This window comes from Lithobates pipiens, unplaced genomic scaffold, assembly GCF_037356315.1.
Source record: "Lithobates pipiens isolate NorthernLeopardFrog02 unplaced genomic scaffold, aLitPip1_a1.2 Scaffold_156, whole genome shotgun sequence".
NCBI lineage: Eukaryota > Metazoa > Chordata > Amphibia > Anura > Ranidae > Lithobates > Lithobates pipiens.
Window position 1 is genome coordinate 1 of NW_027507745.1, and position 51202 is coordinate 51202.

Here is a 51202-nt window from a genome sequence, read left to right on the forward strand (position 1 = left end):
CTAATTCCATCAATAAATATGCAAAAGTTTCATATCTCTGCAGCTCTTGAATTATTCTGTGTTGTACTTTCTTTGCTGGGGCCAAAGTCCTGTCTACCATTCGATAATGTAGACCAGGGATATGCATTTAGTGGACCTCCAGCTGTTGCAAAACTACAAGTCCCATCATGCCTCTGCCTCTGGGTGTCATGCTTGTGGCTGTCAGTCTTGCTATGCCTCATGGGATTTGTAGTTCTGCAACAGCTGGAGGTCTGCTAATTGCATATCACAAATGTAGACCATACTGATCCCAGAGTCTGTCTTCAGTGTCTTTTAGTAGGACTACTGGACAGAAAAGTAGTGCTGGTATGAAAGTGTATCTTCCACGTGTCCAGCAATATTTGCTTTTTACATATAAATCAGATTAGGTGAAAACATCCAGTAATTGGGTTATTCATGTGGGGCAAATGTCTAATTTCATCAATATCCACTTGGATATTAGATGAGTGGGATGTAAACTCCATTGTGACCATGTCAATCCAATTTTATTTTTATTTTTTCCCTATGTCAGGGAAATGCAATTAACGGACCTCCAGCTGTTGCAAAACTACAAGTCCCATCATGTCTCTGCCTGTGGGTGTCATGCTTGTGGCTGTCAGTCTTGCTATGCCTCATGGGACTTGTAGTTCTGCAACAGCTGGAGGTCCACTAATTGTATATCCCTGGTCTATGTAATCCAGATGTTTGGCTTAAGTACCGAATATCTTAGTATTAACTGTACATATGGTCAAGTTGTTGGATTGTAAAATGTATAACTAGCATGTTATTTCTTTGGGACAGTGGTGGGTTGTTTGTTTTTAAGTATCGGTTTTTAAGTATCTGGGCCCACCACAACCATTACATAGGGGTCCCACTTCTACTGTCAGATTTGTTTATGTATGTTATGTTGTGTGTTGTATGTGACACAACCTTTTGTTGAATGTTGCAGTATCCTGTATGCAGACATTGTTGGTTTCACGCTCCTCTCAAGCGAGTGTTCCCCAAAGGAGTTGGTCCTCATGTTGAATGAGCTTTTTGGAAAGTTTGACCAGATAGCAAAGGTAAGTAGCGCAAGGTAAACAAGTAGTGGTGCACCGAAATTAATATTTTGGTACCAAAAATTCAGGATACGCTTGGCCAAAACTGAAATTGGCTGTTTATATATATATAAAATTAAAAAAAGTGTGTGTGTGTATGTATGTATGTATATATATATATATATATATATATATATATATATATATATATATATATATATATATATATATATATATATATATATATATATATATATATATATATATATATATATATATAAACATTTTTTTTTTTTTGTTTTTTTCATTATTGTATTATATTTGACTTTTTTAACTAATGAATTTAAATGCATATGAATTTATTGTCGGCCATTAACAGCACCTTTTTGAAGCGGTGTTAAAAATCCTGCTTGCTGAAATTTTGGTGCACATTTGATCATTTTAAATAATCTGCACCAAAAACGCACCTCCCCATTGAAAACACAGCAAGAATGTATCAAAAATGCACCCTCGTTGTGTTTTTGAGGCATTTTTTGAGTCACATACTCATGAACAAACCATAATCAAGGTAAAATCATGGAAAAATTGCAGGCATTTTCGGCATCCATTACCAGCACTTTTTTTTTTTTTTCGGCACAATGCTTAAAACCCTATTTTCGGACGATAATTTTCAGCTGCCGAAATTTCAGTGCATTGCCAGTAAAAATGTTTCAGATTGATGGTAATTAGGGAAAGGTCACAAAGTCTAAGATCTGTTTTCTTTATAGGAAAATAACTGCATGCGCATCAAGATCCTGGGTGATTGCTATTACTGTGTGTCAGGGCTGCCAGAATGCTTGCCGGACCATGGCAAAAACTGTGTGCAGATGGGTTTAGACATGTGCCAGGCAATCCGGTGAGAGGATTCATGATTTTCTTCTAGACTTGTGTGTGGTGTTTTCGTTATCTGTTGTTTTAACAGTTGAGTGGTAGATCTGTGTAGGAAGTGATAATTGTATAGACAACAGTTGCTTGTCTGTTTTATATCAATATTTCATTCAGCGTAAACCCTGTGAAATTTTTTTTACTCAAATTGTTTTTTTTTTTTGAGCCTTTAAAACGGATCTTTACACATTCGTTGTTTGATAACAATTAATATTTTTTAACAAAAGAACATATATTCCACATTAATAATTATGTTACCAAATGAGCGTGTGCTGGAAATTGCCTCCAGCATTGTTACTGCTTCTTTTTGCTAGGGGCTGCCATTTTGCGCAAGCCAAGAACCCCTGAGCAGCAGTAAATCTTTAGGGTAGCAGCAGGTTGGCCTCTACATTTTTAGCACAGTGCCAAAACATAGGGAACAACTGAGCATGTGCAGAGCAGGGTGACGGTGTATTGCTGGATTTTAAACAGTATAGGCCCCTATTCTGAATGTTTTACATGGCTATACCTGCAAAAGGGGCCTGCCTGAAGTGATCTAGCAAGACTTAATTTTCTGACTAAAGTTCCACTTAAAAAGTGATCCTCTACTTTTGTAGATTTAAAACAAAGTTACAGATTCACTTGATAGCCTGCCCCACTTTAATCCCCACAAATAATTTTACCCTACCAAAGGCCTCTATAGGAAGGTTTTACACCAATGGGTTTCTTCAGCAGTGAAGTAAATAGTGCATGAGAGTTACCAGAAGTCGGCTTCCATCAGCTTAATGTGGCCAACCATACCAAAGCTGGTTTCTTACTCACACTGTTACACCAAATAGTCAAATGTATGCAAATATGGCTGTTTTGTAAAATCTTTGTGTAGATGTTGATTTGTTTATTGGATCCAGTGAATTGAATCATTTGTTGTAACCTTTCTTTAGGAAGCTGCGTAAGGCTACAGGTGTGGATATTAACATGCGTGTTGGGGTACATTCAGGAAACACATTGTGTGGAGTAATCGGACTCCAGAAATGGCAATATGATGTCTGGTCACATGATGTAACTTTGGCCAATCATATGGAAGCAGGAGGAGTTCCAGGGTAAGACTGGGAAATCAATGCAAGACCCCTATTTCATGCATTACCATTTAATACAAGAACCCTTAATTTTGATATTTTAATACCTTTTTTGATGAAAACATCAGCACTTTGTTGGAGATGACACTTATAGTTATGTATAATTGTTTATACTTAAAATGGTTGTGAAGACGAGAGTTTTTTATTTTTTTTACTTTAAAATGGTTGTAAACCCCATTCATGAAATCTGACCTAAGTACATATATCTGTAGTGTTTACTTATCCCTCTCCAAAGCTCTGAGTGTCGTTTCTCTCTGGTGCTCCATTCTTCTGTTATCAGCATCATTCACTTCTGACAAGCTCTCCAACACATAAGATAACAACAAGAGAATAAAGCACCACTAAGTGTGGTATTAAGTGTAATTTATTATGGCCCCCATAATGGGTTACTCAAGTACATAGTGTACAGGCTCGTCATTAAAGGTAAATTCTGGGGGTCTGTCCATGTACTCCTCGTGCGCTGGGCAGCTGGATGTCTCACACTGTAGGGGAACGGAGCTGTAACTGGATAATATCCTCTAGAGCCCTCGAGCAGATCCCGGTTGGAGCGCAGTGTTGCACGAGTGGTAAGGGGGTACTGAGGACATCACAAGTCCCAGGATGCTTCCCCTTACACAACACTACGCTCCATGCTATGGTCCACCCTGGATCCTGGAACTACTTGACTCCTCTAGAGGATATTATCTGGTCACAGCTACATTCCCCTATTACGTGAGGCATCCAGCTACCAAGCGCACAAGGAGTAGACCGACAGATATGCTCTTGATCAAAAGCTAGGGGACACTAGGGTATGGACTTCCTTTATGAGACTTTTATTATGAACATTTCTGATTTATATTTGTATGTTTGCCTTTGCGCCTACTATCTAGTTAAATTAACACATGAGATAACAGTAGCTGAAAATTTGTGCCGGAGGGGGAACTTAGATGGAAAATAAGCATAGAGCATGTCTATTCAGATGCCAGCTCTTCATGTTCCTTCGTTCCTTTGCCTGGAGGGAGGGGGGGGGGGGGGGAATGTCCCTTTCCTCCAATCAGATCACACACAGTGTAAGCCAAGACTCCCCACCCACTGCTCAAAGAGGAAGAAAGATTTCAAACATGATATGCACTTTTCAAAGTGTGTAGAAAGGGAAAGACTGCAGATATACAAGTAAAGCCTATGTAGAAGTATTTGTTTCATCTCTGTATCATCTGAGGCTGTTCACTTCACTGGGTACATGTGAGGAATTACAACCACTTTAATGCATTCTCTGCATTAAGGTAACAAAAACCTTTTAATGTCGCTCCCCCCCTTTAATTACTTACTGGAGCCCAATCTCCATCTGGTGCTGTGCCTTAGAGCCGCAGCACTGGTGTCTCGCTCACTTTCCAATACCATTGCACACATAGCAGTTATATATATACATATATCATGTTTGTTACTTTAAAAAAAAGCACCTTTACAACCGCTTTAAGGTACAAAAATGTTCCATGATCATCTCCCCACCAGGCGGATGTCCATGGACACCCTCCCAGAACTGGAGAGCCACACTGTAGCCATCTTTCGGCTATATCGTGGGTGAGAAGAGGTTAATTCAGCGGTGTGCACGAGAGCAGCAGTGATGCTTTCTGTTTCTCTCCTCACTGAACTCAGGGGCGGCAGTGGGAGCAATTGGCTGAGGGAACTGGGGCGGGGCCAAGCTGCGATGTGTGCCTATAGACGCACACAACCCAATTTGGGATAGAGCCCACACTAGTTCCCCTATAGCAGGGATATGCAAATAGCGGACCTCCAGCTGTTGCAGAACTACAAGTCCCATCATGCCTCTGCCTCTGGGTGTCATGCTTGTGGCTGTCAAAATCTTGCTATGCCTCATGGGACTTGTAGTTCTGCAACAGCTGGAGGTCCGCTAATTGCATATCCCTGGCCTGTAGCAAGGGGCTTGGGGACCCCAGATAGGAGGGAAAGGACTGCTCTGTGCAATACATAGAGAAGGTAAATATAACATGTTTATTATTTTAGGAAGGAAAAAAAGTCTTTATAATCACTTTAAGCTTATATTTAATAATGGCATGCTATCTAACCCTTATCTATTCTTCTGTAGGAGAGTTCATATAACAGAAGCCACGCTCTCCCATCTTGGAGGGGAATATGAAGTAGAGGATGTAACTCATATGCAGAGGGACCCCTACCTTAAAGAACATAACATAAAAACGTATCTAGTCATTGACCCAAGGGTAAGTCGTCTTGTATATCTATATACAACATGAAGAAACGTGAAACAGATGTAAACATTTCACATAAGTGCGCCTGTGTGAATGAGGCCTTACTCTGGAATAAAAATGCATGTCCAGTCAAAAGCTTTAATTTTTGGCTGGAACAGGGAATGGTTAGAGGAACATCCATTGAGGTCCCTCATTTTCCCTCTTTTCTGTTCATACCTGTATTTTGGTTTTCTCATCACTTTTTGTGCTGGAAACAGTGGCTACCAGTACAGGAAGTAAGGGTGAACGTTCCTTGTGGGGACACATGCAGCAATAAAACTTGACCTCTATTCAAAATTGAATTTTTGCCTAAGATACTTTTATTTTGTGGGTTTTTATAAATATGGAAAGTAAATAGGGCATTCTATTGTATACTCTATTTCCTGGCTGCTCAATGCGGCTTCCTGGTTCTACAATACAGCTTCCTATGACACGTGTGCACCTTTTGGCCTGGCCAATTTATCAGCATTATCCACATTGTCTAAGGAGAAGTAAAGTTGAACCAAGAAGCAGTAATGTGAAGCAGAGAAGTAGGAGGCAGAGGGGTGTGTATTCCAATAATGGGCAAAATGACAAAACCTTTTGCAATACACAAAACGCACATAAATCCAATTTACACATGCTCCACTTTAAGAACAGTAAACTTGCCCTATATTTTACACTGCGTAATATTTAGACTGAGCCGCTAAAATATTTGCATACCTATAATTAGTTGCTCATAAACTTTAACCTTAACAAGAAAAGTAACCTACAAATGATTTAGCTACTACAAGCAAATGGGGACTATTTAAAAATATAAATGCTGGCCAAGAATAGACTCACAATAGAGAGATGCTAAACCCAGCTGTCTCTTGTTTCAGGCTAGTGATGACAGTGAGGAAGATGACATATTGCCAAACAGGTCTGCTGAGGTCACCAAGACAAGGGCGTCCGTTCGCATGACACGCTATCTGGAATCTTGGGGGGCTGTGAAGCCATTTGCTCACCTTAATCACAGGGACAGCCTGATACCTGAAGCCCTGACTTCCTCCGGCATTATGGTGAGTATTGCTCATGCTACACTGTAACATGCATTACTGTTTGTTCCTTACGCATTACATGTTTAAACTTGTTTTTGCTGTTTACCCCACAGGATCACCCAATGTCTTCTATAAACACAAACCGGAATACTGACAAGTAGGATATGAAACCTGCTTCTCTCTTGCTGCCCCTTACTTCCTATATGCCTTGTGATGTCAAATACATCTCTTTAATGGATCTACTGCTGCTGCTGTCTTGTTTTCTCCTGCTTGGCCCATCTGTCCTGTGGCCTTCTGTCTGATGTCAGCACGGCTTCTTGTGGGTAGAGACTATGGATCCTGCTTTTCTGTACTTGTATCTCTTTTGTCTGCGTGTCTTGTGCTCTTATTGTTTGGTTCACACCATGGCTCCCCTACTCCGCAAATAAACCAGAATACTATATCCTTTATTCTTTTTTTTATGTTACGTTATTAAACTGGGTATTCCTGCAAGTTTTGATTAGTGATGAAGTGTTGAACCTCTTTCGGGTTTTAATTGCTGTACCTACTGGGGAGATTTACGCAAATTGTCCTGGTGACTGTGTGATTGTTATCTGAGATCGTTTCTCTCTCGAACAGTTTGCACCGCACCTTCTGACTCATTGCAGGAAGCCTAGTCTCAGAGAAATAATTAGGCCTCCACTGCTTACCACCTCCTGAAAAATGTTACACTAGCCTTACATGGATATATTTTTCTTCCATTCAAGAGGTATACATTGCGGATCTGCATCTACGAATCTGTAGTGTCGGCTAATTTCATTCTGAAAACTCACAGTGGCTGATTGGATACAGCTGCTGTTCAGCCAACAGTTCTCCACATGGCTTCTTTGATTTTGGTCAAAGGATATCTATTCCATCAGGAATCACCTGAAATTTGCTCATTGTCTGGCCAGCTTAAAGTGATTGTAAAGGATAAAATGTTATTAAAAAAATATATATTTTATACTTACCTGCTCTGTGCAGTGGTTTTGCACAGAGCAACTATGATCCTCTTCTTCTTGGGTCCCCCTGCTGGTGTTCTTGGCCCCTCCCTCTTGCTGAGTGTCCCCATCGCAAGCCGCTTGCTGCGGGGGCACTTGTGTATTGTCACTCCTGAGCCAGTTCTCTGCATCTATAAGACACAGAGAGCATGGCTCAGCCCCTCCCCCCACTCACACCTCACTGGCTATGATGGACAGCAGCCGGGAGCCAATGGCTCCTGCATCTCAGTCAGTCAGAAGGGAGAGACCCGGGAGAACCTCGGATCTCATGCACTTCGCTAGATCGGGCTTGAGCAAGTATTAGGGGGGCTGAGGGGGGAGCTGCACACTGAAAGTATTTTACCTTCATGCATAGAAGGTAAAAAACCTTTAGCCTTTACAACCACTTTAATGTGATTTGTAAACTTTACTCTTTTTATTTTTTTTTATTTTTTTTTTCACACCTTTCACACCCTGCAAGGTAAAAGCATAATGTGCCAGTATGCATCGCATAGTAGCACATTATGTTAAAGGAGTTGTAAAGGCAGAAGGTTTTTTTTTTTTATCTTAATGTATTCTTTGCATTAAGATAAAAAGCCTTCTGTGTGTAGCAGCCTCCCCAACACCCCCTAATACTTACCGGAGCCCCCTCTCTGTCCAGTGATGTCCACAAGTCCCTTGGTCGTCCCTGACTCTCCCTCCTGATTGTCTGAGACACAGCAGCAGCGCCATTGGCTCCCATGGCTGTCAATCAAACTCAGCCAATCGAGAGAGAGAGAGGGGGCAGGGCCAAGCTGCAGCTCCGTATCTGAATGAACACACAGAGCTGCAGCTTGGCTCGGGTGCCCCCATAGCAAGCTGCTTGCTGTGGGGGCACTCAACAGGAGGGAGGGGCCAGGGTCATAGAAGTAGGACTCGAGAAGAGGATCTGGGCTGCTCTGTGCAACAGAGCAGGTAAGTATGACATGTTTGTTTTTGTTTTTTTTTAAACAGATTTTACAATCACTTTAAACTTACCTTAAAGTGAAGCCCTCCTGCGCTGAGATCTTAGCGCTCCAGCGGGCCTCCCATTTTCACCTGTGATGCTTCCAGGTTCACGGAATACGGCTCTGTGATTGGTGGGAGCTGCGATGACATCACTCCCCTGCAGGTTATGGCACTGGGCTCTGGAGGAACGGCCGTTCCTTCAGGGAGCATGTGCCAGTGATGTCACTTGCTGCCTGTAATGTAAATATCTCCTATCTGCCCGTTTTTATGAGATATTTACACTACTATTAGGTAAGCCTCATACGCTTACTTATAGGTAAAAGTTATAGAGGAAAGTTTACTTCCTCTTTAAGCTGTATGACTGCCTGTAGCTTCAGTACATTGTGAGCCACTAACCTGAAACAAGCATGCTATGCTGCAAGTGAAATCAGAACTCTTCGTTATGGGTCAGGGACCTAAAAAGATTTTGAAGTCCTTAGATCAATATGACAGTCGGGCAACTTTCTTTTTAAATAGTATGGTCTGTAATGGTACCCTATGTATTTTTCCCAGTACAGATTTTCTTTTGCCCATATTCTTGTCACCAGTTTTAACAATAAGTGGAATTGTACACCCTACCCTAATTACTATAGGCAACTACTCAGGAGTCATACGAGTAGCTGTGAACTGTGGTCTTTGGATAGACAGAAGTAAAGAGGAACAGTATTTAGAAAATGCATACGTATTTATAAGCTGTTCCTCACAATTTTTTGTAACAGACATTCATTTTTATACTGTTGTATTGCTTTAAAGCTAAACTCAAGGCAAAAATAAAGTTTTCCCATGCAGTGGGGCTGTGCTCGCACTGCATGGGTCAACTGTTCTTTTTTTTTTTTTTTTATTTTGTCTAGAGGATTGGAGAGCAGGGATATACTTGCCTAATCCTCCGCTCCTTCCTGCACAAGAACGGTCCCTGTGGCCTCTGCTCCCCTCCCGTGGTGGACTGTTGGAAGCTCATAGACCTGCTCTGGACATGAGGAAGTCAGGAAAAGTCTCCCATTGGATCGTGGGGGAGTACTGTATCCTGGTGGAGCAGAGGATCAGTTTAGTGTACAGCTTTCTCTTCTCCCCTGGACAAAACAAGCAGTTGACCCGCGAAATGCAAGAACAGCCCCACTGCATGGGAAAACTTTATTTTTTTTACCCAGAGTTGGACTTTAAGATGGCCACACACCAGTCAGAGCAATTATATTACTATATACTAGTTGGACAGATGTGTTTAAGGGATATGCGGACAAATGTACAGGCTAACACTGATCATTTTCTAGTCACATTTTCTCTGCCGAATATTTGCATGCTTAACTTTTCCAGGGTCACATACATTTCTGTGTTGGATTGTGAATAGTTCATCTATTCTAGAGAGAGAGGAGTTAATCTAAATCTAGAAAGATGGGAATCTGGCCTGCTGTAACAGTATTTCAATACCCACCCAGGGACATGGGTCTAGCAGTTGGTGAATGAAAAGCTTTAGTGGAGATGGCACCCTCACTATATGGCAGTGGCGGCTGGTGCTCTGTTTTTTGGAGGGGATGGCAAACAAGCCACCTGAATATTAATTCGCTATTGTCTCGCAGCTGGGTGGGCTCAGGGCGCAGTGCTTTGCTCCCCGATCCCACCCTTTTTTTTTTTTAAGCCGATTAGAGCCTCAGGCTTTAATCGCATGCTTAACCACTTGAGATCCGCGCTATAGCCAAATGACGGCTACAGCGCGGATCTCCTTTTCCGGGACTACGTCTATTGACGTCGTCCCGTGCACGAGCGGCCTGCGCGCCCCCTGAGGGGCGCGCGCGGCGCGCTCTGTGATCGGCGAGTCTATGAGACTCGCCTGATCACCGATCCGTGCAAGGGGTCGATCCCGACCCCTTATCACGTGATCAGCTGTCAGCCAATGACAGCTGATCATGTGATATAACGGAGCCGGTAATCGGCTATTATTCCTCCTCGCGCTGTCAGCGCGAGGAGAAATAAAAAGCCGATCACCGGCGGCCGTGATCGGGACATCAGTCCCGATCATGGCCAGCCCTGCTAGTGCCCACCTGCCCCCTGCCAGTGCCACATTAATAAAAAGTGCCCCCCGTCGGTGCCAGCCAGCAGTGCCCACAGTGTCACCCAGCAGTGCCACCCAGCAGTGCCCACAGTGCCACCCAGCAGTGCCCACAATCTGCCTCAACAAAGGTGCTGCACCCCAGTGCCACCCAGCAGTGCCCACAATCTGCCTCAACAAAGGTGCTGCACCCCAGTGCCACATATCCGTGCCCATCAGTGTCATCTACCAGTGCCCAGCAGTGCCGCCCATCAGTGCCCAGCAGAGCCACCTATCAGAGCCACCTATCAGTGCCCATCAGTCCCATCTATCCGTGCCACCCATCTGTGCCACCTTATCTGTGCCCATCTTTGCCCATCAGTGCCGCCTTATCTGTGCCCATCGGTGCCACCTTATCTGTGCCTATTAGTGCCGCCTTAACTATGCCTATCAGTGCCCACCAATGCAGCCCATCAGTGCCGCCTCATCAGCGCACTTCAATGAAGGAGAAAAATGACCCGTTTGCAAAATTTTATAACAAACTATTAAACATGATTTTTTTTTTTTTGCATCTTTTTTTGTTTGTTTAGAAAAAAATAAAACTCCAAGCTGTGATTAAATACCACCAAAAGAAAGCTCTATTTGTGGGAAAAAAATGATAAAAATTTAATTTGGGTACAGTGTTGTATGACCGCGCAATTGTCATTCAAAGTGCATCAGCACTGAAAGCTGAAAATTGGTCTGGGACTGAGGGGGGTTTAAGTGCCCAGTAAGCAAGTGGTTAAACAAAAAAACCCACTGAAATCAGTGGCAGCCACTGCTATATAGCGCCCTAAAAAAAAATATATATATATATATATATATAATTATGCACACCATCTCTATCATCTCTATCGCTCTCTATAATTTTATTTTATTTTTTTAATCTCTGTATTTTGAGACTGTATTCCCCTTCCTCTATTACCTTCTGAAAACTGAATGCTCTTTTGTCATGTATTGAATGTAACACATTTAAAAAAGGGGTTATAGTCATAGCTGTATTTATTTAGTACAAACATTTGACATATAAAATATGTGCTGAACCCGCACCACATCCTGTTGATTAATCATAACAGATATGTTCTGTAGAGACTTGATATATGTGCATTTTTTAGAGGACCTACTTTTCGGATTAACTAATGCATGCACTGAAGGATTTTTCTTGTGGATGCCAGAACTGTATAATGGTTTAAGGCAGCATTCACACATGTATTTAGGGGTACACTGTAAAGTCCTGCAGCAGATTCAGCAGGGTTTATGCAAACAGTTTGGACCCACAGTAATCACGTATGATTTACATGCAAATGGTGGTGTGCATTGTCAGCCTATCATTGCTTTGTACAGGGCTTCCCGCGGCTGTTCATATAAACCCAGCTAAGTTTCCTGCAGGAATTCCTAGCCCACCCTTAAACGCAAGTGCAAATGAAGCCCTAAACACATTTCTTATAATCTGCTTTGACTCCGTTGGCTTCCTTTTGAAAGACTCTACTTTTGTAATCGCCTAATAGTTTAGGTTTTGAACATTTTATTTTTTATTTATTTTTTTACTTTTTTTTTTTTTATTGGCGCATTAAGATATTTTGGTAATCCCAGGTGGGTGTATACAGAATGTGTAACATTTATTTTGTAGTCTATTCAATAAAAGAAGGGGGTTTTAAGATTTATATTCCAGTTTTAAAGGGTACCTCTATACATAACATTGTATAAACTAGTGTTTGGTACTGCTGAGCTACCATAATATGGGTTTTGGTAGCTCAAATGGGCACTTTTTATAGATGCACATTGGTTTATCTACTAAGATAGCTGAGATTATGTTGGGACAAAGGCTGTCTTTCATTTAATTTAATAATAATTTAAGTATTTTAAACTATTCTCCACAGGATAGGAAAACTCAAGTGTATATAGTTTGCTGTAATAGTCTAATATGCAAGGTGAAAAAGCAGTAAAAGAAAAGCCAGTAGAAGCAAGCAAACTGCTTTTGTATGATATTGCTGCCTGATGGAATATAGTACTAAATAAATGCAGCTTTTATATACATGTACTGTTTTCTTACATTGTCATACTGAAATGTATAGGAAAAGATAATGTATAGTGGTTTGATGTCAAGCAGTATCCAGGTATTTTTCCATTAATGTGTAGTCTAACAGAAGTGAGGATTCTTCGCTGTATCTCTATCCTTCCGATAGCACTGATAACATGACTAGTTGTTTTATGTGATTGACATGCCTACACATGCAGCCTGGCATACTGATGCTCTTTCTTGGTACAGCCAGCGTGCATGGATATACATTCAGGAAAATATACAGGTAATGAGTTGTTGCTTGATCCCTCACTACAGTTTATTTATCGATCAAAGTTAGTGATGGCTATCAAGATTTCATTGTAATATTTTATAGCACAGAAACCGATGAATGCTTTTGTGATAAAAAAGAGAGAGGATAATTGTCCAATTAAATATTGTCCTCACATGATATTTAATTAAACTGTCAGACCAAAGAACCCTCTGGGTTCAGCATATTGCAATTTACTGCTAACAGAGGGTAGTGGAAGCATTTCGAAAGCCACATGGAATATGTTTGTCATTTTATTCATGTTTTCTGGTGTTCTTGACCGCTTTCTATGCTTCACTAATTCTGCTGCTCCTTACCAATTGCTGTACTGAATAACATTTTCATGCAGAACAGAATTCAACATTTTTTTTTCTTCCTGCTTTTAAAGTCATTCATATCTTTACATAATTTACATCTTATTTCTATCTGACTCACTACCTGTGCCAACTGCTCTGCTAATGACCCTGAAATATCAGCCTACATTATAAATGGCTTCAGGCTTGTCCCCAGGATTTCTGTGCCGCTTCTGATATGGATTTCAGTCCAAAAATCTAATATTTAAAGAAGTAATCATACCCTTAAAACACATTCATTTTAAAGCAGACATTCTCAATTGGGGTCTTTTCAGAGCTTGCTGGGGATTCCTTGAGCTGAAGCTGATTGACCCCCAATCTGATGGCTTTTGTATATTTCGGGGACCAGTGCCACTTGCCTGAGCCAACTGTATGAACCCAATGTTTTTTTTTGTTGTTTTTTTGTAACTCTCTGTAAGGGTGGCATTCAGACCACCTCTGTAAGTATGAGTATTCTTCTCACTAGCCACCAATAAGTTAGTTTTTGCAAGGGTTCCCCTAAGATGTGAAAATTATTTCAGCGGTTACTCTGGAGTAAAAAGGTTGAGAGTGGCTAATGGCTATCATGTTTCTTAAAATTAAGTCTAGAATTGAATATAGGAAATGCAGCCTACCCAAGCTGTCTTTTATCTTTATTACCCAGGCATTGTTATAATTTACCACTCCACTCCCATTCCCTTTTGTCAGTAATCTGGTGATCCGGGAACCACTTTTGTGATGCAGGAGAGCTTTTTCCAAATGCACCTACTGCACTGGGCTTGCTGCTCTTCATATAAACAAAGTTCCAGTAGTAAAAACTTTGTGCCTTGGTAATATGAATTTTGATTAGTAATAAATTGAGCAGGAAGAGAAAACGATACATGGCACATGCTTCAGAACGTTGCCACCTAGAAATATAAAGAGCTTTATCTTTTGACTGCAGAGTATTACAGAAAACTCAGATTGAAAGGAAGATGTCAGTATAGGAATGTAAGGCCCCTTTCCCATTGGGGTGGGAGCTGCGTCGGCGGTAAAGCGCCACTATTTTTAGTGGCGCTTTACCGTCGGATTTGCAGCGATATTCGGCCACTAGCGGGGCAGTTTTACCCCCAGCTAGCGGCTAAGAAAGGGTTAAAATACACCGCAAAGCGCCTATGCAGAGGTGATTTTTCTCGCGGTATAGCCGCCCTGCCCCATTGATTTCAATGGGAAGGAGTGGTGTATACACCGCTCCTTCACTGCTCCAAAGATGTTGCTAGCAGGACTTTTTTCACAGTCCTGCTAGCGCACCGCTCCACTGTGAAAGCCCTCGGGGCTTTCACATTGGAGACACAGCAGCGGTTGTTTCAGGGTGCAATTTTTAGCGGCGTAGCACCTGCAAAGTGCCCCAGTGTGAAAGGAGCCTTAGGGTTGTCATTGTTGATTTGATTTCCAAGTTTCAGGACTGGCATTTGTATCTCTCAACAATTTAGTTTGAAGGACCTGGAACTTTGCCAACTTTCTTTGCCTACATTGTTCTAACATACCACAGGTACTTCACACCAACGTACTTATTGCATGTCAGGAGCTTAATATACATATACTTCATGAGGATATCAACCCTACAAGAATGCAACTTCAAAAACAAGTTGGCAAAGCAGCTTTTATATTCCTTTTATAACTCATGGGTTTCATAACGTTGAATGGATCTGCACAGTTGCAGTGTTTCCTGGACAAAACTAGCTGCTAAGTGATTGATTGGTTTCACTTGATTCTTAATATTTCCTATTTAGCACCTACTTTGAAGGTATCTTTCCACCCACATTTAAGGAATTTTCATGCCAGGCCAGCAACTGAAATGAATAGAACAGTGGGGCTCAAATAGCAAGCTTAGAAATTAGCCCCATTTTAGTGTCCACGTGAACTTACACTGTAAGGTTTACGGGAGCCCTGGTGTCTTGTGTCTTTGTTTCATCATGTTTATCCCTTTGTGTATATTTTGTGATCTTCCAATATTAAAAAGTGCTGCTGACTATGCTTGTGTTATATAAAGAATAACTATGCAAACCAGTCTGGAGGTTAACATAATGAAGTTAATATATCCATGTAATTTGAAGGTCAATTCCACTCTAAACAAATTTCACTTAATTGGTTTGCTGGCAAATGGGACTATGTTATGGCTTCTTACACCACTCTGTCTTTGCTACCTTCACTAGAGTTGGTAATAAAGGATAATTAAAAAATTCTGCTGCAACAGAGATGTCCGAAAAGGTGTGAACATACAGTGCCTTGAAAAAGTATTCACACCCCTTGAAATTTTCCACATTTTGTAATGTTACTACCAAGAAGTATGAATACTTTTTCAAGGCACTGTACATACCGATTGTGCAGAGAACACTGAGGGACAATTTATATTGGATGTGAGTAAGAGAAGTACTAGGACCTTCTTTCATTTTATTTAGGCTTGACAATTTTTTGCTCCTCTCTAGCTTTTAGTCAATGCACAGTGACTTAAGCTGCACATACACTGATTGAAATTCAGCCAGTCCAGCATGGACTGGCCAAATTTCAATCAAATTGTGGGCTCTGCCATTCGATTGGATGTCGATTATTTAATCAACTTCTATTTAAGGGACACTTATTCTGCCACTGTCAGAATACAATGTCCCAGTGGTGAGGATACCGGAATCATTTAATTTGTTTTATTTTCAGCTCAATGGCTTAGAGTTTATTTCCACTTTTGCAGCCAGATTGCCATGACACCTGCTTCATATTTGTTAATTGTTCAGATTAACACAGCATAACATTAAACAAAAAATTTAAATTGCTTGCTACCTTTTTAGAGGCATTATCCTTGAGAGGTTTTTTGACCACTTATTGAATGGGGGTCCCAGACATTGGTCTTGCACAGTAGCCCCTTGGTGACTTTGTCTACCACTGGGTCAAAAACAGAAACCTTTCCAGATCAATCTCACCACAGCACTCTGTGGTTCATCTAAAATACCAGTGCATTATTTTACTTATCTGCACCCTCCCAAAGCCTGTTGGAGTTATCCTTTGAATTAGATTTTACTCCTGTATTGACATTTACTTTGCATTTTTTTTTTTTATAAATCTAATTTTCCCCTGTTTATAGAACCCGTTGTCCAAAGGAGACTAATGAGCCAACCAATGAGAACCTCTATAATGTTTTGGAAGAGCTGAACTCCTTAAGGTATGCAGCTATAATACATTTAGTAAGAACATTTAAAAAAAAAAAAAAAAAAGTATTTTTCAGTGTATGTGTATAAAGACATATGTAACAGTGCTCTGTAACCTCCTTGTTTGATGCTTCTGCTTCTCAGGCAGTGGAAGAAATCGGATGATTTTAACCGGGTCACCCTCTACTTCAATCAGCCAGCAATAGAGAAAGAGGTAAAGTGTGATGCGTGTCATTTGCCACATACAATATATTAGTTCAAAATGGTAAGCGATACTAATATAGGAAACAGAGCTCAAAAGGTGGTCTTTAATGAGCTGCTCAACACCAGTGCCATCCTCTATTCAGTAAGCCCTCACAAAGCATTAGCCTAGTCTTAACAGACTACCAACTTAAATGTTGACTTAGTGGAACATCACTTAAAAGGCTTTTCTCACATGTCCAAGGAGACTGCAGCAAAACTATTTTGAAGTGCCATGCGTCTAAAGTGGGGAGCCGGGTGTGAAACAGCAGGAAGTCACGACCAACTTCCCAGTAAAGAAGGCGCAAAAAGGGACTCGAAGAGCCTGGGTTGGTAATTGTCTGTCTGTTTATTAAAAGTCAATTGCTACAGTATTTGTAGCTGCTGACCTTTAATTAAAAAAAAAGACAGTGGATAGTCTTTAACCACCTCCGGCCCGCTGTATAGACAAATGATGGGCGCGGTCTCTTGTTCTGGGACCTGGTGCGACCCTGATCTCGGTAAATGTGCTTAGCTGTGTCCAATCAAAGCTGATCAAATGTAAACAAGGGGATCTCATTTATTGGCTCGTTTTGCACTAACAGAGTGTGAGAAGAGCTGAGACCTGTACAGATAATCAGGGCAATGTTTTTTATTTTTTTGCAAAAAAAAACACTGCGGTGATTAAATACCACCAAAAAAAAGCTCTGTTTGTGGGAGAAAAAATGCTGAAAAAATCATTTGGGTACAGCGTTGCATGACCGCGCAATTGTCATGGGACACTTTACATTTTAGCAAAATAGTGAGTGTACAGCTTGTATAACAGTGTCAATTTGCTGTCCCCCCAAAATAATTCAACACAGCCATTAATGTCTAAACCACTGGCAAAAAAAGTGAGTACACCCCTAAGTGAATATGTCCAAATTGGGCCCAATTAGCCATTCCCCCTCCCCGGTATCATGTGACTCATTAGTGTTAGTGGGGAGCATGTGTGTTAAATTTGGTTTTATAGCTCTCACCCTCTCATACTTGTCACTGGAAGTTTAACATGGCACCTCATGGCAAAGAACTCTGAAGATCTGAACAAAAATCTTCAGAGAGCTCTACATGAAGATGGCCTAGGCTATAAGCAGATTGCCAAGACCCTGAAACTGAGCTGCAGCATGGTGGCCAAGACCATACAGCAGTTTAACAGGACATGTTCCACTCAGAACAGGCCGTGCCATGGTCAGCCGAAGAAGTTGAGTGCACGTGCTCAGCGTCATATCGGAGGTTGTCTTTGGGAAATAGATGTATGAGTGCTGTCAGCATTGCTGCAGAGGTTGAAGGGGTGGGGGGTCAGCCTGTCAGTGCTCAGACTATACGCCGCACACTGCATCAGTATTGTCTGCATGGCTGTCATCCAAGAAGGAAGCCTCGTCTAAAGATGATGCACAAGAAAGCTCACAAACAGTTTGATGAAGACAAGCAGACTAAGGACATGGATTACTGGAACCATGTCCTGTGGTCTGATGAGACCAAGATAAATTTATTTTGTTCAGATGATGTCAAGCGTGTGTGGCGGCAACCAGCTGAGGAGTACAAAGACAAGTGTGTCTTGCCTACAGTCAAGCATGGTGGTGGGAGTGTCATAGTCTCGGGCTGCATGAGTGCTGCCGGCACTGGGGAGCTACAGTCCTGAAGCTGAGGGTAAAGGTGATGGACTGCCCAAGTATGTCTCCAGACCTAAACCCTATTGAGCATCTTTGGGGAAGGTGGAGGAATGCAAGGTCTCTAACATCCACTGTTCGTCATGGAGAAGTGGAAGAGGACTCCAGTGGCAACCTGTGAAGCTCTGGCGAACTCCATGACCAAGAGGGTTAAAGCAGTGCTGGAAAATAATGGTGGCCACACAAAATGTTGATGCTTTGGGCCCAATTTTGACATTTTCACTTGGGGGTGTACTCAGTTTTGTTGCCAGTGGTTTAGACATTAATGGCTTTGTGAGTTATTTTGAGGGTACAGCAAATTTACACTGTTATACAAGCTGTACACTCACTACTTTACATTGTAGCAAAGTGTAATTTCTTCAGTGTTGTTACATGAAGCGATATCATAAAATATTAACAAAAATGTGAGGTGTGTACTCTTGTGAGATACTGTATATTCCTTAGAATGGCAAATTTCAAATTATTTGTATTTTTTGTAAAGCTAAAAGAATGTATCTGTGTAGATTTTCTCTAGTTGTCAAATAGGAACAGGAAAAAAAGAAAACCTTTAGGCAATGGTCGTCGTACACAGCAAAGTTTGCCTGGTTCCTGATGAACTGGAGGAAATTTACTCAGTGAGTGGCCATGTCAGCTGCGCCTCTCCCGACAGTCCTTGATTTACAAAATCAAAGGAGCTAGGGAAAAAATTGTTGACTGTTTCGGTGTCTTTATCCAGTCATATGCAGGCACTCTTCAAGCATTTTGACAGTTCACAGGGCCAAAAAACAGACGCAGCGTGAGATTTGTCCTTCTGCATTGTGTAATGAGGTTGGAAGAATGTGTTGGATAAGCCTTATATGCGTATGACCAGCTTAAAAACACTCAAACCCCTTCAGTATTGGCATAGGGCATCGATATAAAGCTAAACGAGAGGATGTGCTATTGTTGCCCCAAGATTCAGCTGTCATTTTTCTAATAAGCAGAAACTGAATTTAAATACCTATGGGCAACACAGATGCTTTTCATTTCCTCCGGTTTACAGACCATTATTTTCCTCTGCATTTGCCAGTGAATGCAGCTGGGCCATTGGGTACGGTACACTAGTTTTCTGGCATCATTACCCACAGCAGTACATTTCATATTGGGACTTTGGCACCATAAGCAAGATATAAATTAAACTGTAACCACTCATACCTCAACCTGTAACCTATTTATAATCCTTATCCCCAGCCACTTAACCATATCCCTCCCTGCAATAATAATGTTAAAATTTGCACTAACAATAGATAACTTCATCTTCCCCCTAATGCTTAAATGTTGCTTTCATCAAAAGCATAAGGCCGCGTACACACGGGCGGACTGTTCGCCCAACTTTGTCCGCTGAACAGTGTTTGGGCGGACAGTCCGCTCGTGTGTGGGCTTTCAGCGGACAGTTTCAGCGGACAGTTTGACGGACAAGGTTTTTCGGAATTTCCGAAAAACTGTCCGCTGAAACCTTGTTTCAGCGAACAGTCCGCTCGTGTGTAGGCTTGTTCGTCAAACAAAGTTGCGCGCATGCTCAGAAAGGATTTTCACGCCGAAAGCTATAATGCAGTGTATAGGACGTCGTATTTTTCGTCCTGTCGTACGTGCCGTTCACGTCATCGCGCACGGTTTCAGCAAACTGTTCGTCCGTCGTGTGTGGCCATGTCCGTCCATGCTAAGTTTGAGCGGACTGTTTGCCGAAACTGTTTGACGGACAAAGTTGGGCGAACAGTCCCCGCGTGTGTACGCGGCCTTAGTGTGAAAAGCTTACCACTAAGGAAAAAAATATATAAGTAACAAACTAATCTCCCAGTTAATGCTTAACCATGTCCCTACCACTAACATTAACCTAGCACTTAAAATGAATCCCTAATCCTAGCCATAAATTAATTGACTTCTTCCTAAGGCTAGACTAACCCCTAAATGCTTGTGCCTATTTTGCCACTGAAACCTATCAGGCTCATACTGCGTCGTATCCCTGCTGTGATGATCTACATTGGGGGGGGGGGGAGAAAATGTATATGCATATGTTTTATTTATATATTTTTTATAGTTTGGACAAAAAGATAAAACAAGTCAATTTATCTTTTATTTTCCTTTTTTTTTTTTTAAATATAAGGCTATCTCCTGGCAGTCTGTTTACAGAGTTCAGCAGCTCAAGCTGCAATATACAAACCAGACTTAATGCTTAATCCAAGTCAAGCTATTGCTGTGCTGGATCTTTAGCTATTCTTTAGTGCTCTGCGAATCTTGTGTTCTCTTTTAAAAAAAATTAATTTTAAACAAAGATTGTGTGTGTGTATAAGGTTTAAGCCTAAGAAAAATGAAATGAACTCCAGACTTGAATAGTTACTACTCTAAAATGGGCATGCAAGTGCTAAAGATGACTTCTGTGCTGAAAGGGAATTCCATTTATCCATGTAATTCGCCTACATAATCAGGAGGTGTCAGTTTGTCGTGAGATGCAGTTGTATAAAACATGTCAAACGTGTAAAAAGTTGAAAGTAAGTTGCGCATGCCCTACTAGTAATGCATGTAGCCAAGAACATTCTCATTCTTCGCACAGTTCTTAGCTCAGCAGACTAAAAGTTATTTTAAACTCAAGGACTGGAGAGGGCTATTCAGCATACTGTGTATAGTTCATTTAAAGGAGAAGTCAGGCCTGAGCTCATTTGGCTGGGTTCCTCCTATGGGTCACAGGGGTACAATTCGTCTTGCAGTTCTGTGACCTGGTTTCAGCAGAGAGTGGTCTGAAGTCCGCTCTCTGCTGACGTCACAGAAATCAGTCCAGGCACCATGCCATGCTGACAATGGGAGTCTGGATTGGCTAGGTGCCTGGGCTGATGCCCATCTCCGCCTCTCAGCGAGCCACTGAGAGCCCGAGATGGCCGCTCCCCGCCCCTCCACAGCTCAGCGCTCCAATGAGCGTGGAGGAGAAAAGCAGAGAGCTGCTGATTGACAGTCAGCAGCTCTCTGCTCGGGGAGGTGAGAGAATCGAGCCATCGCCAGTGTTCAATCACACGGTTCTCAGTGCAGAAGCGTCAGGAGACAGATGCAGCATCGGAGTGATGCTGCATCCACATAGGTAAGTATGATGGAGGAAAAACCTCTCTTTTAAGGAGTGCCAACATTCTGAGATTCTCTATGGGTTTGGCACTTTTCCAGAATTTTTGTGCTATTTGTTTTTTTTAATATATAAAATTTTATGTTTAGGACCGCATTCACACATGCACACATTAATGCAAGCTTAGTTGCTCTTTAAAGTGTATGTGAAGCCAAAACTTGATCTCACTGGAACAAAAATACATGTTTATATCTTACAATGGGGACACTTTTTTTCCCATGACAACTGTCAACAGGGGATTTTCCTCATTTCAGAGAAACTTCCTCTTACCTTCTGATGTGTCCACAGGATAGGGAATTCTGTATCTTATGCACAGATTAAAAAAAAAAAAACCTGAATGAGGTTTTAATCCTTTTGCTGCGCAATAAAAAAAATGGAAAAAATGTTTAGCCTTTAAATATACATTTAAGCTCTACTTCAAGTGTAAAGGTAATTCTAGACTGTGTTTTTTTACTGGTATATATTTCTAACCCATGCCCTTTCCTGTGCTGCATTTTTAAAGGAAATTTTATAAATCAATATGCCTTATATATATATATATATATATATATATATATATATATATATATATATATATCTTGATTTTCGTCTCTCCAGAGACCCCAGCTCCTCCACTCCTTGGTAGCTGCCTGCAGTAATTAGGGTGGGGTACATACAGTATTTTGCCTTCCGGGTATTGCTGTTGGTGATAATACAGGTTTCCTTCAAACTTACTGTAAGAGAAATGTATATGCCATTGCTGACCTCTTATCTGAAAATGCTACATGCCCGCTGGTAATACTGCTCAAGTAGCTTTAATAGTGTGATTCATTGACCTGGTATGCAAATTAGAATTTCTGACTTCATCATATGCTACATGATCTCGGTCAGGGAATCTGAATTTAAATCAGAAGTAGACAGACAGATTGAATGTTCAGGATGTCAGCGATAGCGGCCTCCAGATTTTCCTAAGTACAGGTTTCCTTTACAAAATGCCTGCTTGCCTTCTTAGGTGCAGCTTCCAGCAAACAGATGCCATACCATTCATCATACATATAGATCAATGGTATGACATGTTAAATTATACATACATTGTCGTATGTATCTTTTAATGCATGAAGTAGTGTTCAGATGCATCGAAAATACACTAGAGCTTATAAAAATGGTACTTGTAAAAATATGTAATAAAAATCAATGCATTTTAACTGCAGAAGTGTGAAATAAGCTTTTAGGTGTTGTGAAAAATCAAGGCGCAGTAAATGTTGGGTTGTCAGCTTGCAAAATCTTTATAAATATCTTCCATTTGATAAAACAGTGTCACAGATGTTTTTTGAACCTTGTTGAATTTTTAAAGAAAAACCTATGAACTGGTCTCCAATTTGATTATTTTACACAGTACCGGCTATCTGACCTACCATCATTCAAATATTACACAGCCTGCTGTTTCTTCATCTTTACCTGCAACTTTGCTGTCCAGATGTTGGTGTCTCCCAAGTAAGTGATGGAAATAGGCCACATGACCACGTATGTCACTTGACACTAGAGTTGCATCTAGCTACAGTAAACTGTTGATAAGGCTACAAACCCTTTAAAGCTGATGAGCTTTATGATGGGATTGGGTATGAATACCAACATAAAAGCATGACCGGCCACTGCCATGTATTACGTTATAAGCCAGTGATGATGAACCTTGGCACCCCAGATTTTTTGGAACTAAATTTCCCATGATGCTCATGCACTCTGCAGTGTAGTTGAGCATCATGGGAAATGTCGTTCCAAAACATCTGGGGTGCCAAGGTTTGCCATCACTGTCATAAGTGATACTAATTTGTAAAAAAAAAATGCTGAATGACAATTTATACTACAGGAGAGTAATTCGCTTGTGTGTCATTTTATAGTGTTAGTGTATAATTCAAAATTGTTTTCCTGCACTTTTTTTTTACTCCAATATGCGCCAAATTAAGAATAATTTTGTTTACATGGAATGTTAGCCATACTCAGTAGTTTGACTAGTTTATCTAAGTACAGAGTTTAATGCAGTAACCCATGACAGCCAGTCATAGATTTATTTATTATTATACACAATTTATATAGCGGCAACAGTTTACGTGCCGCTTTACAATGTATAGGGTGGGGATGACACAATTACCGTACAGTTCAATACAAAAGGTACAGGAGGGCCCTGCTCATAGAGCTTACATTCTAAGGAGGGGGTGGTGGTACAAAAGGTAAAAGCTGCAGAGAATGATTTGATGGGGGTGGCTCGGGGACAGTTGTTAGGTGGGTGTGGGATAGGCTTCCCTGAATAAATGAGTTTTCAGGGATTTCCTAAAGGTGGAAAGGGTAGGGGCTGATCGGATATACTGGGGCAGGGAGTTCCAGAGGATGGGAAATGCTCTGGAGAAGTCTTGAAGGCGAGCATGGGAGGAGGTAACAAGGGCGCTAGATTAACATGAAGTCGACAACAAAATGTTTTACCAATAAAGAAGTGTAATATACATTCATCTATATTGATGGTTTAATAACAAAAGCTAAAAAAACATCTTAAAGCCCTTCAATAGACTGCATACTTTTTTGTTTCTACGTTTGGCGCTTGTAATGGCCCCAATTTTTGCAGAAAAATAATCATGAAAACAAATGATTTCTTAAGTATCTTAAGTATTCTTAAGTATCTTGCAACATTAGTATTTTCACAGTGCCCTAATACTCTGCATCTTGTCTTTAGGAACACCGCTCTTGGCATCTCCTATGGCATTTCTTTCTTCCTTTTTCTACTCTACCTATTTACTTGCTTTGCTGGACATCTGGCGGTGAGTAGCATATAACTGGGTATTGTTTTGTTTTTCCAGTTCACAAGTGTGAAGCCTCACAATGCAACTCTTGCTTAAAGGATACCAACATTTTTGTAGCTCAAAACGATGAAAATCGTACCACTCTAATGCACCCCCAAATCTGTGGCGAGCAGATAAGTATGTGAAAAAACGGGCGCAAGACAGACAAAGTCGGCATGCCAGGCTCCAGTAGACGTCAATAAAATGGTGGCCCTGTTGCATAAATGTAAATGCTCCTGTTCTCCACCTGTAGTAGTGAATTCCTCAGATGTGTTACACCCTTTTCAGGGTTTAATCATAGCAGTCTCTACGATTAAGTCCCAAAAAAGGAGTAACATGTCTGAGGAGTTCTCTACAGCTTGTGAAAAGTAGCTGAAGCCATCTTTTACCCAACTCATTCACATTTATGTAACAGGGAATCGGTATCTGTGCAGATGTCCATCATTTTTTTTAAGCTTTTTTGTACAGACATACAGCCAACAGTTGACCTCCTAATTCTGACACTTACCTGTCCACTTTCCACAGAGATCTTGCTGTGCGTCTACTGAGAGCTGCAAAACCTCTTCATGAAAAGCCTCTTGATCCAGATGACCATTCATTATTGCCATGCATATAAGAATCTCTCTTTAGAGAAATATGGAGAGTCTCTTCTTTGGATGGCATAAAAGACAGTGCCTAGATTGTAAACATTGTCTACAGAGACAATGTGATTCATTTATTTTATTTTTTATATAAATTGCTGTTCAAATGTCTTAGCATTTGCACAGCTTTTAGAAATAATCTCTGTAATATGTCTGTTATTTCCTATAATGGTGAGTTCCATCTATGGGCCATAATGTGGTATTTTCCTGGTTGCAGTATTTCAGGAAACTACTGCACTGTGGTCACTAGATGGAGCTGATGATCAACGGTAAATAAACATATTTGACTTTGCAATGGTTGTACACATTCTGAGACAGCAAAGATCTCTGTGGAAGCTGGATAGGTACATGTAATAAGTTGGGGGGGGGGGGGGTGGACATCTTTAAAGGATAACTGTTCTAAATGTACACTTGTGCTCTTGTGCTTTAAACACAGTGGAGAGCCCTGGTTTCCATTCCAAAATCAAAACTAAAGTGCTCCATAAAAAAAAGCTAAGTTTTTTTTTTTCAAATTGGTTCTAAAGCCTCAAGTTTTTTTTACCTTAATCCATTAAGGTAAAAAACCCTTCTGTGCTGCAGGAGCCCCCACAGCTATGTGCACGAGAGCTCCCGCTGCTGTCAACCAAATGCTGTGACGAGGGGGCTTTCCATGGGGGCACTCACTGAAGAGGAAGGGCCTGGAGCACCAGCTGGGGACCACAGAAAAGGAGGATCGGAGTTGCTCTGTGCAAAACCATTACACAAAGCAAGTAATTATAACAGGTTTGTTTTTTGAGTTAAAAAAAACAAAAAACAAAGGTTTAATGTTACTTTAAGTCATCCTACACCAGAGGTTGCTAGAACTTTTTTTTTTTAAAGAAAAAAATTATTAACTGGTTTAAAGGATGGCAGCCTCTGTTTTTTTCGCAAGAGGTTTCCTTTTATGCCAAGTTTTATTTATCGGTGCCAGACAGAGGGTAAGATGCATATCATAGTTACATTTCTTATCTTTAGTGCCAACTAAAATCCAAATTTAGTAATAATTATGTCTGCCTGTTTATCCCCAGTTTTGTGTTCTTTTTTACTGTCCCAAATCTTGCTGCTTCATCTCACTACTGTCTGCCAAACCCTATCCTCTAGACTGAACATTCCTAGCTGAGACAGTTTATGGTACACGGTGCTGAAATGTGTTCAGTGAGCAAATGCAGTCTGGCAAGCAGAATCTCTGTAACTTATTTTCAAAGCTGGAAAATAATTAAAACTGTTTTTATGTAGTACTGTACACATGAGAGCTTATTTCTTCTAAATGATAAGTAGACTTTTTTTCTGTGTTCGTTCAATCTCCACGTTAAAATATGAGGTTGAGTCAAACATTTACAGCTTCATAGAGCTTTATACATTGCCAACTCGCTTTAATAAGACCCTTCTTCTGTTTCTCCAACAGAAATGTATCCTCAAAGGACCTCAAATCTTGCACTGGGTTCCCTCTCTCTCTTCTGCAGTCTCCAGCCAGCCCTGGTTCAGAGTGCCCTTTGGAATCCTGACCATTATTACTGTGTTGTTTATGGCGGTATTCAATTTGGTAATTTTATCTGTCCTTTTTTTTTTTTCCCATCACCATTTTCTGTCTTTAACAAATGGCCACTGTTGCAAGCCATTGAACCAGTGGCACCAACTACATTTTGAACCGCTTATGAGAGTTTATGATAATTTTTGCAACTGTGTATATATATATATATTTTTTTTTTTTTTTTTTTTTAAAGCTTGCAGGAACCACTATTTGAAGGAAAAAATAATTATATACACACACACGTACATATGTATATATATATATGTGTGTGTGTGTGTATGTGTGTGTGTGTGTGTGTGTGTGTGTGTATATATATATATATATATATATATATATATATATATATATATATATATATATATATATATATATATATATATATATATATAATTGTGTGTGTGTGTGTGTGTGTGTGTGTATGTATGTGTATATATATATATATATATATATATAAATATAATTTTGACTGGTGATGATTTTATATATAATTTTTATTTTATTAGCAAGTCTTGGAACACACTTCAGGGGAAGAAACATTTATAGCTAGCAGAAAACCTGGGAAAATCAAACAGTTTTCCACTAGAGAAAAATGTACAGTATCTCAACCCTATTTTTTTTTTTTTTTGTTTTTGTAAATATTTTATCATATCTTTTCATGTGACAACACTAAATGACACTTTGCTATAATGTAAAGTAGTAAGTGCACAGCTTGTATAAAATGTTCATTTGGCCCAATTAGCCATTTTCCCTCCCCGGTGTCATGTGACTCGTTAGTGTTACAAAGGTCTCAGGTGTGAATGGGGAGCAGGTGTGTTAAATTTGGAGTCATCGCTCTCGCTCTCTCATACTTGTCACTGGAAGTTCAACATGGCACCTCATGGCAAAGAACTCTCTGAGGATCTGAAAAAAAATTTGCTCTACATAAACATGGCCTAGGCTATAAGAAGATTGGCAATACCCTGAAAATGAGCTGCAGCACAATGGCCAAGACCATACAGTGGTTTAACAGGACAGGTGCCACTTAGAACAGGCCTCGCCATGGTCGACCAAAGAAGTTGAATGCACATGCTCAGCATCATATCCAGAGGGTGTCTTTGGGAAATGTATGCCAGCATTGCAGCAGAGGTTGAAGGGGTGGGAGGTCAGCCTGTCAGTGCTCAGACCATAAGCCACACGCTGCATCAAATTGGTCTGCATAGCTGTCATCTCAGAAGAAAGCCTCTTCTAAAGATGATGCACAAAGCCCACAAACGGTTTGCTGAAGACAAGCAGACTGAGGAAATGGATTACTGGAACCATGCCCTGTGGTCTGATGAGACCAAGATAAACTTATTTGGTTCAGATGGTGTCGTGTGTGTGTGTGGCGGCAACCAGGTGAGGAGTACAAAGACAATTGTCTTGCCTACAGTTAAAGCAAAAGTAAACCTATCCATAAAACGGTTTCATTTCTGGCACATGCTGGAAATGTAACACTCCCATTGGTTGTGCTCTCAACCAAACTGTCAAACCAGCCAATGGCTGGTGTCCTAACTGATAACATGTGCAGCATCATGGTAGTTGTAGATTAAACAGAGGCAAAGATGGCAGCTTCCTTGGATAAAAACGATAGGGTAGTTTATGTACACGTTAGCCATGGTAGTGGGAGAGTCATGGTCTGGGGCTGAATGAGTGCTGCCGGCACTGGGGAGCTACAGTTCGTTGAGGGAACCATGCATGCCAACATGTACTGTGACATACTGAAGCAGAGAATGATACCCTCCCTTTGGAGACTGGACCACAGGGCAGTATACCAACATAAAGACCCCAAACACAACTCTAAGGCTACCACTGCATTGCTAGAGAAGCTGAGGGTAAAGGTGTTGGACTGGCCAAGCATGTCTCCAGACATAAACCCTATTGAGCATCTGTGGGACATCCTCAAACGGAAGGCGGGGGAGCGCAAGGTCTCCAACATCCACCAGCTTTGTGATGTTGTCATGGAGGAGTGGAAGAAAGCTCCCGTGTCAACCTTGTAGCCAAGTGTAATTTCTTCAGTGTTGTCGCATGAAAAGATATAATAAAATATTTACAAAAATGTGAGGGGTGTGCTCACACTTATACTGCATATAACATTTTGAAGCTCCTACATATGTTTAAGCTAGTACCTGCCTTGTTTATTGTAGGCTTATATGTGAAAGGCATTTTTTAAAATCGTGCAGTCATTCCATGGAGCATTCAGTAGAGCTAATCTATTGTTTTTTTTCTTTTTCTTTCAGTTTTTTCTACCTGATGGGGCATGTCCAGGAATCTCTTTCAATACATCTGTAACTCCAGTCATTTTAACAGTATATAGCCTGCCGGTCAGTTAACGTTCTCTGAGTTTATTATCTGTTTTCTCTTAATCTGTGTACAATATTAGTAGCTTTGCTGTAGAAAATAGAGTATGATCGCTCAGCCCCATGCAGCATGCAGAACCATTTGTTTTTTTTCTTTTTTTATGATTGCCAAGTTGACAATGCACCTCATCCTTGTGTACCTTTTCAAAATTGACTGCACGGGTGAGCCCATTCAATCTATATAGACTGTGCGCAGCCATGTAAATAAAACAGTACTGCATGGAGCTGAGTGCCCATGTGAATAATCCCTTAAAAGGGAGAATTAGTAATTCACCTAGGAACATGTTTGAAGGCTTGGTACTATGAGGAGCGGAATGTGGCCTGGCCAGTCCACACTGGTAGGCTTCCTGGAGAGGTGAACATAGTCCCTGCATTGTCCCTACTCCTCCAGAACCTTTCCCTGTCTCTAAGCACTGTCCCTGGCAGACAGAGATCCTATCCCTACACTAGCCACCTACCAAAAGCACACCAAGCCCAGGAGCCGGAGTTTTAAATAGACTCTGTTTGATCTAAGATGGCCAACAAAGTCACATGGGCACCAACATCCAATCAGATAGCGTCCCACACTGTGACTGGAGATATCTTAGCCCTTGTACACACGGTCGGAGATTTCAACGGAATGTGTCCTATCGGACCATTTTGTCAGATAATCCGACTGTGTGTGGTCTCCATCAGACTGTTTCCGTCGCATACCAACTTTCCAACTTGTCCGACAAAATGCTCCGATCGGACATACTCCGATCATGTGTAGCCTACTCCGACGGACAAAGTGCCACGCATGCTCAGATCAAATTCCTAGACCTAAGCTATTGGCTACTAGCCTGAATGTAGTCCCGTCGTAACGAAATAACGTCATCACGTTATGTACAATCGGATTTTCCAACAACTTTGTCCGACCATGTGTATGCAACAGTTTTGGACAAAATCCAACGGATTTGGTTTTCAGAATGTCTGACCGTGTGTACAAGGGCTTAGAGGAACCAAGTTTCCCTCAACTTCCTCCCCATCTGCGTTGCTGCTGCTGTTGAGCGCCACCTGCAGTGGAGGATACAGACTGCACCTGCCTACATGCTATTTACAGTATCTGGTGCTCGGTTCTGCAGCACTTGAGCATTTTATTGTCTGCTGCTGGAACTAGATCGAGTAAATCTGAACGCTTCTCAGCCATTCAGTGAAAACGTATTGTTGCCAATGAATGCAGGGCTTCCTCTGATTAGTCAAAGCGTAAATCGTGACCTTATCTAACCACCTCTCCACTTCAGCCAATCAGATGAAACTTATGTTCATTGATAAGAATATAAGGCTTCAGCTGAATGGCTGAGAAGCATTTAAGCGTACTCGATTCGGTTCTGGCAGCAGACGGAATGTCACCCATACTCTTAAAAACACAGCACTGCTTCCTATCATTATCTAGTGCTAATACAGTGAAGTACAGTGCACATTGCAGCTGCATCAATTAGTAATGGACATGGATCATTTGGACAGCTTGGCCAAAACAAAGTATTTAGAGCTATGGCAAACCTAGAATTCTACTTTAACTGTACAAACGCACGCGTATATATATATATATATATGTATATGTACATATAAATCAAGTTTCCACAGTTGCATTCAGTAACAGAATCAGAATGTCAGATGACAGTCCCTAGATACAATGATTGTATTTATTGTGGTACAGATGAGACGGATTGTAAATGCATCAGATTGTCAGCACATGTCAAGGTTTAAATTCCTTGGAAATAATCACATAACCAGATTATGCAAGCATGCCCTCTGGTCTCTGTGAACACATATGTTTAGAGCCTGTTGTCCTGTAAAGTTCTGTGTAAGATGTTGGAAATGCTTGTCTAGTATATTTATGTATTGTGTTGTAATTGTTGCTTTATGTTTCTTCTTTTTAGTATTACATGTATTGCTGTATTCTGGGGCTTCTGGCTTGTTCGGCCTTTTTGCTTCTGAACTTTGAAGTCAAACTGATCCTTCTCAGCATTGCCCTGGTGATATACAATATTATCTTCCTGTACACTCACAGCTGGTTGTCGGACTGTTACATTGACTTGCTTACTGAGAACCAGAACATCTCTAGGTATTCACTCTTGTATCTTAAAGCAAGTATTGTCTTCTCTGGTGTTGACTGTTGATGAAGATATAGAATCAACATCCCCCATGGTGTTCTATAAAATATATGAAATGCTAACTGTTAAAATGATACTAAAGTCTCGTTCTTTTTTTTTTTTATTTAAAAATAACAAACATGTTATACTTACCTGCTCTGTTGCAGAGGATTTGCACAGAGCAGCCTGGATCCTTCTCTTCTTGGGTCCCTCTTCAGCGCTCCAGGCCCCTCCATCCTGTTGAGTGCCCCCACATCAAGCAGCTTGCTATGGTTGCGCCCGAGCCAAGCCACAGCTCCCTGTGTCCATTCAGAGACAGAGCCATGTTTCCCCCCTACTCTTCTCATTGGCTGGCAATGGCGCCATGCTGCTGTCTCAGCCAATGACAAGGGGAGTCCCCAGGTAGCCGAGACATATCTACAACATCTCTGGATAGAGATGGGGCACAAGTAAGTAAGAGGGGGTGCTGGGGAGGCTGCTGCAAACAGAAGGCTTTTTATCTTCATGCATGGAATGCATGAAGATAAAAAAACCTTCTGATTTTACAGTTACTTTAAAGAAAACAAATGTATACCCACACATACACTCCACCCTTACTATTAAAACTAAAAATGTTAAATCCTAAAACTTGTCCCTGTATAAAAGTAAGAAAAATAATATACTTACTAGTCTATGGAGTCCAGTGTTGTCTTGCTTGTAGAGAAAGTTCTCCCTAAACTGCTCTCCGATGCCCCCATCTTGAATTGAGAATAGACACATGTCCAGACATACATCAAGAATTTGTGCCAGGTCTATAGGACCTGGCGGATCCTGGCAGCATGTCTGCGCATGCACAGACGGTACTTGAGACCCCGTGCCTTTTTTTTGTGTGTGCATGATATCCTACGAACTGCCTAATGGAATGCATGATGTGGAAATCCTAGGCGGCAGTGTGTGGAACCTATGCACATGGGCAGAAATGCTGCAAAGGACCTAGACGTGATTCACTCTGTTCTGTGCATGTGCAGGGATTGGATATGTCACCCAAGCCTATGCAAGAAATAAAGAGGAGCTCCAGGCTTCCCCTCCCTCACAAATTTGCGCGAAGCAAGCTGCATTTTGTGAATGGGTCTGCAGTCTTTTGGGACCTGTGACGTGTCCCAGAAGACTGCGGGGGAAAGAGGGGGGCCAAACTTATAACTCAGTTTACTGCAGTGGGAGCTGGTATCTGTCAAAACCAGGTACCCCCCCCCCCCCCAAGAGAAGCCAAATTAGCAAAGGGGGGGGGAGGTTTGGGATGGGGAGGCAGACAAGCAGAGCTTTCACTTTTGGGTGGAGCTCCGCTTTAAGGACCTGGACTTTAGAAAAAAAAAGTATTTTACTTTTTTTTTTTTTTTAAAGCGTGAAAGTACACTTTACCACTATGTTAAGTAAACCAATGTAAAGCCACTTTTAATGTTAAAACTGTATAAATGGTTTGAAAAATTGAGGTTTATGGGAACATTCATAGTGATTTTGGTAGCGATTTTGGTCTGTACTAGGGATGAGCTTCGTGTTCGAGTCGAACGTACGTTCGACTCGAACATTGGCTGTTCGTGCGTTCAGCGAATTCCGAACGTTTTGGCCGTTCGCGTCAAAATTCGAGTGACGCGCGCGCGGACCACAATGCACTGCGTTGGCGCAGTGCATTGCTGCCCGATGATTGGCCAAGCATGCACTGTGACCCCGCATGCTTGGCCAATCGCAGCGCCGGCAGCGAGGAGAGCCATGATTGGCCACAGGCATCCTGCCTGTGGCCAATCATAGCTCAGGCTGTGTAGTGCACGCCCCACACTATATAAGGCCGCCTTTAAGGCGGCCTCCTGTAGTGTGTTACTTTGCATCTGAAGCAGTGGGTGTTCTGTGTACCTTCAACACAGTACACACCAATCGTTTTTGGCTGATTTCCTATCTTGCTGCTGTGTAGTGGTTGTTGTCTGTGCCCTGACCGCAGTATACACCACTATATTCACCTCACCTATATAGCTAGTGATCTAGCTTTAACCACTTAACAACTGCCCATTGCCGGTTAACGGCTTCAGGGCGGTTGTTTAACTCAGAGAGGCCGTTAATTAACGGCCTCCCAGAATTCTGCTCTCGCGTGCCCCGAGGTGTGCGCACTCGAGAGCATCCGTGACCACCGGGTCCATAGGACCCGGCGCATCACGGTAAACGGCCGCTCATAGCGGCCGTTTAACACGTGATTGCTCCGTCAAATGACGGAGTGATCACTTGGAAACAAACCGGCGTCATGTTATGACGCCTGTTCCTCCCTCCCCTTTCTGTACCGATCGGTACAGCGGAGGGGAAAGAGATCGGTGTCAGCAGCGATGTGGGCTGCATCTGCAGTGCCCACATCGCTGCTCACCGAATTTAACCCCTCAATTCCCTGCCAATACTCTGCAATACCAGTGCATACTCTGCAGTACCCTGCCATTACTCTGCAGTACCCCGCCATTACTCTGCAGTGCAGTACCCCGCCATTACTCTGCAGTGCAGTACCCTGCCATTACTCTGCAGTGCAGTACCCTGCCATTACTCTGCAGTACCCTGCCATTACTCTGCAGTACCCCGCCATTACTCTGCAGTACCCTGCCATTACTCTGCAGTACCCCGCCATTACTCTGCAGTACCCCGCCATTACTCTGCAGTACCCCGCCATTACTCTGCAGTACCCCGCCATTACTCTGCAGTGCAGTACCCCGCCATTACTCTGCAGTACCCCGCCATTACTCTGCAGTGCAGTACCCCGCCATTACTCTGCAGTGCAGTACCCCGCCATTACTCTGCAGTGCAGTACCCCGCCATTACTCTGCAGTGCAGTACCCCGCCATTACTCTGCAGTGCAGTACCCCGCCATTACTCTGCAGTGCAGTACCCCGCCATTACTCTGCAGTACCCCGCCATTACTCTGCAGTACCCCGCCATTACTCTGCAGTGCAGTACCCCGCCATTACTCTGCAGTACCCCCCAATACTCTGCAGTACCCGCCATTACTCTGCAGTACCCCCAATACTCTGCAGTACCCTGCTTTTACTCTGTAGTACCCCGCCAATACCCCGCCAATACTCTGTAATACCCTGCCATAAATTGCCATACCCAGCCATACTCGGTGATACCCTGAAATACCCAGCCATAGACGCCCCCCACCCCTCACCGCCCTCCGGTGCTTCTACCAACTCGCCAGTACGATCAAAGCCAGAATCTTTTTTTTATTTTTTATTTCAGGCTTCCCAGCCTAGAGGTGAGATGTGGGGTCATATTGACCCCCCAGATTTCACTGTAAAGAGGACCTGTCACCCCATATTCCTATTACAAGGGATGTTTACATTTCTTGTAATAGGAATAAAAGTGATCAAAAATATATTTTTGGGAAAAAAAATGTCAAACTAAAATAAATAAAGTAAAATGAACAATAAAAAAATAAAATTAAAATTAAAGCGCCCATGTCCCCATGTGCTCGCATGTGCCACACATGTGAGGTATCGCCGAGAATGTTAGAGCGAGAGCAATAATTCTAGTCCTAGACCTCCTCTGCAACTCAAAACATGTAACCAGTAAAAAAATATTTAAAGCGTCGCCTATGGGGATTTTTTAAGTAGCGACGTTTGGCGCCATTCCACGGGCATGTGCAATTTTGAAGAGTGACATGTTTGATATCTATTTACTCAGCATAACTTCATCTTTCACTTTATGCAAACATTGGGCTAACAAGTGGTTAATAATAGAGCTTGCAGTCATTAGTGTTAGGAGATAGTGCGTGCTGTCTGCGTGCTCTGTACCCAGTACATACCGCTATAATATAGGGCAGGCCCCTACTTTCAAACATCCAACTTACAAACATCTCCTACTTGCAAACGCAAGGAGACAGCAGCAAGTGAGATGAAAAAAGATGGACGACAAAACAAATTATACAGGGCTGATAACCCTTCCCTATGTTTTCCAAAAAGCTTAAAGATAGTTTTTTTGACTGGAGCTACACTTTAAAAATGTACCGGTTGAAAATGACAAACAGATTCAACTTAACACAACAAACCTACACAGTCCCTGTCTTGTTTGCACCGCCTGTATACTGCTGTTCTGAGTATTATAGGGCCTGGGGGCCACACGCATTTCCTTTTTTTAATATGGGTACGGGGTTCCCCTTAATATGCGTACAAGACCCAAATAGGCTGGTAATGGGCAGGGAGGGCTACCCATGCCATGTTTCTCAATGATTTTCAACCATATTGCAGGAACCAGATATAACATTAAAACCGCAAGCAGTTTTAAATGATGTCATTTCCGTTTAATGTCATTTTGTGCAGGGACTGTTCTAAACACGGGAAACACGTGGCACTTCACAGGCATACTACAGACACCCCGCAGGCACCATATTTAAAGGAATATTTCACTTTTTTTTTTTCACTTTAATCGTCATTAAAATCAGTGCTCCCGCCAAAACGGTAGTTTTTAAAACTTTTTTTTGCAGTGACCCATGTCCCCTGAGGCAGGAGGCAGGTCGCCAAACCCTTTTTAGGACACTATCTTGCATATTAGCCGTTAAAATTAGCACTTTCCAATTCGAACGTTCGAGTCCCATAGACTTCAATGGGGTTCTAGCGTTCGTACCGAACGCGGGGGTCGTTCGCAAGTTCTGGTGCGAACCGAACCGGGGGGTGTTCGGCTCATCCCTAGTCTGTACCAACCAGATGGCATTGAAATGAAACCACCATCTCCAGACTGAACTGTTGACACAAAACAGGATGGATTCACGGATTTATGCCTTGTATCTCAATGTTTGACCCAACCAACTACATGTCACAGCAGAAACTAAGATTTGTCAGATGAGACAAGGTTTTCCTGAATTGGGTTGTCTAATTCTTGGCTGACCGGTGGCAAAACAGAATAGTCTGTTGTAGCCCATTTCTTTGGGTGGGGGTGCACAGGTATGTGCAATCAGCCATGGCCAGCAGCCTGTACAAATCAGTGACGGCCTTCGCAGCTCTTTGCACGTAACTACATATCTGTACGTCGAGAAATGTTAAGTTATTCCTAGTGTGTAAGAATAAATAAAGCAACTGTTGAAAGAATTCATTCATTTTTTGGCATGCAGCTAAATGTTTCTAAATACTGAATGATGGAATTAGGAAGGTAGAAATCTGAAAATACACTAGAATAGGATTCTAGGAGGAAATGACAGTGATGTGCAGGCTATTTACATACTGGACAGGTATAATAATGGTAAGAGATTTGTCAGCTAAACATTAATGTGAATTCTGTATGTAAAATAAGAAACTGACTTAAAACCAAAAAAGTAACCTACCTTCAGGTAATTTTAACCTACTCTTCTCATTTTTTCAGGCCTGGAGTCCTAAAAGAGCCACAGATAATGGGCAGTATTGCATTATTTATCTTCTATTTCACTCTCCTTGCCCTGGCCAGACAGGTGAGTTTTCAAAGATTCATGGTCAGAACACACATTTGTTCCAGTCATTTTTTTTTTTTATAGCACCAAATCTGATTCTATTCTTCATTGTCCCAGTACAGTTTGACAGAGCAAAAAATGAATAGGTTACAACAGTAACACAATTTGCCTGAGACGTTCCATCTACAAGATGTTTTAATAAACGAGGCCCACTTTACATAAACTGCGAGAAGTGACAGATTGGGAACAGGCCCCTTGTCCTTTTGTTTCCATAAATCCATGGGATTTGCATTTTCAAACAGCAGAGTTAAGTGTGCCCATCTGAGATCTTGCCTAACTAGACTGCAATCGTTGATGAGGCATCACTGCCTAGCCCCAAGCTGTGGGCGCTTGGACCAAACTAGAATTAGTACAGTGACTATCATCGGTTATGGGGCTGTTAGTGGTGTGACAGATTTGTGTTAAAGGAAGATATATAGTTGTTTCAGTGTTTACTAGATATACATTTAAATGAGGTCAGCTTGATCTGAACCAGTGTGTGTTATCGTTATACAAATGAGCATATTGGAGAAAAGAAGGCTTAAAAACATTTCCTGATTACTGCCGGTTTCCCTGGCCTCCCTTCCTCCTTTAATTTCCAGGAGCATTCTTATTCAGGGGACCATTCTTTCATGTTTATTGCCATTTTTTTTTTCTATATTTCCCTATGAGTTAGCCCTATGATTTATGAGTACCCACCTGTCTTTCCTTCTGCCATAGCCAATCTGACAACAGCTATAGCTTCAGCTTGTCTCGGCTGTGAACACTTTCCCAAAACAAGCAAAGGCAAGAGGAATGCAGAGGATGACACATGGACCCCTCTACATTCTTCTTGCCATTGCTTGTCTCAGGAAAGCGTAAAAGCTGCTGTTATAAATCATGTGTCTCCTCATAGGTCAGAAAAAAATGGAAAAAACTGAATTTTTTCCAGGAAAGGGTTAGGGACTTTAGGAAGCCAAGGCCGGGTAAGCTGTCTGGTGCTTCATATAAAGTCCCACCTTTTCCCCCTTTTTTTTAGATACGCCCTCTTTGGTCTCCTCATAGGTGTTGGATCGGCCACATCAGGAGGGGAGAAGGGCACGTCGGTAACCAGACCTAGGGTTAAAAAGCACTAAGCCCTGGTTCACACCACTATTTCTGCATTCCTGATGCTTTTCTTTAATGTATTCTGGTGCATTTTTTGATGCCTTGAAACCCATTTTTCTTTCTCCGCTCTTTGAATTTAGGACAATTGTTTGTGTGTGTTTTGCTGCATCCCAAATACATTGCATACAGAAAAAATTCAACATGTTCTACTTTTGTTGACTGTACTGGAACGCACTGCACTAGTGTGAACCAGGGTCACTGGAATGCATGTTAACCGCTTGCAGACCCATCCACGCGCATAAACTGCGACAGAGCAGCCAGGTCGTGTACCTAGTACGCGAGCCGACAATTCCGGGTCTTGGGCGCGTGCTGCTTATTGGACACGGCAGGAGCCCACCGATCGTTCGGGAGACAGGCAGAACGGCGATCTGCCTATGTAAACAAGGCAGACCGCCATTCTGTGAGAGGGGAATGTACTGATCCTGTGTTCTTCCTAAGCAGGAACAGGGCTCTTTACCCCCCCCCCCCCCCATCAAAGCACCTTCCCTACAGTTAGCAAGAACTCCCTAGGAACACATGTAACCCTTTGATCACCCCTGATAACCCCTTCCCTACAAGAGCCATTACAGTGACAGTGCATATTTTTTAGCACTGATCACTGTATTAGTGTCACTGGTCCCCAAAAAGTGTCAGGTGTCCGCTTCGTCCACCACAATATCGCAGTCCCGCTATAAGTCACTGAGCGCCGCCATTACCAGTAAAAAAATAAAATAAATCCCATAGTTTGTAGACGCTATAATTTTTGTGCAAAACAATATCCGCTTATTGGGATTTTTTACCAAAAATATGTAGTAGAATACATATTGGTCTAAAATGATGACAATTTTTTATTGAATGCGTTTTATAGCAGAAAGTAAAAAAATTGTGTTTTTTTTATTTTTATTTTTATTGCCGGTCTTCTTTTGTTTACAGTGCAAAAAACAAAAACCGCAGAGGGGATCAAATACCACCAAAAGAAAGCTCTATTTGTGGAAAAAAAAGACAAACAAACATTTTTATTTGGCTAGAGTGTCACATGGCTGGGCAATTGTCAGTTAAAGTAACGCAGTGCCATATCGCAAAAAATGGCCTGTGCATGAAGGGGGGTACACCTTCCGGAGCTGAAGTGGTTAAACACTGTCAATGCGTTTTTGATGCAGAATAAAATACTACATGTACCTTGTCCCATAGGGAACAGAATTTAAAATTAAAATTCTAATCTTAGATCTGAAGTAAAAACTGAAGTAATATTGTCAAATAACTCTATACTTTACATATTTTGTGTGTAAAGGTCCTCTGCACTACTACTAATAAAGAAAATGAATGAAAATAGAGTGGAAATGCAGCAAAACCTAATAGTGTTTACAACTATGTATGTAACTACACAAAAATAAAATTACAATTTAAGTGATCTTGTGCATATCCTACAGTCTTCCATATACAAAGTGTAAATTAAAATGTAATATTTTACAAATTGCAATAAATCCCAGTTCGAAATTACATGGCCTAGTGTAAAGGTATGCGTTTATTCCCTCTGTAGAACGAATTCTATTGTCGTCTTGACTTTTTGTGGAAAAGGAAGTTTAAGATGGAGCGTGAACGTATTGAGACCATGGAGAATCTGAACAGGGTCCTACTAGAAAATGTCCTCCCTGCTGATGTAGCCCAGCAGTTCATTGGGCAGAACCTTAGGAATGAGGTAACCCATCACAATAGGTTTTTCAGTATTTGAGTTTTTAAGTGTTTAACGTTGTTTATTGTGTATAGGTTATTGCCATTCTCAGTACATACTTTTCATCTCTGCAGGACCTGTATTACCAGTCTTATGACTGTGTCTGCGTCATCTTTGCCTCCATACCCGACTTCAAGGAATTTTACACAGAGTGTGATGAAAACCATGAGGGCCTAGAGTGTCTTAGACTACTTAATGAGATAATAGCTGACTTTGATGAGGTATGTAGGCCAATAAGTATACATTTGGAAAAGATGTTACATCTCTGTGTTCTTCCTGTCTAAGATTACCCCCGCTTAAAGCGGTTGTATAGTCTTTTTATGAACTTTTACCTACAGGTAAGCCTAGGTAAGGCTTACCTTTAGGTAAAAAAAAAAAATCTCCTAAACCGTACAGGTATTCCCCTTGCAATGAGCCGCTGACTGCAGTGACACAAGCACACAGGGGATTTTCAGCTGAAAGCCCAGCAGACGCCGGACTTTGGCGGAAAGAAATCTCCCACGCACACGCACGGGAGTGACAACATCGCAGCTCTGGCCACTCGGTGCCGGAGCCGCGATACCCGGAAGCCACGCCGAGGGAACATGTCAGCTCCCTTGGCGTAGATCGGGTGAGATGTCGGGGCCTTGTTCTAAGGTAAGTATTTCATAATGAGCTAGTATGAGGTGCATACTAGCTCATTATGCCTTTTGCCTTACAGGTCTGGAAAAAAAAATGTCAGCGGGTTTACTACCGCTTTAAGGAGCGAGCTTCTTTCAGAGATTTGGTGTTTGCAAGTTAAAATCAGTTTTTTTTTTTTTTTGGTCTATTTTGCTTACAGGTGCACTTTTCTTGTAAAAAAAATAAAAAATTTTGAATTAAAAAATAAGACAACAGTAAAGTTAGCCCTTTCATTTATTTATTTTTATTTTTATTTATTTTTTATATTGTGAAAGATAATGTTACGCTGAGTAAATTAATACCCAACATGTCCTGCTTCAAAATTGCACCTGCTTGTGGAATGGCGACAAATTTTTACCCTTAAAAATCTCCATAGGCGATTCTACAGGTTGCATGTTTTGAGTTACAGGAGGTCTAGGGTTAGAATTATTGCTCTTGCTCTGATCGTGGTGGTACCTCACATGTCTGGTTTGAACACAATTTTCATATGTGGGCACTACTCATGTATGCGTTCACTTCTGCAGAGAGCTTGGCGGGACAGGGCGCGTTAAAAAAAAAAAAATGTTTTGATATTTATTTTACATTTTATTTTTTACACTGTTCTTTTACCCGCGGCTTCGGTAAGCTGCGGAGGGCACCGGAGGGCACCGGAGGCCCTCTCCCACCACCGATAAAAGTGGTCTTGCGGTTAATTTGCCGCAGAGACCACTTTTTATCTGAAACCAGGAGCTCACTGAAGAAGAGGATACTAGGGTTATGGTAGCTAGCTGCAGCCATAACAATGATATTCCTCTTCAAAATGCCGACGTATATCAGCGTGAGACGGTCCGGAAGTGGTTTATACAAATTTAATCTGAGCTGGCAGACCTAAATGTGATTCACCTTACACCTTAGTGTCTTTTCTTAGCATTGTCTTCCCCTGTGTTCAGACAATTCATGTGTAAGTAATCAGTGTTACTAAAGTAACCAGTCTGTGTTTTCTCTGATCTGTACACGGAGTAGTTAAAGTGTTACTAAACCCAGGACCCTGCATATACTATATCTAGTCTCCCACAGTACACAGAACATGGAAACGCAATTATTTCAGTAAAATGTAAACTGCTAAATACCTGTTATCAGCAGTATATAGCAGTCTGACTTCTATCAATGTCTGGTTAAAGCTTGTAGGAGAATTTTTTATTCTCCCCTGACTGCACTGCGGGGCTGCTGGACCCCTAACCCTCTGTCTGGACAGTGATGATTGGCCCTGGTGCTGATCACATGTACCCTTCCAGGAAAAAAAAAACTCTTTAGCAATACACACCAAACTGAGCAACCCCAGGGCTCTGTTCTATCAAAAGATGGATTGGGGACTGTGGAAGAAGGGGAGGATCAGAGAAGATAGGATTAACCCCTTATGTTCCACAGTGAGTATAACAAGCATGCTTTACTGCACATACAGACTGATTTTACTGTTGTGGGTTTAGTAACACTTTAAATTATGTACTTTTTATTACAGAAGATCATTGTTCTAACAGCAGGGGTAAGAGTGGCAACCCTGCAGCAGAGGAATAGGAACCAATGTTGTTATGCCCTCTTCACTGTATCTGCCAGATGTTGCAGCCCCACGACATCTTTCCTGGGCCAGATTCCAACATATTTCCTTTTTCAGCAGAACCAATACTACGTCTGCTTCTTTGTTTTTGTTACACTAATAGCCTGTATAGGGGTTCCCAAATCAGAGATTAGACCCCCACACCTATGCCTCTTTCTCTGATTGTTAATGATCATGAATTTTGTCCACATGCTTGTTAGATTTTACATTTATTAACAAGTCCATGTATTTTATATATTCTTTAGCTACTCTCCAAGCCAAAGTTTAGCAGCGTAGAAAAAATAAAGACCATTGGCAGTGCGTACATGGCAGCAACAGGATTAAATGCCACATCGGGACAGGAAAATCCTCAGGTATCCTTTTTACATCAGGTCTTAGTTTCTGTATATGGAATGCACACAGACTGTTGTGTGATACTATGTTTCTGCTATTCTTATCATAGCCACTCATACTATTGAGAATGTTGATCTTTACCACGGAGATACTTCTGTGTTGACATTGTATATCGGTAGACTAGCTTTTTGTTCTCTCTATCCACTAGGATGGAGACAGGAATTATAATCACATTGGTATCATGGTGGAATTTGCTACTGCATTAATTGGAAAACTTGACGTGATCAACAAGCATTCTTTTAACAACTTCAAACTTCGCATAGGTAAGAGGTGTTTCAATCTTTTTGGTAATGTGCTTTCTACTACATCTTCATCAAATTTTTGTTTATTGTATTTTTACTTCTTCGTAACAAAATTGTAACAAGTTGTCTTTACGTCCTGCTAGGTATTAACCATGGACCTGTAGTAGCGGGGGTAATAGGAGCACAGAAGCCACAGTATGACATCTGGGGGAACACTGTCAATGTGGCAAGTCGTATGGACAGTACTGGGGTACTTGGAAAAATCCAGGTAGTGCCTTGCTTTTTTCCACACTGGCTATATCTTCTAAATAACCGTGAAATGTTCTTTTACTAGGTGGCAAAATGTGTCATATGTATAATGTGTTATTACGAGTGTTGCAAGTAACATTTTACCACTGAAGGTTCAAGGATATAAATATTCTTAGCCCTTGTACACACGGTCGGAGATTCTGACGGAATGTGTCCTATCGGACCATTTTGTCAGATATTCCGACTGTGTGTGGTCTGCATCGGACTGTTTCCATCGGAATATCCGACGGACCAAGTTTTCCAACTTGCCATTAAAATTTTCCGACAAAATGCTCCTATTGGACATACTCCGATCATGTGTAGCCTACTCCGACGGACAAAGTGCCACGCATGCTCAGATCAAATTCCTAGACCAAAGCTATTGGCTACTAGCCTGAACGTAGTCCCGTCGTAACGAAATAACGTCATCACGTTATGTACAATCGGATTTTCCGACAATTTAGTCCGACCGTGTGTATGCAACATCACTTCCGGACCTCTTCCAGAATTAATCCGTCGGAATTACTCCGACGGATTTGGTTGTCGGAATCTTTGACCGTGTGTACAAGGGCTTAAAGTGTATTGATCCAATTTGGTCACACTAGTGGTAGCACAAATGCTGCCCTGGGACAATGTGAAATGTGGCCTAATAGGCAACAGATTTGTAAACGATGCACAAATCTTACAGATGTCAGTAATCCCAGGTGGGGTTGTCCACCTAGATTGTTTGGGGTGCACAATTAAAACCGTCCTTTTAGAGCTGCATACATATTCAGTTTTCAAATATATGCTTTCTTGAGTATTACGGTACATATAAAATTTATATTAGATGTAAAAGTCTTTGCTGGCCCATACAACGAGGGCTTAAGCTCACCATATACCATGTTATAAGCTGATCTGATTGTACAATTTCCTTTAGGTTTACCAAATGTAATATGAGTACCAACCCATGCATCTATTCAATTAGTAGTCGGTAGATTTACACCAGATTGTACAAAGAGAGCATAAGGTATGTGGTCAGCTTAGGGTAATCCTTCTCTGGTGTTGAACCTGTATGTATTTTTAAGTATGCAAAATACTTAGTGGTTCTAAAGACAGAAGAATCTTAAAGTGAGGGTTCGTAGTTTGTTATTTAAAAAAAAAAAAAAACGTCCCCTGAACATGGTCTTCTGGCGTCCCCCAGCGGCTCTCGCGGCTCCTCCCCACATCAGACAAACTAGGAGGAGCACTCGAGGGGGAGTCCTTGCGGGCACACTCCTGAGTCCAGCATTTGCACCCATACACGAATGCTGGACTTGGCCCCGACCCCCCCGCGACTTCCACATCATTGGTATTGATTGACAGCAGTTGGCGCCAATGGCTGTGCTGCTATCAATCTATGCAATCAGGACACAAGATACCGGCCGGAGCTGGTGTGCTTGTTCCCATTGCGCAAATTTCGGGGCTCATATAAGTATAAGGGGGGGCTGCTGCATTACAAATAAAAAATGTCACCTTAATGCATAGAGGTGGAAGGTTTACAACCCCTTTAAGGTGAAAAAAAAAAAACTGAGTGCAGCTCTCCCCCCCTTATGCTTACCTGAGTCCCATCTCGATCCAGCGATGTGCATGAGAGCAGTGGCTCTCCCGGTTCTCTCTCATTGGCTCACACAGCAGCAGGAAGCAATGAATAGAGGGGGAGGGGTGAGCTTTGCTGTGTGAAGCTTGCTCCGGGGAGGCTTGCTATTGGGGGGCACTCGGCAGGGGGTTGCCATTTAAAAAAATAAATAAAACACAAGCCTTTTAGCATTACTTTAAATAATTCCAGATGTCTCTGGATGTAACACATTGGAGTTGAAAGAAGAAGCTTAGGTTGCCAAAGTTTGACTTGGTAAAGAAGGTTTGAGAACTCCTCATCTGACCTGCTCCCAGTTAATAAGTTGAAAAAAAATCTTGTAATACATGTGAAATAAATCGCCTGGTAAAAGTAGCCATAGACATGAGTTGTCCATGACCTAATCCAGCGTAGTTTTACCCAGATTAGTTTATGATCCTCACGTCTATGGGTAGCGATACTCATCCTCCTGGGGTCAATGAACCATCAAACCATTTATATTTTGTTAGCTATTTACTTGTATTGAGGTCAAGCCATGTGAAACCCTCCCAATCATATCCTTTGATGTGTAAGGTTGTACTGCAATGGCCATTCTGTTAGCTGTCAAGTATCAAAGTACATTTTTGTCAAGGTTTTCTACCACTTACATTCATATAGATTAAGCTATATATTTTTACTTTAATGCATTTTTAATAGCACTGCCCTTGTGCTAATTTTAGAGTGTTGTCATTATATACAAAATACCATAAAACATGCTACATTATTAAACAGGGTTTCTGTTAAGTAGCTGTGCTAGCCCACGGTTTTCCATAGTCTCGTTATTGCTGTATACAATTTATCAGCAGACTGGAGATGAGCAGCTGCGCCAACTGTTCTTATGATATTAATTGGTGTAAAGTCTAGTGTGTGTGTGTGTGTGTGATACATTTACATAGTTCTGTATATATATATATATGGGCTATTACTGATTAAAATGTTCGTGTTTGATTAATCGTTTTTTTTTTTTTTATCGACTAATTTCAATTAATTATAACGCACATACAGATCCAACTACTGTTAGCTGATCTCCTTGCATTGCAACTCTGCATGAGTCAGTGGTAAATGTGGTATACACTATTTACAATCCCCTGACATTAGTTAGTTTCCACAATCCATGACTTAACTTCACAGTTCACACAAATAAGTTTTAAATTCAAACTGTAGCACTGACGTAAGTCATTTTTTTTCCACAGTAGCTTGACAATCCCTCCACCTCCGGTCTAACCAATCACTCTCACCTTATGGCATGGACCCCTGTGCAAACAGGTGGTCATGCAAGTGGGTATCAAAAGGATTAACACAGACCATAAACTTTACTCAAGTCTCCTTAGATCTGAGCAAGGATGCCAAGTCATGGGTAGAAAGAAAGGATCTAAGTGCTCACCTCTTAAGTATAAGATTTTATTTTACTACTCACTTTAAGATGTAAAGCCGACAATTGTGTTCCGTAGGGCAGCAGCGGGTGACGTCATGCGTAGCTCCTCCCCTGTACATGTTACGTTCAATCAGAACTTCAACCTCCCCCCTTCCCTTCATTAGCATATGGAGGCACTTGGGGAAGGGGGGAGCAGTCCAGTGACGTCTATGTCCTTGACGTCACCGGATCTCCGACGGAATTTCCTGAAGACCTGGAAGCCGGCGGAGAGGAGAGTACCGATCAAAAGAATTTTGATTGATCAAAAAATTAATCGAGGAATTAATCTTTCATTTCTACAGCGCATATACATATATAATATAGGCCCTTCATTAAAATAAAAATGTTATTGGGTAATTCTAGGTAATTCTAGAATAGTAGGCTGCTAGCTCAGTCAGACCTTTTAGCCTTGGTTTATTGGATGCCTTCCAACCCATTTGCTCTGTCCGTCCAATCAACCCTCCTTGTTATTTGATCTGCACACTGTGCTTGTTATATATTAAACTTCCAGCATGGTTATAACTGAAGATCAACATTTACTGAGCTACTGTGTAGAATCCCTGCAGTATTAAAAATGGGGAATAGATCATGTCCTCTTTTATTTAGTGCTGCAAGAAAATGATTCTCTACATTTTTCAGCTTGCAAACGTTCTAATAAGTGCAACATCTAGCAATACTCCTCTTAGCATAGACACAGTATACACTCCTAAATTGCATTCTCTTTACTCGGCTCTATTTCCATATGTCTTTTTTTTTTTTCCTTTAGGTCACAGAAGAAACCAGTAAAGTACTTCAGAAGTTGGGATATACTTGTGAAAGGCGAGGGATCATCAAGGTCAAGGGTAAAGGTCAACTATGTACCTATTTTGTTATCACTGACATGGCACGATCCAATTCCCAGGGAAACGTTCTAAATTAAGAAAAGGAATGACAATTGCATAATGCACAGTGGATTTCCAATGGCAAGAACATAAAAAAAAAAAATCCATTAGATTATTGCTCAGCTTTCAACTTCAGAAGGAGAAGGCTCGGTAGTTGAATGCAAGCTCTTCAGATGTAAACCACTTCTGAAAGACATGAAGGAGGCTCATGACTCGTCAAAGCCTGAGGAAATGTGGACAACCACATGTAAGAGCTGTGGACCATGAGAAAAGACAAATATACTCTGGAGTGTCCTCTGCAGGACATTGGAGGACACTTGCCAAGCACTGCCATACAGTACAATAGACATCGTCTTGACGGTTTCTTGGAATCGCCCAAACATCCCATTTGAATGTTGTCATGTCTGATTTGCTACACAAAACTGTGACAATGTAGAACAGAAGATGCAAATGTTATCAACCCGGGACCTGCCAAAACAAAGTGCAGTTCCTCCCCCTAGTGGGGACTGCTGCACATTGCTGCCCAAATAAACCTATTGATTTCCTTCTGTAATGAAGCTAAAAGAAGGAGCGAGTGAGCAAGCTGGGACTGGCCCACTGTTATTACCAGAAACAGAGAAGGTGTTTCTGTACTATATCACTGCGCCACGCAGTTCATGTCATGTACATAGTTATATTTATACAAAGCATTGTCACTCCCATTGTATTTATTCATCATAATAAAATCTTGTTAGTAAATATTTTTTCAATGGAATGTTATAATGACCAAAAATGAAGAAGGTGATTTGTTCCCCTTCATTAAACATCTGTCTTTTTTTTATTTCAACTTTTTCACGTAGTACGTTTTTAGGACCCAAACTCTGCTCTTAGCAAAATCGACAAAAAAATGTTCTTTTGATTATAAGGCTGACTGGAGCGTCATATCATAACCACGATACGTGTTCTTTACGACTGACAATCAGATAATGGGTTTCTAACCAAGGAAACCTATGACTACATATAGAAGTCTCAGGAACGCTGCAAAGTGAGATTCCTTTTTAGATAATTTCAAAAAACCTCTATTACAATGCAAAGCAACCAAAAATCGAAAATGTAGTCTTTAGTTTGTAATCCTTAAGGGATCCTTTACTATGGGTGTGTAATGTAATGCATTATCGTGCATTAGGTGTGCAGGGCCGCTGATAAGGCAGTACAGCTGGTCCTGTTGTACCTGGGATGGGCCCCATCAGCTCTACAGGAGGGCTTGGGCAGCTTTAGAGTTCATTTCTAGCAAAACAAAAATAGGATTAAACCCATACCCACACCCAATTTCTTACCAGGGTGTAAAATGACATTTTCCCAGGCCCAATTTGGTCAAAAGAGGAGCAGAGCAGGTACTTTTTTATTTATTTATTTTCATTTTTGGGGGCAAGCAGATAATCCTGCGCCACATGTAGATCTGCACAGTCCCAGTCAGCCGCCGTCCACTGTCTATGCTGTCCCTTCTGGCGGATTGATCCCTATGTAGATCCACTCCTCTCCCGCAAGTACCAGTGCTGAAGCATAAGAGACTGATATGAAGCGGCAACTAATCCTGGAGGTGGGTGGCGGTGCACAGGCAAGCGGCACCCTGCACTCAGTGACACAGGCTACTGTGAAAATTAAGGTATGGTTCCCAGAGTCCCCTCTGTGTGCTTATGATCATCATCCACATGATCACATGGCTCTGTTACAGTGTCACATGGCTGTTGGGTGCTGACTTTAACTTATGGTTGCACTGTGTGTTAGAGACGAACACTGTACAGCCATAACAAAGTCAGCACCCAAGAGCCATACAGCACCTGCTGTGATCATCAAAATGATGATGATCATAAGCACAGTGAGATGCTAGTTTACATTTGTTTGTGGGGAAAGTAAAAAGACAGCTGAGCTGTGTTTTTACCACCCCCAACCATTCCTCTTTAAAAACTTTTCACCTAAATGTTCCAGTTAGGGCTGCCTGTCAGTTTTTCATGCAGACATGATTGAAAGCTCCATGTAGGTCTCTAGGAGCCTGGATGTAAATGGACCTGTTTTACATTTACACCTGCCTGTCTCCATGTCCATTCAGGTCCAATAAAAATGGAAAAGGACTGCATCCATTTCTATTTTTCCAGACCTAAATGTGACAGGTTAGAGGTAGCCTCATTTAAATGGACACAAGTCCATTCACATCTTGCCACTGGAGTCATCGCAAGTCCACCCCTGTCCATTGTGTGGAGTATGCGGACACAAACTGAACAGGCATGGATGTCAAAACACTGACATCTGTCCTGTACAGCTCCAATTTGATTGGTGAGGCATTGTGACAGCTTCCTGGCAGGATAGCAGAGGTGGGTCAAGTCTAGGGTCTGAACACACCTGATCTCATCTCTAACTAGTTGTCAAAAAAAGTTCTAAAAGACATTTCTGCTGCTTAATATGTGTAATAATACATTTTGAATATCACAGTAATGTTATTAAGTTTGAAATAAGTATGTTATACATGATGCACATTCCAAGTGGAGATGTCTGATTATTGACAGGAAAGTTCTAAAAAAAGAGTGAATTCTGTAGCTGCCTAATAGACACCTCAATAACTGACAGGCTCAGGGGCGGAGCTAGGGGGGGTCAAGGGGGGGCCCCATCAGGTAGGCTGTATGGGGCCCCATGATTTCTAACAGTGGCCCTGAAGGTGTGCTGCATTAGTCCAAGTCCATTCAGTTTAAATGAGCTAACCGTGTATCGAACGCATGAAAAAAATAATTTTGCACTTTTATTTTTTATTTTTTGCATTGCTTCAAACCACAACATGGAGCATGTGTGCAATAGTTTGTTTTCGCCATTATAAATAGCGCAACAGACTACACAACAGATTTAACACACTTTCTCTTATGACAAAGCTGTGTATGGGCCCGGTTACCGGCTACGTTTTTTTAAAGGTAGGGAGGGTTTGAAACCTGTAACATATTGTATGTATCCCTATTGCAGAGAAACCTCCCCTTTGTTTCCTGTCTTAAAGCGGAGGTCCACCCTAAAGTGGACCTTCCGCTCATCGGAACCCTCCCCCCCTCCGGTGCCACAATCGGCACCTTTCAGGGGGGAGGGGGGTGCAGTTACCTGGATGATCCAGGTAACTGCACCCACTTCCGGATAGCTCGGGATAGCCCGCCCCTTCCCGCAAGTGCCCCGCTGCCTGCTGGGAAACACACAGATCCCAGAGGCAGCGGGGAGCGTCCTTATTGCGCAGCGCGATTCGCGCATGCGCAGTAGGGAACCGGGAAATGAAGCCGAAAGGCTCAATTTCCTGATTCCCATACCCAAGATGGCGGCGGCAGGACCCGACAGGCGACCTAGAGATCGGCTTCGGGTGCCGACATCGCGGGCGCGCTGGACAGGTAAGTGTCACTATTTTAAAAGTCAGCAGCTGCAGTATTTGTAGCTGCTGGCTTTTAAAAAAAAAAAAAAACGCGGAGTCCCGGTGGACTCCCGCTTTAATGAAAGAAAATGGAAAAGATCTTCCAAAAAAGTCAGACCCAACTAAACAGCTCTCATGTTAAAAACCCATTCTTCCCCACTCTGTATTCAATACAAAAAAAAGGTTTTGGCTCGAGTTGGACTTTAACCACTTAAGGACCGGAAAGATTTTCCCCTTAATGACCAGGCCATTTTTTTTTCGAAACGGCACTGCGTCACTTTAACCGACAATTGCACGGTAAAGCAACGTTGTACCCAAACAAAATGTATGTCCTTTTTTCCTCACAAATAGAGCTTTCTTTTGGTGGTATTTTATCACATCAGCAGTTTTTATTTTTTGCGCTATAAACAAAAAACACAGACCATTTTGAAAAAAAAAAAGCAATACTTTTTGCTAAAATATCAAAAATAAAAATAAAAATAGTTCTTCATCCGTTTAGTCCAATACAGTCAGGTCGATAAATATTGGGACATCAACACAATTCTAATCTTTTTGGCTCTATGCACCACCACAATGGATTTGAAATGAAACAAACAAGATGTGCTTTAAACACAGACTTTCAGCTTTTAATTTGAGGGTATTTAATCCAAATCAGTTGAACGGTGTAGGAATTACAACAGTTTGTATATGTGCGTCCCACCTTTTAAAGGGACCAAAAGTAATGGGACAGATTAACAAACATCCATCAAACGTTCACTTTTTAATACTTGCAGTCAATTACAGCCTGAAGTCTGGAATGCGTAGACATCACCAGACGCTGGGTTTCATCCCTGGTGATGCTCTGCCAGGCCTCTATTGCAACTGTCTTTAGTTCCTTCTTGTTCTTTGGGCATTTTCCCTTCCGTTTTGTCTTCAGCAAGTGAAATGCATGCTCAATCGGATTCAGGTCAGGTGATTGACTTGGCCATTGCATAACATTCCACTTCTTTACCTTACAAAAACTCTTTGGCCGCTTTCGCAGTATGCTTCAGGTCATTGTCCATCTATACTGTGCAGCTCAATGAGTTCTGAAGCATTTTGCTGAATATAAGCAGATAATGACCAAAACACTTCAGGATTCATTCTGCTGCTTTTGTCAGCGGTCACATCATCAATAAATACAAGAGAATCAGTTCCATTGAGCAGTTCCTTTCCTTCTCCATACTCTTCTCTTCCCATCACTCTGGTACAAGTTGATCTTGGTCTCCTCTGTCCATAGGATGTTGTTTCAAAACTGTGAAGGCTTTTTTAGATGTTTGGCAATGTTTTGGCCTGTTTTTGAGGCTCACCAATGGTTTACATCTTGTGGTGAACCCTCTGTATTCACTCTGGCAAAGTCTTCCCTTGATTGTTGACTTTGGCACACATACACCTACCTCCTGGAGAGTGTTCTTGATCTGGCCAACTATTGCGAAGGGTGTTTTCTTCACTAGGGAAGGAATTCTTCGGTCATCCACCACAGTTGTTTTTTGTGGTCTTCTGGGTCTTTTGG

General features: G+C 41.6%; 1 protein-coding gene across 1 annotated transcript; it reads left to right on the plus strand.

The window, feature by feature from the left end:
* Window positions 1-967: 967 nt before the first annotated feature.
* On the plus strand, window positions 968-46994 carry LOC143981414 (adenylate cyclase type 4-like; the record flags this gene model as incomplete). The annotated part of the gene is given in 20 exon segments (XM_077479241.1): window positions 968-1079; window positions 1823-1950; window positions 2900-3058; window positions 5181-5313; window positions 6201-6380; window positions 6473-6516; window positions 16223-16300; window positions 16431-16500; window positions 22717-22814; window positions 24046-24130; window positions 26216-26353; window positions 28597-28680; window positions 30618-30802; window positions 36192-36276; window positions 38960-39118; window positions 39226-39372; window positions 41651-41758; window positions 41947-42061; window positions 42184-42308; window positions 46142-46994. Coding segments are annotated over 20 exon segments (2386 nt in total), but the record flags the coding sequence as incomplete, so codon positions are not given.
* Window positions 46995-51202: the final 4208 nt, after the last annotated feature.